General features: G+C 37.9%; 5 protein-coding genes and 1 pseudogene across 9 annotated transcripts in view; 3 read left to right on the plus strand and 3 right to left on the minus strand.

Moving 5' to 3' along the window:
- The window catches only part of LOC146485333 (glutamate receptor 4-like), a 31,569-nt gene extending 19,104 nt beyond the window's left edge, over window positions 1-12,465 (minus strand). For both annotated transcript variants that reach the window (XM_085103450.1, XM_085103449.1), the window contains exons 1-8: window positions 12,375-12,465; window positions 12,060-12,191; window positions 10,909-11,148; window positions 10,268-10,479; window positions 9,967-10,014; window positions 9,117-9,233; window positions 1,118-1,246; window positions 516-620 (exon numbers count right to left, since the gene is read on the minus strand). In XM_085103450.1, coding sequence (XP_084959576.1) covers window positions 516-620; window positions 1,118-1,246; window positions 9,117-9,233; window positions 9,967-10,014; window positions 10,268-10,479; window positions 10,909-11,148; window positions 12,060-12,191; window positions 12,375-12,462 — 1,071 coding nt within the window. In that variant the 5' untranslated portion in view covers window positions 12,463-12,465. The remainder of the gene's footprint in view (window positions 1-515; window positions 621-1,117; window positions 1,247-9,116; window positions 9,234-9,966; window positions 10,015-10,267; window positions 10,480-10,908; window positions 11,149-12,059; window positions 12,192-12,374) is intronic.
- LOC146485334 (uncharacterized) lies at window positions 6,594-9,023 on the plus strand. Its single transcript, XM_085103456.1, has 2 exons — window positions 6,594-8,855; window positions 8,933-9,023. The coding sequence occupies exon 1, from the start codon at window positions 6,594-6,596 to the stop codon at window positions 8,610-8,612; it is 2,019 nt and encodes a 672-aa protein (XP_084959582.1). The 3' UTR covers window positions 8,613-8,855; window positions 8,933-9,023.
- Window positions 12,466-18,827: 6,362 nt separating the features above from the next.
- Window positions 18,828-34,644, minus strand: LOC146485335 (glutamate receptor 2-like). 3 transcript variants are annotated; one of them, XM_085103448.1, is made up of 16 exons: window positions 34,588-34,644; window positions 32,166-32,262; window positions 31,852-31,983; window positions 30,795-31,028; window positions 29,966-30,177; window positions 29,693-29,740; window positions 28,386-28,502; window positions 27,404-27,535; window positions 26,815-26,919; window positions 24,346-24,465; window positions 23,855-24,049; window positions 22,691-23,051; window positions 21,642-22,004; window positions 20,550-20,720; window positions 19,982-20,129; window positions 18,828-19,454 (listed from the first exon to the last, which is right to left on the minus strand). In XM_085103448.1, exons 2-16 carry the CDS (start codon window positions 32,251-32,253, stop codon window positions 19,412-19,414), a joined length of 2,469 nt encoding a protein of 822 aa, XP_084959574.1. In that variant the 5' UTR covers window positions 32,254-32,262; window positions 34,588-34,644; the 3' UTR covers window positions 18,828-19,411. The 3 variants fall into 3 exon arrangements, with proteins under 3 accessions (XP_084959574.1, XP_084959572.1, XP_084959573.1); XM_085103446.1 differs by having other exon boundaries at window positions 30,795-31,034; XM_085103447.1 differs by having other exon boundaries at window positions 30,795-31,034; window positions 34,584-34,643.
- A 5,032-nt stretch (window positions 34,645-39,676) lies between these two features.
- On the minus strand, window positions 39,677-57,386 carry LOC146485336 (glutamate receptor 4-like). Its single transcript, XM_085103216.1, has 14 exons — window positions 57,296-57,386; window positions 56,025-56,156; window positions 55,370-55,609; window positions 53,562-53,767; window positions 52,564-52,611; window positions 51,697-51,822; window positions 51,165-51,296; window positions 50,134-50,238; window positions 48,159-48,278; window positions 47,019-47,213; window positions 44,065-44,428; window positions 42,567-42,929; window positions 41,898-42,068; window positions 39,677-39,864 (listed from the first exon to the last, which is right to left on the minus strand). The coding sequence occupies exons 1-14, from the start codon at window positions 57,384-57,386 to the stop codon at window positions 39,677-39,679; spliced, it is 2,481 nt and encodes an 826-aa protein (XP_084959342.1).
- Window positions 57,387-63,539: 6,153 nt separating this feature from the next.
- LOC146485337 (uncharacterized) lies at window positions 63,540-65,255 on the plus strand. Its single transcript, XM_085103257.1, has 3 exons — window positions 63,540-63,641; window positions 63,731-63,970; window positions 64,994-65,255. Exons 2-3 carry the CDS (start codon window positions 63,883-63,885, stop codon window positions 65,215-65,217), a joined length of 312 nt encoding a protein of 103 aa, XP_084959383.1. The 5' UTR covers window positions 63,540-63,641; window positions 63,731-63,882; the 3' UTR covers window positions 65,218-65,255.
- A 1,077-nt stretch (window positions 65,256-66,332) lies between these two features.
- Window positions 66,333-71,104, plus strand: part of LOC146485338 (glutamate receptor 4-like) — a 6,443-nt pseudogene continuing 1,671 nt past the window's right edge. Inside the window, exons 1-7 of the transcript XR_014863364.1 lie at window positions 66,333-66,401; window positions 66,618-66,749; window positions 67,453-67,557; window positions 67,729-67,848; window positions 68,296-68,490; window positions 68,892-69,252; window positions 69,626-69,989. The product of XR_014863364.1 is annotated as a glutamate receptor 4-like (transcript). The remainder of the gene's footprint in view (window positions 66,402-66,617; window positions 66,750-67,452; window positions 67,558-67,728; window positions 67,849-68,295; window positions 68,491-68,891; window positions 69,253-69,625; window positions 69,990-71,104) is intronic.

Raw genomic sequence — 71,104 nt, forward strand, 5'->3', positions numbered from 1 at the left:
TGCTTGGAAATTCTATTAATAAAATAAGTTTATCTTTTCAGTCATTTTTGCAAGATCATCATATAGTAACTAATATGAAGATGTTGTCCCGTTGTCTCAACAACTTAGAGTAATTTAGATTTGCAAAGTGCGCTGCTTTTAAAAAAAACCCATACAAACGAAAAAAGAAAGATCTGAAAAGGAATATCTTCTGCCTAAGTAATTTAAAAAAAAATTAATGATGATAGAAACTGATAAAATTTGATAACTGATAAAACTGATAAAAATTTAAAGATGATAGAAGCCGGCTTAAACAAATGGTAGTAAAAAATTAATGATTACGCGCAACTAGCTGAGCTGATCGTCGGATGGGGAGTTTTAACAAGTATTCGAAACTTGCGATTTGAACACAAGTAGCAAAGGATAATACTATCTACTATTTATTGGTGAAGTTACTCATCGACCACAAAAACAACCAAATAAACAAAAAGACTTTTGAAGAACAAAAGATGCCAGTATGATATTTTGCTTCTTACCTTCTTAAAGGAATTGTTTCGAAGATTCAAAATTTCCAGCTCAATCCCCTTTCGTTTTCCATTTTCGTCAAACTTGATAGGTCCGGTTGAACCATCCATGTTGACCTGTAGAGAGTGATCAGACCACCTTAAACTGTAAAATGAACAGGGGGAAGTAAACTCGAGATAAAAATTAGAAGATACCAACAATTATATTCTTAGATCTATTTTAGGGTACGGAAAGCACGCACCATACAACTATTTATTAGAATATGGCTGTTATAAGAACGCTAGAAGAAAGAAGAAAATTCCAGGCCCTATTTTTGATATATAAATATATTAATAAAGAAGCTCCAAGGTACATAGAAGATTTTTTTGAGATCAAAATCTTTAATTATAATTTAAGAGGGTCGGGGACACCTTTAACGCTACCCAATTATAATCTAGAATGGTGCCATAAGTCATTCTCATTTCTAGCCGCAAAACTTCGGAATTTGTTAATTACGTATGTTATGAATGCCAAGGATATTTCTACTTTTAAATGTTTCTTGAAGAAGCAGGTTCTTAGATAGATTTCAGATTTAAGTAATTTAAGTAATTTTTAAATCTAGTAAGTACCTTACCTTTCTCATGCAGGTCAACACTGCGTCTCTGATGGCAGTGATGGCAGACCCATTAATCGATAAACATGGTTCTTTGTTTAGAGCCTGTTTGATGACTGGCATGGAATCATAAGCTAATGCAATGAGGTGCTACGAAATTATTGAGCATTGATCAGTGAGAACTTTTATATAATGAAGAATAATAATGATAATAATAATAATAATAATAATAATAATAATAATAATACTAATGATAATGATAATGATAATGATAATGATAATGATAATGATGACAATAATAACAACAACAACAACAATAATAATAATAATAATTAAATTAATAATAATAATAGTAATAATAATAACAATAATAATAATAATAATGATAATGATAATGATAATGATAATGATAATGATAATGATAATGATAATGATAATGATAATGATAATGAAAATGATAATAATAGCAATAATAATGACAATAATAACAATAATAATAATAATAATAATAATAATAATAATAATAATAACAATAATAGTAATAATAATAACAATAATAATAATGACAGCAATAGCTAATGAGCAGCCTAGCCACCTAATCAGATCACCGCATTTGTTGTCGAGCGTTAATATTATTCTAACAAATTTACATAAAGTTAACGTGGAAATGTCTTCTTTTTCTTGAACAAAGACAGATAAAAATGTTTCATACCTTTCAATTATAACAGAGGTGTTTAGTTTCAAAATGAACAAACTTGGACTTGACTTCGTTTACGTTTTATTTTTATTTCACATTTTGTGACCGTAACATAAAGTAGCGAGTATTTTGATCATGTGATCTTAGTGAGTACGTGCTTGAATGTGTGTTGAGAATCTTCGCAGTTTATAAGCAGGTCGTCGTTTAAATCCGCACAAAATGTAAGTTTCTTTGCACCTTTAGTTTGTCTTTCGCCTTTTCTTTAAGTTTATTTTGTATTGTCCTTTATTTTCTCTAGTTTTCACCGGTAGTGACAATGTTGTGAAATCGCTCGCCATGATGCAGTAAACAAGTAAATGCAGAGATACATGAGAATAGAGTGTTAACAACCCAACCGCGTCGAATTATTTGTGCAAACCCAACATTGTGAAAAATTTTTGGTTAACAAGGCGACGATTTGAAGGACATTGCCGTTTTGCTCGGCTTTTGCGAGAAGTAATGGACCCCTCGAGTGGTGGCATTGGAGAGTCGAAAACTAGTGGACCGGACCGCGGGACTGAGGATCGAGGAACTGGCCGGATTGAATCAGGTGGGGAAATTAATTTAATGGGCCTTGGAACAAACCTAATGGCTAACACAAATGAAGATTTTCCTGTTGACATCGGGGCCGCTGCCTTTGCATTACCTCCTGAGGTCTTAAGGCCCCCGCTAGCTCGAGGAGCCTTTGGTTACTCACTACGTCAAAATCCCCTTCCAAATACTCAAATAGATTTTAGTGAAGTCATCCGTCAGCGAGAAATAAGTGAACAGCACAGACTAGCATCTTCTTGGAACAAAATCGCTGACTATGTTGCAACTGAAACTCAGCAATTACGTACATGTCTCTACACTAATTGGGACGTCCTATCTGCTGGTCGAATGGTAGAAAGTGTCACTCGTGCTTGGAAATCCTTTGAGGAAATTCATTCAAGGTATCTTCCGTGCATAAATCAGAGGAAACGTCTACAAGAGGTCGAGGAAAGGTTCAGATCCCTAAAGGAGACAGTTATAAGCTTATTTGAGCAAGAAGAGCGAATGCGAACGGATCACGAAGCCCCCAAACATGACGATGAAATTTCTGTCAAAAGTGAGAAGTCACAAGGCAGCTCTGTGTCCTCTAAGGCATCATCTCGTAAGAAAGAGAAGCTAAGAGCCGCGCTTCTGGCCAAGAAGAAAGTGGAGCTGGCAAAACGAAGAGCTGAAGAGGATGCTGAGCTGGCCAGGCAAAAGGCACGAATGGAATTGAGGCGATTGGAGGACGAGGCTGCTTTAGCCGAACTGGACTGGAAGATCGAAAGGGACTATGATGAAGACACTGGTCAGCTTGAGACCGTCGACGAAATTGAGAAAACACACCTCAACAGCTGCGAAGGTCCACCCAAAGGTTCCGAGTCAGAAAGGCAAGAGCTTCCAAAGTCAACCCCACGTAAGACCGAGAAAACCTTGGGCATCTCACCTGTAGATCACTCTACCCCCTCTGATAAAATACCAACATCCTCCAAGTCGGTTCATTTGCCCAGTTACTCCACTGTAGAAGAGTCTAAAAGGGAGGTGCCGCATGTCTCCAACCATACACCCATACAACACTCGCCTCAAGGTTTATTTCAGTCCAGGACAAAGCCTCATCCAGACACCAGAAGAGAGGAGACCACCCCAAAGGACCACGTTGCAGCCATGTGGAAGGTTCAACTGCTAAATGGCATTACGCCTACACAGTTTAATGGAAATCCAGCCGACTTCCCTTTCTTTCGAGAGCAGACCCGCACTCATCTTGAGAGTGAACTTCTAACCGACGCGCAGCGAATTGAGTACCTGCCAAAGTTTCTGAAAGGTGAAGCTCTGGAAGTCATCGAACGAAACAGAGGCTGCTCCTACAAAGACCTCATAAAGACTCTAGAGGATCGTTTCGGTAAACCCATCCAAGTTTCACGAGCCTGCATTGACGGTTTGGTATCTGGTCCCAAGCTTGCCCCAGGGGACAATGTGAGTTTACTGAACTTTGCTGAGAAGCTGAATACAGCGACAAAGATCCTGAAAGGTGATGTTGAGCATGAGGCTAGTGTGGCTACCAACCTGAGGAGAATTGTAAGCAGACTTCCGAACGACCTTGTTGCAAAGTGGCAAACTGAAAATTATGAGATCGTAAATCGTGGCAGGTCCGCTCGCTTACAGGATATCGCGAAATTTGTTATGAGACAAGCGTCGATAAGAAACGACCCAATCTTTGGGCCACAGAGGCAAAGGAGGGAGAATAGTGAAGACAAGGATACTCGGAATTCATCCAGGATTAAGAAACCACCACCTCCCAGGGACTCTACTATTTCATCAACTAAAATTGAAAGGCCACCAGAACCTCCCAGGGACTCCACAGTACCATCTGCTAAATCTGAAAGGCCCCCAGAGCCAGGAAATCACATCAAATGCTTAATCTGCAAATCCACACCCCATCGTCTGCAGGATTGCCCAATCATTAAGCAGTGCGATCGTGTAGCAGTAAGGCGACAGTATGCAGCCTCCTACGGGTTCTGCTTTAACTGTGGTTGTCACAATCCAACCCATAGTGGCACTACTTGTCCGGATCCCCCAGCCTGCTCCAAGTGTCCTGGGCATCATCTGACACTTTTACACAAGGAAAACAGCAATGGACGTCGTTTCCGGCCGAGAACCAATAATGGCGTAAGCAGTAATCACAACCAAGCAAATTCCCGTTCTGCTACGGTACCTCCACAGCAACAAAGCATGGGATCTGGTGCAGCACCACAAACCACCAACATCCATCAGGCCTCAGTGAGCACGACAGAGGTTTTTGCCCCGCAAGGTCGAGTCCTGTTAAATGTGGTTCCTGTGACTATCACGGCTGAGGATGGCGATTCCCTTTCCACGTACGGGTTTCTAGATAATGGCTGCACTGACACTCTTATTGATCGTCAGCTTGCGGATCAGCTTAATCTGGAAGGAACTTTGCAACGAATTGGCATCAAGACTATCAGGAGAAGTGAGGAATCAATAGAAAGTGAACGGGTGTCGTTCACCCTCGGTCCCGTGGATGGGTGCGGTAGATGTATTGAAGTCAATGAAGCCTACGTACTCCCAGATCTCAATCAGTCAGGGCAGATTTTACCGGATTCTGTTGACGTTTCAAAGTATCCACACCTGCAAGACCTGACATTCCCAGAAGTTGACATTAAGCGAGTATCCATAATCATAGGAAGCAATGTACCTGCTGTCCATTTGCAAGATGAAGTCAGGGTCCCACCAGACAACAACGGTCCTTTTGGTTACCGGTTTCCGCTTGGCTGGAGTATTGCAGGGCCTTTAACTTGCCGCGACAAAGGGAAAACATCAGTCAACTTCCTTTCGGTGGGCATGGAAGATCAGATGGAACGCTTCTGGAAAATTGAGGATTACGAAGCCTCAAAGTCAGATGATAAGCCACTGTCAATCGAGGACAAGCGAGCCTTAAAAATCCTTGAGGACACAACAAGAATCGTAGATGGCCATTATGAAGTCGGTCTCTTGTGGAAAGAAGATCAGCCGCAACTACCAAACAACCGTACTCTGGCTGAAAAACGAGTCGAACTGCTAAGGCGCCGGCTAGCAAAACCAGGAAATGAGGAAATGGCTGCAAAGTACAGAGCAGTTATGACTGAGTACATATCAAAGGGATATGCCCGCAAGCTTACCCCTGAAGAAGCAGCTAAAGAGAGCTCACACACCTGGTATTTACCCCATCATCCAGTGATGAACCCGAACAAACCTGGGAAACTTCGCATAGTCTTTGATGCTGCAGCAGAGTATGAAGGCACATCACTTAACAAAAGTCTTCTCCAAGGCCCAGACGTGACCAATAGCCTCGTTGGAGTACTGCTACGCTTTCGCCAAGGGAAGGTTGGCCTAGCTGCCGATGTGGAGGCAATGTTCCATCAGGTGCGCGTCCGCAAAGAAGATCAAGATGCTCTGCGTTTCCTATGGTGGACTAACGACTACAGTCAGCATCCAGACGTTTATGTTATGGAGGTACACATCTTCGGGGCCACTTCATCCCCATGTGTTGCCAACTCTGTCCTGAGGAGAACTGCCACTGATAATTCAAAGAAATTCAGTCCAGAAGTTGCAGCAGTTGTTGAGAAGAACTTCTATGTCGACGACGCGCTACCGTCGTTTAGCAGCAACACCTTAGCAACCAGAATGGCAACAGACCTCGCCGAAATGTTAGATCATGGTGGCTTTCGCCTAACGAAGTTCATGTCCAACAGCAAAGAAGTTTTGTCCTCGATTCCTGTCCAAAGAAGAGCTACACCAAACCTGGACCTAAGGCTAGATGAATTGCCGGTGGAGAGGGCACTGGGTGTTCGTTGGTTTGTCGAGACTGATGAACTGGGGTTCGAGATCAAGAACCTGAACCGTCCTGAGACAAAGCGTGGAATCCTGTCTGCTGTCTGTTCATTGTACGACCCACTCGGATTTGCTGCGCCCGTAGCACTCACAGCAAGAACTCTTATACAGGACATATGGAAGGCAAAGCTAGACTGGGACCAGCCATTGGAAGAACACTTCTTAAAGAGATGGAGATCTTGGGCCGCACAGCTGCCCTCCTTGTCTGAGCTCCGTATCCCACGCTACTACTTCCCTCCTGGAGTGGACCCGAAGAAATGCAGACTTCAGTTACATGTCTTCTCAGATGCCTCCGAAGTTGGATATGGCGCATAGGCCTACCTGAGGATTGTAGGTCCAGATGACTCCATCCATTGCTCGTTTGTCATGGGAAAGGCAAGAAATGCTCCCATCAAGTTCACTAGCATCCCAAGGCTTGAATTGCAAGCAGCTGTCCTTGCCACGCGCCTAAACAAGATGTTGAGAGAAGAGCTCGATCTGCCCATACAGCAAACTAAGTACTGGACAGATAGCGAAATAGTGCTTCACTACCTGAAGAATGAGAAGCGCCGATTCCAAACCTATGTCGCCAATCGTGTGGAAGAGATTAGAGAAAACTCACATCCTAATGACTGGAATCATGTACCAGGTGCCTTAAACCCAGCTGATGATGTCTCCCGTGGCTTGAACCCTTCAGATCTGAAATTTAACCAACGCTGGTTACGAGGGCCAGAATTTCTCTGGCAGCCAGAATCCCTCTGGCCCACTGCAGACTGTAAGGAAGTCCCGGACGAAGCTTTAGAATTGAAGAAAGAAGCGCACGCCAATCATGTTGATGTAAACATCCATTCTGTCGCTCAACAGACAGACTCCTCTGCATTGAGCCCGCTGAGCGTAACGGCCAAAGATGTCATGGATCGCATGTTGAACAGTTGTTCTGATTGGACCCGGCTAAGACGTCGGGTTGCTTGGCTTATCCGCTTCGTCCATTTTCTTCGCAATCGAAAGACTACCCAGAGAGGCCACCTGACCCTTGAAGATTATGATGCAGCTACTATAGCCATCACGAGAATCGTTCAACTTTCTGCCTATCCTCAAGAAATTAAAGACCTAAAGGCCAAAGGTGCAGTGAGGCCGTCCAGCAGTATAGTTGCCCTGGACCCAATGCTTGATGACCATGGCGTTCTGAGAGTTAAAGGCCGCATAGTAAATCCACCTGTCGCTGATGCTGCTAGGAACCAAGCAATTCTACCGAGAGACCATCCCATAACAGCAGTGATTGTTCGCCATGTTCATGAGTCAATTGGCCACTTGGGGCGCGAGCACCTCATATCAAGGGTGCGTGAGAAGCTGTGGATCCCTCAGATTAGAGTTCTTGTTCGTTCCATCCTTGGGCGATGCCTTCGTTGTAAAAGGTTGAATGCCAGACAAATAGTTCAGCAAATGGCACCCCTTCCAAGAAGCCGCATGATGGCTTACCAGCCTCCGTTCTCGTACTCAGGAATGGATCTGTTTGGTCCCCTCCAAGTGAAGCATGGCAGAGGTACAGCAAAGCGCTGGTGTTGTCTGTTCACATGTTTGAATACTCGTGCTGTTCACCTCAAATTAGTCCAGTCAATGAACACAGATGACTTCATAATGTGCCTAAGGAGATTCATCAATCGCCGTGGAGAGGTTTCAGAATTAAGATGTGATAGAGGATCCAACTTTGTAGGAGCGGAACGAGAACTGAGAGAAGAGATCAAGCAGTGGGATCAGCAGAAAATTGACCGTGAGCTACTTCAGCGTGGATGCAAGTGGATTTTCCAGCCGCCAACTGCCTCTAGCATGTCAGGAATTTGGGAACGTCTTGTGCGCAGTGCTAAGACTGTCCTGAAGGCAATCCTTGGAACCCAAATGGTCTCTGAGCCGGTCCTCCAAACTCTTCTGACGGAAGTTGAGCGAGTACTAAATGGTCGGGCTCTGACAACTAATTCTGATGACCCGAATGACCTCCAGCCACTCACGCCTGCCCACTTCCTGATGCAAAGGAAAACAATCTGCCTTCCTCCAGGTGTGTTTCAACCGGCGGACCAGTACAGAAGGAAATGGAAGCAAGTTCAATTCCTTGCCGACCTGTTTTGGAAGAGGTGGTTGCGCGAATATTTGCCGACACTGCAAGTTCGAGGGAAATGGCACAGAGCCCTACCTAACCTGAAGCCAAACGCCCTGGTTTTGTTGATGGATGACAGTGCACCTAGAGGGTATTGGAGTCTGGGCCGAGTTCTGGAGGTCTACCCTGGCTCTGACGGGATGGTGAGGACGGTTAAGGTCAAGACTAAAGACTCTGTCTATATTCGGCCGATCCAGAAGCTGTGCCTTCTGGAAAATGACCTTGATAGTGCTAAAGCTTTAACTGTGAACTAGAGACGTTGGGCGTCCTAAGTCGGATCGTCCCAAGGCGGGCGGAATGTTTAGTTTCAAAATGAACAAACTTGGACTTGACTTTGTTTACGTTTTATTTTTATTTCACATTTTGTGACCGTAACATAAAGTAGCGAGTATTTTGATCATGTGATCTTAGTGAGTTTTCAGCGAAGCACGTGCTTGAATGTGTGTTGAGAATCTTCGCAGTTTATAAGCAGGTCGTCGTTTAAATCCGCACAAAATGTAAGTTTCTTTGCACCTTTAGTTTGTCTTTCGCCTTTTCTTTAAGTTTATTTTGTATTGTCCTTTATTTTCTCTAGTTTTCACCGGTAGTGACAATGTTGTGAAATCGCTCGCCATGATGCTGTAAACAAGTAAATGCAGAGATACATGAGAATAGAGTGTTAACAACCCAACCGCGTCGAATTATTTGTGCAAACCCAACAAGAGGAAATGCCAATTTTTTCATACGTTCAATTACCTTTACCTCACATGCGACCCTACCTTGTCACTGGTATCGTAATTCTTTTCCACTGCCTTTTCCAGTTTATCAGAAGGTTTAATGTAAATCCTCAAAGCTAAAACCACATTGCCTGAGAGACTTGTTAAGTCCCCCGAGACCTATAGTAGAAGGTAAATGTTAATACTGTTCCTGATTAGTAAAACCTCCAGTGTTGATAATTGGTTTGCGCTAGGCCACTTTTGATACTTTGATAAAACTATTATTATTGAGGTTCTAATATCTTTTTGATTAACATTTTAATTGTGAAGAGCTTTAGCCTCCATGAAGGAGAACAGCCATCTAATTGTGAAGAGCTCCAGCCTCCATAAAGGAGAACAGCTATCTATTTGATGTTATTGTTAATCACAACGTAACACTGCCCAATATGGTCATGGTGCACTCAATATTTTTCGGTCGACCACACGCAAAAGATATCCTACGATATAGTTCGCGTGCCCCGGAGAAAAATGGCGAAATAAAGATCGTCCAAGCTTTTCTGTAAAAAAATGTGTTTTGTTATATACGTACCCTGTTATATCCTCCTTTATTATCCCCTGCTTTTGGCCAACTCAGCCTACGCCCTCGTCGGCTAAGTATCAGGCGATATTCCGCAGGATAATTGTTAAATATTTCAGAAAGGATACTTAATATTTGACCATGGTCTGAGAAAATCTGGCTGGTAAATGTCATATGCGTGTGACATGCTTTCTCAACCTTTCACTGTTCGGTTTCACTGTTTGCGGGTTGGGCAGATTACCGTAATTTTAAGCCCAAGTGAACGTAGTTTGGATAGCCAATACTAAGTATTCTATTCATCTTTAAAACAGAATCAATCGTTTCTTTTTCCCTCACCTGTCCTTGTAATATCCATTTAGAGTCATTGTTGTGTTTAAAAGGTTTCTGTAACAAAGGAAATACAAATATAACTGAAGAAGACATTGGAACCCCAGGAAAAAAGTTACCGGTGGAAGAATAGAAGGAGGAGAAGGAGGAGCGAAAGAAGAAAAAGAAGAAGAAGAAGAAGAAGAAGAAGAAGAAGAAGAAGAAGAAGAAGAAGAAGAAGAAAAAGAAGAAGAGGAAAAGGAAAGGGAAGGAGGAGGAGGAGTAGGAGAAGAAGAAGAAGCAGATTACGACGTAGGAAAGACAATATTACCTGCTGTTTTAGTAGGCGTTCCACTTTTTCTATACTTGTGTAAAGAAGAATAACGTCTGGCCCATAGTTTGTTATTTTCTCCACTGCTTCACGGACTGATGCTGCCTGATCTTCATTTGCTTGGTCTTTTTCATTTAGCTGCACAAAATGTATGGTGAACTTTGCACTTTGGGATATGGTATAGAAATATCCAGCTTCATGTAGACGCCCCTCTTTTAAAGAGATTAAAGAAAAACTTTGGTTTTTGAACATAAATGTATTTATCATAAGAAGTCGTTTAAAAACTCTCATGAGAGCTTTTTTTTAATAATTATGTGGAGACTGATGGGTACTATGCGTGTCTGTGTTTACCGTTTGAATGGGTGACTTACTTCAATAAAAAAAAAGCATTTCTAGTAGACACATGTCTAGAAATGCACCTTACCCTGGGTACTTCATATAAAACAGACCTTCATATAAAACAGACCTTTTTTTCGTTTCCATATGACTTCATTTTTGACAGAACTATTTCTGTTTTGGTTAGAATTAAGGTTACGGGACACCTTGTGATGTCTATCATACAGTTCATGAATCTCATAAGCGTGCATTTCTGGACATATCTTCTTTAAGAGACATTAAACAAGCAGTTAAGGAATCTGTACCATCGAGAACAAGTGCTATCTTGTTCCACTGGAATGTGTTGAGTATGTCAAGTGTAGCATACGCGTGGTCCCTGTACCCCGCTGACATCTCAATCGCATTTTCACACTGATCGCATGGCCTGTCGTTTCCATAGAGACGTATGAGGGGAATGCCGGTTACTTTGGAGAGTACGCAGGTTGGGTACTTTGTGTGGCTTCCCTCAATAAGTGCAACGACGTTTTGTTGCAGTAACGCTAAAGCTAAAACAAAAAAACCTCAAAGTATTAGTTGGTAAATGGTGTAATAAAGCAAAGGACTAACGTATTGTTTATGTATAAATCATAGGCTCCTTATTGCCTCATTGGCACAAATGAAACAACTATGAAACAACCGGCTATCAGCTTGCATTTCACCCATTCCTCAGCTATCAAGTAGAATTTCGGCCCATTTCTAAGCTATCAATTAACTAAGTAGAAACTTTTGTTAAGCATCAACTACACAGTTATTGACAAGTTATTTACAAGTATAGTTTACACTATACTCAGGCAAATTTTAGCCATCTCAAGTAACGGTTTCTTGACGCTCCTCACGTTTCAATTTTTGGATACAACTCAATATACAATGTAATACTTATTTAATACAACTACAACTTCTCAATACACAATCCAATACTAATTATGGGATACAACTACTCAATGCACAATCCAATAATTATTGGACGTAACTACTCAAAATACAATCCAATAATTATTGGATACAACGGTAAACTGCCTTTTCTCAGATCATTGTTATGATTTCGGCCAATTTTCAGCTTATCCCCATATACAACCTGTGATAAGTTTAATATTCTCGGAGAAATTTAATACCTTCAAGGAAATTTACAAAGAATGTATAGGGTCTTTGCAAGAATCTTGGTACTTGTTTCTCAAAAGCTATTAAACATATCAAACTCAAATTTTCAGCGGTTTCAAAGTTTGCCAAGTTTTTTCATTTTATATCTACTTGTTTTGTTTATGTTAATTTATGCTAATTTTTGCTGCAGCGGGGCTGTTGAACGTGTAAACCGGCGGAGATCCTCGTATTGAGTCATGTCTCATATGCCCCAAAGCCCATGGAATTTTGCTGTTGCCACTTGAAAGACGTGAAAAATGTACACATACAAATATGTTACCTTGATTGAATAGGTTGGTGTTCTCTGTCGTGTTGATGGATTTGAAGACAAGTGAAACATTGCTGAAAACACTCGTCTTGTTGGCGGCGAAGCGCATTGCATCATACACTGCTGAATTTCCATGAATAACACCTATAAAGACCGGACGGTAGGGATGTAGTTTTGTTTATTAGATGCGAAACTACCCCTCCCTCCACTAAAAGAGGTTCCCAACCCACCCTCCCCCTCCCTTCCCCGACCCACCACTAATTCATTTACTTCTTGTAGCTTTCACTTTAAAGCATCGATTAAAATCGATTAGTATATTTCACTTACCGAATGTATAGTTTCTGTTTTTCGTTTGAACCTTTTGAATGGACGAGACACATATTATAAACGTGATGTAAATGAGTTCTCTTTCCATCTTTAACAACTAAATAGGAAAGTAAAGAAGGGAAATCAGTATGCTTAGAAATAGTTACTAAATGCCAAAAAAATGTTCGATGTAAGCAATTTAGATTATTAATAAGCGTTAAGTATTTTTAGATTAAGAATGCTAGAAACAACTGTCAGAAGCTAGTGCGAGATGTACATTTTCAGTTCATCGATGAAATTATCCGATACGATTTTTTTAAGTGAATTCGCAACTTGTGAACCAATAAAGACATGTTCTCACGTCAAAACAAACTTTGAACTGTCCTCGCAGCTTGAGAAGTTGCCTGGAAGTGTATGGCTGCGACTCACATTAAGAGGACTCTAAATTTTCCCACTGTTTACCTTTCTTGAGAATGCTACTTCACAGTTTTACATGATTGTGCTAGGAAAATCAAAATACTGATATATGTGCAGTGTTTCAAGGTACAGTGGAACCTCTATTTAACGAACCTCTATATCACGAAGTCCTCGGTTGATACCAACGACATTCCTTTTAAAATGCATAGAACAGAACCTCGATGAAACCATAGTTACTTGAGGGAATGGTTAGGAAACTTTGCCATGAAAACGATGATGATGCAATTTATGTTGGAAAGTCCGCGATTCTGCACAATCCTTTGTTTTAACGTTCAAACCACAGTTGAATATCTTAAAAACGTTTCTATTGGTCAGTTGCTCCAAAACATTCCAAACTCTATCGTTGTTTGTGCAGGGTTAAGGCCAAAAAGGCAAACAAAAACATAGAACAAAGAAGTTTGTCAGGTTTCATAACCATTGCCTTCAATTAACTATTATAGAACTAACTCTCAATAGACTGGGTAATGAGGCATACTGTGAAGGAGGAGGGAACCGGACTGAGGTGGAAATTTACATCAAAACTTGAGGACCTTGACTTCGCGGACGATGTCGCTTTAATCTCCTCAACGCAAAGACACGTGCAGTTGAAAACAAACAGGCTGGTAGAGAATGCAGACAGGGCAGGCCTTCGGGTAAATGTCGGGAAGTGCAAAGTCATGAGAGTAAATGCGAGGAATAACGAAGCCATCACAGTGAACGGTGTGGCGTTGGAAGATGTAGAGAAGTTTACTTTCCTGGGCGCCACAGTATGTAAACAAGGGGGTGGCGAAGAGGACATCAAGGCTAGGCTAGGGAAAGCGAGAGGAGCGTTTGTGAAGCTAAACCGAGTATGGAGCTCCAGCAGTGTGTCGAGGAGGACGAAGATCAGGCTATACAAAACATTGGTCAAACCAGTTCTCATGTATGGTTGCGAAACATGGAAAATGAACGAAAGTGATGCCAAGAAAATCGATGTGTTTCAGAACCGATGCCTGAGATTAAATGGCAAGATAAGATCAGTAATAGAGAGCTACTGGAAAGGGCTAACGTGGAGAATTTGAGTGAAGAGGTAAGAAGAAGGAGATGGAGATTCATTGGACACATCTTGAGACAACAACCTGACAACGACTGTGTTACAGCCCTAACATGGACCCCAGAGGGAAGGAGAAAGAGAGGCCGGCCAAAAACAACTTGGCGGCGCACGGTAGAAAAAGAGAGGTCCAAAGCAGGGTGGCAGTCCTGGAGTGAGGTGCGCACTGCAGCGCAAGACAGGAATCGCTGGAAAGCCCATGTGGAGGCCCTATGCGCCACCTTGGCACCAGGGGACAAGTAAAGTAAAGCCTGAATCCCTTGGCTCCCCGTTAAATCGAGATTTTACGGACGTGTACGGGACAAGATAATTTAACATGCTTAATAACTTGCAAATGACTTCTAAAGAAGTGGTGCTTAACGCTGTTGATATTTTAAAGGTATAAAAAAAGATTTAGGCAAAACAATTTCTCCAAACATCAACAAACAAACCATGATAATACCAACCCTCAATATGACGAACAAGTTTCCCTAAATCCCTTGATACCTCGTTAAATCGAGGTTTTATAGATGTGTTTATACGGACGTGTACCTGACCGGATTATTTACAATGTAACATGTTTATTAACTTACAAATGACTCTTAAAAGAAGTGGTACTTAACGTTGTTAATATTTTATAGGTATAAATAAAGATTTAGGCAAAACAATTTCTCCAAACATCAAGAACATTTTCCACTGCATTATTGTTATTGATGTCATTTTCTGCGAAACGAAGGCACAAAGAAACACTATGTTTTAACTGGAGTCATTTGTGAGCGAAAATCCATGGGTTCATACATTCGGTGCGGGTTTCTCCATTAAAACGTTATTTCTTGCATTTCGTCTTCATTTAATTGAAGAGCTAAAGAGACAACTATGAATAAAATTTTGCACACTACAAGTACGTCGTGAACGAAGGTCAGAGTATAAAGAAATTAACACCACCAGATTCTGCTGGGCCAAGAAATGAAAAATGAAGTTGCTTACCATAATCTGTAAACAATTATGGTAGCTTCAGCATGTTATTTTCTTTTCATTTCGAATTGTTGACTTTAAAATTTTAAATAAATTAATTCTAGTTAATGATCGTAGAGAAAAATAATCAAGCAAAATAATTTTCTTGGCTCAATTAATTTTGTCATTGTCATTGCTGTCATAGTAGGCCCTGGAGTGCGTTTCTCAAAACTCCCGAGAACTTTTCGGGCCCGAAAAGCTCCTCGTAAAGCTCCCGAAAACGATTTCTGGTGTTTCTCAAAGCATGCGAACAATTTGGACCCGAGATAAGTCGCGTCATTTTCCCCGATAATTTTCGGGTGCTAGAGAGCTCCCGAAATGCGTTTTCGGGAATGCTTTTTTCAGTGAAATGGTTGTATTGCGTTACGATTATCAACGAAAAAGTTATCCAAGACGAGAATGTGAGTTAATTGACAGATACTAGGCTAGACTCAATCTAAAAATGTCAAAAAAACAGGAAAAATTTCTGAAAATCTCACAAAGCTTGCATGCGCCGTTTTAGTGGGCGCAAGAACTTTAAAGATTTTGTTGACTCCAGTAAATTTACGAAAGTAACTCTTACAAATCTGTTGTTTTCAGTTGAACTTTTAAAGAATGTCAACCGACAAGGCAAAAGAAGAGAAATTCGTACTTAAAAACTTGATTTTGGAGAGATTATAGACCAAATCAAGACAACTTGATAGCTTCCTCACCGGTTCACATATAACTGAGTTTGATATTTGTGGTTAAATTTTATATTTGAAGTGTATAACGAACAATTAATTCTGTCTCTTTTAACGTAAATCGGTTGAGAAGGAGCTGAACTTCAAAACCCACAAATGTAGTCAAATGTTTTCAAACTGAAATTGGCCTATTTACTCGCCGAGATTGCGAAAAACTGTAACTGATTCATGGCGATCGATTTCGTTCTTTAAGAATTATTAAAGCTGAACTTAAGCTTATTTTATTATACTGAACAGAAAGCTTTCACTTAGTATATAAGTCTTCATACAGTGGACAACGTTGGCTTAAGTTTTGTGTTGACTTAAAACATCTCGATCGCCTTTATATAATCACAAACCGCAATCGAAGGTCTCATTCAAACAGTTATTGCCACTCTCCGTTTGTGTATATGGTAAGTAAGCGCTAGCTTAAGATTCTCATTTCGTTTTTGATGTTTTTGACAGGTTACTGAAATTTATCCTCGGTGTCTTAAATCTAGATTTAGGTATCCCTTAATTTATCATTTCATCCTCAGGTAATGTGGAAAAAGTATTCGCCAAACAGTCGGTTGTACAGCAACTTCGTTAAAGAAATAAAAAACATCTAAAAAAAAAAAAGATGAAAGATACCCACCTTGTTTGATTCTGGGAAACTTTCATCGGACAATGCTAAGCTGCAAATGTGATAAGGCCTTTTTCTTGCAATACTGCTTATTTCTGATCAGCCTCCACTACGAGGTTTTGAGTTCGTACTAATGCGGTGTCCGAGGATGCTAAAATTTGCTCAAAACCAAAACATCCCACTTGTTTTTATTTTTTGGTGATTTGCAAGCAACGTTTTCAGTTCATTCAAACGAGTAGCCAATAGTATTATGGAAACTTTGACAAGTCTTGACGGTTTGACAGATACATGGAACCATTGACAAAACAACAAAGGTGATCAGTAAGGTCAAGATTAAAATAGAAACCAAACAGCCTTCACGGTGTGTACGAGTTAGCTCAGTAGTATCTGCGTTGAAATCTGTTTTTAGGAACAGCATTCACACGTAAATTTATTTAACAAGTACAGTTACAGTTTTCAGCTAGAAAAATAAAAGTTGTAATAATAAAACCGTGTTCTGAAATAATTTTTCCAGCTCTAATCGCACTATCGTAGCCGGTAACACGAATAGATTCCCGAAAATATCGGGACACATTTCGGGACACTTTCGGGTGTTCTGAGAAACACTTTTCAGGACCCAAAAAAAACACCCGAAAAGCGCCCCGAAATGTTTTCGGGCCCGAAAAGTTCTCGAGAGTTTTGAGAAACGCACGCCTAGTAACGTAACACAACTAAACAAAGAATGGCTTATAACTTCCTCCTTGGGAAAATTGTCGACAATGCATCAGTTTCCTTCGTTGAATCTTTACAGGTCATTCTTAAAAGCATTTTTATAACAAATTTAATTAAACTCAATTACGAAAAAAATTATCAGCTGAAATAGATGAATTACTATCCCAAACTTTTCGGTGTAAGTTAAAAAGGAACTAAGTAGAATAACTGTCCTATCCTCAATTTTAACCTTGAGTCTTTCTGACGAATATGTTCAATCATAGGACGTGATTCTTTTCGACAAGGGATAGCACTCATTCTGATATCTCCACAATGCAGTCTTTTTCTTGGTTTTGTTTTAAGCTCTTGATGGTTTCAGTTTCTCATTTTAAAAATATTCAAAATTTGTTAGTGATTGAAAAAATGAGATACAACAAAACTGTGAGTTTTTCCGAATGAAACATGCTTATCTTTGATATCACTATGGTATATATCAATATGTCCTCTAATTAACCTAGAATTCTGTTTTATGAGTTAAGAAATTTTTAGTCTTCAAGAATGTCCTTAAATGTTAACCAACTTTCTTTTTAAAAACATCACGAAAGGCTCCTGTTTAGTGCACCTATTAAATTCAAAGTCAGCTCTTCGCTAAAAAAGTTAATTTGAATGTAGTTATTTAAAGTTAAATTAATTCAGATATTTGAGTTCTATTTTAGCTTAGCAATCGTTAAATAGAGGCTATGCGTATGGAACTTACTTGTGTAACGATTCCCCTCGGATTGATACAAATGAAGAATCTTGTTGCGAGTCTGCAAATTATTAATGCACTGGAGCAAAGGCGCCACCTGCCAAACTTATGATTGTTGTGGGATACAAATTAAAGTTCATTCTTTTGGCAAAAAATCCACCAAACATCTTTCCTGAGACAAGTTTGACTTGAGTTAATGAAACACTAAGGTTTCAAATTTCGACAAGGGGTTGGAAGAAACATGGAACTTGTTATTGAATAGTCGCTTTTAACAAAAAAACACAAACAAACAATAAAGGGTGATGAAATAATGCTGCTGGATGTATTGTTAGTGTTTAATAATTGATAGTAGTTTACATTTTACCTAATTTATATGAAAATATTGGAGTTATGTGCTATTCATAGAGTGACAGGTCTGATTTCCAGCCGCGGTCACTTCCAGTTTCCCGCTTGTGATCATTTTGGCTTAACAAGTCCGTAGTCTACCCTCGCTTCTCCTTGTGAAGGCGTAGCGTAGTGGTAACCTTGTTGGAATTTCGATTGGTCGATCTGAGGATCGGTGGTTCGAGGCTGGCTTGGTCTCTTAGTTGCTGTGTTGTTCCCTTAGACAAGAAACTTTGCTCCACATTGTGTCTCTTCACTCAGGTGTATAAATGAGTAACGGCGACATACTGTGGGGTAACCCTGTCATGGAATAGCCTCCCGTCGGGGGGGAGGGGTAGAGTACTCTTAGTTGCTTTATGCAACAGAAATTGGGTTAAGCTATCTGCTGAAAGTGTTGCTTTCTAGCTTATTTTTTTTAATGTCAAGATCAAATTAGAGTGCCCATGGTAAAACCTTTCTACTTGCTGGCTTGAAAAGAAATAAACCAAACAAACAGATGAAGAAAAATGCGGGAAAAAAGCTTGCCATAAAAGCGTTTATTCTTGTTCAATGTATGTCTTTGATAAGTACAAAATTCAAACGGAACATATTCTATTTGAAAAAATTTGGCTGCCAGTGATGACCACCAAGGAATATAAAAAGGAAAGAAGTATATATCAGTCACCATTCCACTGATCTCGTTTTCAATTACCTGAGACGGGATTCTCTCGTTGGTGGGGTCAGTGTTTACCTACAGAACGTTTCCGGTAAACGCCACAAGGACATTCACGGTTACGGGACAAGAAACCAATTATTTTAAATACATTTTATTAACAACAACAATGTGAGCTTAGCTTCCTTTTATAAAGGAGCGGTTATGTTAACAATACTAAGTAGGGTAATTCTGAGACAAGAAATCACTCATTTTTGTATGTAGATACACTTAGGTTGGAATCAACAAATCGAGCGTTTTTGTTTTCTAGAACAAGCCGTAATTTTTTAACAATATTAAGACGCTAAATTTTTGGTTGCTATTTTGTTTAAATATTGTGTATATAGGTTTTTATATTCAGTTATATTCCTTGCTTTTCTTGCTTAGACAGGACCTATATTAATTCTTTAACTGTAGTGATATCCTATATATAAATTTTACTTTTGTCAGTATCATTTTATTGTTACTACACCCTCCTCAATAAGACTACTTCAAACAAGGCCGAATCAATAATGTTGCACACGAGACGTGACTGTAGAATCAGTTTCTCTTACTCCATTCTCGAGCGAGCTCATCAGTGTTAGCTTGGTCCGTTTGGTAAATATAAAATATTCTTCTCGGACAAAAGCTGTACTCTCAATGTAAACTGAGACTTCATCTCAGTGGTGGTATAAGCCAGTCATTCAGGCAATCTCCGGTTGGGCTTGTTCAGAATTGCTGTTAGGCCTACAAATAACAATACAACAATAATATATTGCCCACCATCTCAAGTCCTCGCTGTCCGTTCAAGGCATTATGGATTCTGAGCTTTCATTGAAATTTATTGGGTATTTCGCGACTACCTTTCTTCATTGTCGCGTACGCTTTTACGCTTTTTTGAACAACCTTTGTCGAAACAGTTGTATATTACACGTGCAGACCTACTTGTAGTAAAAAGTTAAGAAAACATGAAAAACAATGTTAATTGTCTTCTAAAAGAAGTTATACCCATGGACCCAGTTGTTCACAGAGGGGATAATTTTCTCCGGTGGAAAATTAGTCACCCAGCTGCTAAGGTAGAAAGGTTACTGTACAATTTATGAACTATATAGCGCCTTATCCACTAGTTAAAGTTATCCGCTCTTTAAACAAATGGGAACAGGTTACTCAACTCGGGTAGAGGAGATACCACACTGACTTGTCCAACAAAAAAGCAAACAAATAAGAAAACAAGCAAAAGATAACACGATAAAGATTCCGGCCTTAAACCTAACCTTTTAGTTTTGTTGAGTGTTTTTAACTTCTCTCGTCGATTCCAGAAGATTTCTCCAATCAGCGTGAAGAACGCTACAAGCAAACCAGTACCCATGACCACGTAAACACCCAGCATGCTCTTCAGATCGATTCTCTTCTGTGACAATGCTAAGAGGAAAGAAGCAAATGCTCTTGTCGGCAAAACCATTATCCAAAACTCAAACACGCCGAATAATGAAAAGAAGTTTTGTAAAGAAAGAGGGAATGTACCCTTCATTCATTGTTGCAAGTTTCCAGCCATGACGAATCTAATATAGCTAGCTGGGCAAGTGTTACTCTGTGAATCATAAGATCGCTAGAGTTTTCAAAAGACAACAAGATTGTAAAAAAGGACCCAAAACCATGTAAATATTAACGCAAAATATAACAACTTTTCAGGCAAAATGTACCATTAACCTGAAATAATGTACCATGTTTATCTGTTCCCCGAGATCTCCATAGAAACGTAACGTGAGCAAATTTTTCTGTCTGCCAGTGTTCTCACCTACATTAGAATTTACGTCTGTATATAAAAGGGGATTGACTAACTTGTTTCCTGTTCCTTAGGACACATATTGGTTCTCTCCCACCAAGCTCGTTTCCTTCCGTCAAGAAAACTGTTCTCGTGCAGGTTCAAGATTGCCAATGAAAACTCCTTCACGGTGGGATCGTTTGCTTGGAAAGCCAATCCGATCCCTTTGGCCACGCTCAATCCTGGAACTGAAAACAATTTGCAATTAGGTTAAGGGCCTCTTTATATCAGCCTGGTTTACCAAGCTGGCCCGGTTTTCGAGATCTAGCCTCGCGACTATTTCCTTTGTAAAGAGTTTTATTGGTTGAGCCGTTTTCATCTTGGTTAACTAGGCTGAAAACAGGCAGAAAACAGAATTCATCCCACAAATCGAGCCACTCTGGTCACTTGGCTCAAATGAAGAGGCCTTGTGTGCACTACAGGATGTAAGCACCTTTCCACAGTCACAAATATTCTCTGAGGATTACTCATCATTTCCATGGCCAGCGTTTAATCTATTTGCCAATCGGCCGGAAAAAGTCCATTTCCCAACGAAATGAGCAAAGTGTTGCAATGTCTCTCAATAAATTCTTCTCTGGTGTCTCGTTATAGAACTATAAATATATATGCCAAGGTTGGAATTGCCGTGCAGCGTGAACGAGTCTGGTACATAAACTTCTGCAGTCTTGTGTTTATAAATTAAGCTAATTATCTGTTGTTTTCTATTCAAGAGTTAACTTGAAACCTTTCTTCTAGCCAGAGTCTTGAAGCATTTTGTCCATGATCAATAATTATAAGTCATTAGTGTTAGACCAATTGTTTCGAAAAAATCATTCAGCAGATTACCCTTGACATAATCCAATATATAGCGTCTGCATATGTTCATTTATCATTGACACACTAAGCCAAGTGACTAAGGTGCATCCATTTGCTTTGTAAGTGTGAACTTTCAAGTTTGACCAAAGACATTTGAGATCAACGAGAGGAAGTGATGACGTCATTGGACATGGGAATGATGTCAAGATTTCCAAATGACGGCCATATAGCATATGACATTTTGGATTTCTGGATTTTCCCAAAATACCACCAAATTTGACCAAAAAGTAATCAAAAAAAAAAAAAAGTCTTACCTGTCATAAGGTCGCAGGGCTGTTGGTTAGCAACATATTTGATAATCGGACCATCATAAATAAACACAGACTCTTCTGTTTCTCGTAACCACTGAATTCCTTCTTTCGCGGTTTTGACCAAAGTTTGTTCAGCTTTAATTCTGTTCCAAATCCTCTGGTGTGTTTCATACCGGCTCGTCTTGAAGAACTCGTAGGTGCTCCCTGATTCTAATATTGCAACCTTGTAGGTTGATTTTAGGATGTCTTCAAGGTTATTGATTGGAGAGGCGGCGTTTTTGACCGTGAAGAAGGCTGCCAGGTTTGCAGTGTATGTTGAAACCCAGATAAGTATGCAGAACCAATAACATCCGGTCAGAATACGAGCTAAAGTAAATAAAACAATATTTTAATAATTTCCGTGTGCTATCCAAGTTACCATCGACACATGGGAGGCAAAACTTATTTTCCCCCTGGGCGGCAGAGGTGCAACAGTGGTGAGTGTACTAGCCTCTCACTAAATTTGGGTTGAGTCTGTTGTTGGTTTTTGTCCTAGGTTCTCCGGTTTACCCCTCTCCACGGAAGACCAAAGCTGCAAAATTTCAAATTGACCTGGAGCGCACTGACACCTTTGAGACAAGCTCAGAGAAGCTCACTGACTCTGTTGGTAAAGAGGTTCCATTCACATTTACATCCCAGAAAGGGGCAACAACTATTAACCATCTTAGTCGACACGACCGGTGGTAGCACACAATCATTTTTATTGCAAAAGGCAACTTGTATGTGTAAAAAACAAAATGTCGTTTAGCCTATTCTTCCAGCATCAATCTAAATTAAAACAGTTCTGACCCTTAATTGACTCTTTCACACCCTTCTCGGATAAAAAAAAATTATCATAAACAACAACTGCAATAGTCGCAATAATGATAATAACGCAAACAACAGCTACAACAACAACAACAAAAAAAAGCAAAAACCCTGGCCAGGCTGGGGCTTTGGTACTTTTGGAAAATCTCAAAATTGATGAACCATCCGATCATAAGATTGAATACCTTTACATGCCGCTACTATACCTGATAGACTCCTGGGCTGGTTGTCAGCTCCTTGCTGCAACATACAAGCCAGTGTAAACCACACGCTGTTAAAAAAGCTGAACTCCTCCGACGTTCCACGACCATTCGCGTCTTTGTACCCATAAGGACTGAAGAAGTTTATGGCAAACACTGCAACAGAGATAACCACCATACTGGCAAGTGTAGCAAACCAGACGTTATTGTGAAAAGGATTCAAGAACTGCAGATAATCAATTCTTCTGCTGTCGGACGGGGCTTTCTTGAGTAGGATTTGGTCAGTGTAATACATAATCGGTAAACTGAAGTCCACTACTTTCTCTCGTCTTTCCGTTATGGTCAGTGCTACAGCAATATCTGCGTGCTATAGAAACAGGGAATCGCTTGTTATCCAAGTAAGAATATGTGACTCTACTGTTGTACTGTACAAAAGTAATTTCATTGAATTTCACTCAGTTATGCTGGCAAAATTTCAACAAAATGTCAACAGGCATTGGCCTGCCTCAAAAGGAAATTAGAAGTTATTTTAAATTTTAATGAAACTTTTTCACATCACAAGCAAAAAATCCTTGTTGAGATCGACGACAAATGACCTAAATTTCGCTTAGGGAAAGTTTAAACAAAACACTTCATAACTACAGTATTTCGTGTGATCCAATTAAAAATAAATGGCACAACTTTGTAGCCAGTTAATTAAAATTTAGTTTTAAGGCAACAAAGCCAACCCAACGCACTGGCATTGCCAATTAACAAGTGCGAATTAACATAGAACTTTGAGTCACCGATCATCAAAAAAAAAAAAAAACGCTTAGTAGCATGGGCATGTGATCAGTGGGTACCCTTGGAGTGCGCGCTTTCATCCATAATTAGGAGATCTGTTGTTAGTGTAGCCTGAACTATTCGTTTGCATTATTTCTAGGTTGAAATGAACATGTGTTGTATCTAGCTCCAGTTAAATTTTTTTTAATCTTAAGATCAGTCGTCAAATCATCAATAAGTCATGGAGAGAAAACAAAGAAAATCACTTTCAAGAAGTTTGGAAAACACGGGAAGTGTGTCTCATCCTATTTTCAAACATCTCGAAGATGGTTAAGAAATACACACTTCTCGGTGTTTGGAAATCGGATGAAACAGTCTTCCTCGTGTTTGATATAACAATTCACAAACCTTATTTATTAGCTCTGCAATCATCCCATTCCAAGTTCCGTTCTCTGTTTCAGCGCCGTACAGCCCGTCAGGAGAGGGGTTGATGTCATACGTAAAATGAAGTTTCTTAGCAAGTTCGTTCAACAGATCGATGAAATATCCTTCATATGTAACTGCCCCATCATGTTGCTTCTTTATCATCACGAGCGGATCATCCTTTAATGGTATAAAGTAAAAAGAAGAGCTTATAATGGATGGTGCAGTGATTATAACAACATGCGAATATATTCATTTACGTGATAAATGCTCGAAAGTTTCTTGCATCCTTTTCTATGTGCTAGATCAATCTACAATGCAATCTTTTTTCCGGATAATTCCAAAAGAAAAAGAAAACAAACGGGTAAACTAGAAAATCTCCGCACATGGGAACATTCTCTCTGAAAAAATTGGGTCAACAGTCGCTCTCCATTTTATCGGGAACTGACTTATGAACTTATTTATCTTTCAGTTACCATAGCAACAACAACTCTAAGGTTCTTTCCTTCCACATTTCCTCCAGTGGTTTGGTTATTCATGTTGGGCTGGATGTTTTTATGAAACACGGCATGTTTAGTTGCATTCCACGATCCTATCTAATAAACAAAGAAATGAAATTTGTTTTATTAATATTGCACAAGCAAAATAGAAGGGAGACAATCAGAAGGTGTCAAAATTGAGGTTCTGTGATTCAGTGGTAGTAATGTGGATGGACAATTTAAAAGGGACCGTGACATCAATGGGCTCATAGAAGGGATTTTGGGGATGGGTGGGTGGGAATAGAGGTCACGCTAGCTCCGTCGCTTCCTATTTGAGCCGGATATGAGATTAGTTGGGTTGGTTTGTTCTGAGTTTGTTGTTGACTATAAATCAAAGTGACACTATCGTTAACTCGTGGATGTGGCTGATATTCAGGCCATTTTCAATGCAACCAGACCCTTCTGTTGATAACAATGATAACAGATTAAAGGTCAAACTTCTTATCAGCCATCTCTTTTAATTAACTTAAAAATTCAAAACTTAGTAGTGAGTAATGAATTATGAAATATGTACAGTTATTTATTTTTACAGTGCAATCTCAGTTATTTGAACCCTCAATTTTTCGACACTCCCGATGATTCCATCCACTAATGGTTTTTCAGAAACCAATTACAATGAGATATATAAAAGAAACAAAATACAATATAAATACTATAAGAAGATATCTAAATATAGGATAATGTCTAAAGAGCTAATATCCCGAATTTCCTTAGGTAGACTATTCCACGGAGAAGTACCCCTGTATTTAAATGATCGCTGTGCTGTAGTTGTTCTGTAGAGAGGTATACTATTTCCTTTATAGATCTCCAGTCTTGTCGTGAAGAAATTTCTTAAAGTGAGACCGTTGAGGCTTTTGTAAGTCATAATAGTGTCCCTGACCCCCAGCTGCATAGCAACCGGAAGCCAGCGTAGATCTTTCAAATAGAGGGTGATATGTTCGAATTTACGTGTACCAGTTACAATTCGCACAGCAAAGTTCTGAACCTTTTGCAACCTTTCAATATTTTTCTTGGTCGCACCCGCCCACACAGACGAACAGTAGAGCAGCTTACTAAACACCAAAGCACTTATGATTGTTATCAGTGTTGATCTGTCAAATACGTGCTTGACACGATTTAATTGACACAAGCTACCTGTACATTTGGATTGTTTGAAGGATAAGGTGATGAAATGCTTTTAATTTGCAATTTTTCAGGCAAAGTATAAACTGTACATCATTTTGTGAAATATTCAGAAGAGGACTATGACATACACACTCAACTCTCTTTAAGCACGCTTGTACCTTCTATTGTTTTTCTCAGAAAAACAGGCTGATGAAATGTAATATAAGGAATATTTTACAGAATGCTTATTTAATGATACACGGTAGGTATTTTGCTGTGTAAAAATGAATGGAACTTCTCAGATGAGGTGCTATCCATAGGCTGGAGTGATGAGGCTGCAGCAATGTAGTGTTTAGTAGTCTACTGACTTTTTCAATTGGGTTTTTGCTTGTAAGGACAAAAGGTTAACGGGTTGAAGCAAGCCAACCACCTTAATTAAGAAATCAGAGAATAAAATCTGCAATGTAAATTTTTGTGGTGGGAGGAAACGCTTCATTTTCTTCTCAGTATTACCTCAGTTAGGAAATGTGGTCGGTGCAAGGTAAAGAAAAACTCTTTGACCTTGGCAGGATTCAAACCCATGAGCCCACGATTAATTTTGATCACTGATGGACCAAATGTCTTCACTAGGGCAATGCGAAATTTAAGTGGTTTCCTTCCAGCACAGAAATTTACACTCCATGCCGAGATGATTCTCCGACTTCCCAAAATTTCATTAAGTTAACTTTCTCATGTAGCAAAGTGTAAACAAACTGCTTGGGATAACTGCCTGATGATTTTTTTTGGTAACAGTGGAAACAGTTGAGACAGGGACAGTTGAGGATTTATACCCCAGTGCTATTTGATTTTATGTCAAACCAACCTGGCAAAGGAGAGAGAGCCTTAGATCCAGGTCATCGAATGGACTCCCTAATCCAGTTTTCATTCTTACTAGTTTTCATATATATATAAAGTAGCATAAGGCATTCACAAGCGATCGTCATGTTGACTTTGCAATATCAAGAATAAGAGCCAGGTAATTACCGCTGTGGTTTCCCTGAACAAAGCAGTATCAGTTTGGACTCTCAAAACAAAAGAACTAATGTGGTTGACAGGAAGTTATGAAAGTTTCATGCTTTTCCTATCGCTTCTAAAACAATTGAAAAAATAATAAATACTTATAATGTATTCTAAGATTAAGTTGACAGCAAGAAAGATATCTTGACTCTCTAATAAATCGATATCAGTTTTTCGTGGAACTGAGCACCTAGTTTAAGACCAAAATAAGCAACTTTAAACAACTTGAACTTTTTTGCTTCTTACCTCCTTAAAGGAATTGTTTCGAAGATTCAAAATTTCGAGCTCAATCCCCTTTCGTTTTCCATTTTCGTCAAACTTGATAGGTCCGGTTAAACCATCCATGTTGACCTGTATAGAGTGGTCAGACCAATTTAAATTGTAAAATGCACAGGGAGAACCAACCCCGAGATGCTTTAAAAAACAGAAAAGACTCGGAAAGTGATTTTCTTATTCGGAAATACTGCTTGGTACCGGTAATAGCTGTAAATTAAAACAGTTTGAACTGTTCAGATTTCTTTGATTTATAGAGCGCCAAAAATATGGAATGCTCTTCCATTATCAATTACGTCTTCCCATAGTCCATCCACCTTCAAAAGAAAGCTTCTTAATTTCATCAGTTAATTGTATGAACCGTCCGACTCTGTTATGTCTTTATAGTCTTACCACCGTATGTTAGATAAATAAATAAATAAATAAATAAATAAGTAAATAAGTAAATAAATCAATCAATCAATCAAATAAATAAATAAATAAATAAATAAATAAATAAATACCATTGTGTGCACGTTATAGGCCCTATTTGACAAATTTACAATACTGGTAAGTACCTTACCTTTCTCATGCAGGTCAACACTGCGTCTCTTTCTCTTGACTTGATAGCAGATCCATTAATCGATGAACATGGTTCTTTGTTTAGAGCCTGTTTAATGACTGGCACGGAATCATAAGCTAGTGCAACGAAGTGCTACGAAATTATTAAACATTGGTCAGTGAGAACGTTCATGGTGAAAATTAACAATAACAATAATAATGACAATAATAACAATAGCTAATGAGCAGCCAAGCCACTTAATCTGGTTACAGCATTCGTTGTCGAGCGCTACTATTATTGTAACAAATTTACATAAAGTTAACGTGGAAATTTCTTCTATTTCCTGAACAAAGATGGAGAAAAATGTTTCATACCTTTTAATTATTACAGAGGAAACAACAGACTATTACAGGACATTGCCGTCTTCATGTATAAGATTAAGCATGAATTACTGCCACAGAGACTTTGTAATCTTTTCCAATTAGACAGTCGCTCGTATTACTTAAGGAAACGAGAATTTGTTCAACCTCGATTCTCTTCGGTGACATATGGAAAACACTCACTTCGTTACCTAGGGCCTAAACTGTAGAATGATCTCACTCCTAGAATAAGATATCAACCCTTTCTGAAGCAATTTAAAAGAGCCATAAGTAATGAGGACCTTACTGCCCTAGCTGCAAATGTCAGTAACTGTCGAGGCTGCAACCTATGCCGAGAATGACTGTCGTTTACATAAGTTTTACAATTGATGCATGAAATTTTTAATATTATTTTAATATGGTTTACGATGTAAATTTCAATATGTTGTAGTTCTTTCTTTTCTAGCTAAAGTTAAAATAGGCTAATTAATTAGGTGTCTAATATTAGTAGAGGGACTTAGCTACATTTATTTTGTGACACAATAATAAAGTTATTATATTATTATTATTATTATTATTATTATTATTATTAATATTATCAGTTATCTTTACCTCATGTTACGTACACGCACATACCACCGTACCTTGTCACTAGTATCGTAATTGTTTTCCACTGCCTTTTCCACTTTATTTGAAGGTTTAACCTTAAGCCTCAATGTTAAAACCACATTGCCTGGGAGACTTGTTAAGTTCCCCGAGACCTGGAGTAGGAGTTATATGTTAATAGTGTTCCTGATTAGTAAAACCCCCAGTGTTGATAATTGGTTTGCGTTAGAACGCTTTTTATTCTTTAAGAAAAACTAGCATTAGGTACTGATGACTTTATGCTAAGTATTTTAATTGTGAAAAGCTTCAGCCTCCGTGAAGGAGAACAGTCATCTAATTGTGATGAGCATCAGCCTCCGTGAAGGAGAACAGCCATCTAATTGTGAAGAGCTTCAGCCTCCGTGAAGGAGAACAGCCATCTAATTGTGAAGAGCTTCAGCCTCCGTGAAGGAGAACAGCCATTTAATTGTGAAGAGCTTCAGCCTCCGTGAAGGAGAACAGCCATCTAATTGTGATGAGCTTTAGTCTCCGTGAAGGAGAACAGCCATCTAACTGTGAAAAGCTTCAGCCTCCGTGAAGGAGAACAGCCATGTAATTGTGACGAGCTTCAGCCTCCATGAAGGAGAACAGCCATCTAATTGTGACGAGCTTCAGCCTCCATGAAGGAGAACAGCCATCTAGTTGTGACGAGCTTCAGCCTCCATGAAGGAGAACAGCCATCTCATTGTGATGAGCTCCAGCCTCTATGAAGGAGAACAGCCATCTAATGGTGATGAGCTTCATCCTCCAAGACAATGTAACACTGACCAAATATGGGCATGGTGCACTCAGTGTTCTTTGGTCGTCCGCACATAACAGATATGGTGCGATATACGTAATTTCGCCAATGGGGAAGAAAAATGGATCAATAACGATTGCCCAAGCCCTTTTGCAAAAAAATCTTTGTTTATCCATTTTTCTCCCCCGTACGTTAAATTACGTATGTCGCAGCATGTCTGTTATATACCCTGTTATATCCTCCTTTGTTTATACCCTTATTTTGGCCAACTCTGCCAACGCACCTGTCGGCTAAGTATTAGGCGATATTCCGCAGGATAATTGTTAAATATTTTAAGGATACTTTTTATCTTAGCAAGGTCTAAGAAAATTTGGCTGGTAAATGTCATATGTATGTCAAATGCTTTCTCGACACTGGCTACTATAGACAAGTTTTACTATTCGGTTGGTCAGATTATCCTAGTTTTAAGCCCAAATGAACTTCGTTTGGATAACCAGTGCTAATTGCTCTATTTATCCTTAAAACAGAATCAAATCAATGTTTGAATGTTCTAGGTTTTTGCCTCACCTGTCCTTGTAATATCCATTTGGGGTGATTGTTGAGTTTACAAGGTTTCTGTTACAATAAAAATACAAATAGAATTAGAAAAATATTGAAACCTGAGCAAAACAGCCACAGGTGACCCACGCGGTAAAGGCTTGATCCAGTCAGTTCCTTTCCACGAGGCTACTAAAATTATGTGTTACTACAACTGAGCTCCTTTCTTGTAGAAGCTAGTATCGTCAAATAGAATGGGAAGGAAGACATGAAAGGAGGAGGAGGAAAGACGATCAATATTACCTGCTGATTGAGTAGGAGTTCCATATTCTCTTTACTTGTGTAAAGTAGAATAACGTCTGGCCCAAGGTTTCTTATTTTCTCCAGTGCTTCACGGACTGATGCTGCCTGATCTTCATTTGCTTGTTTTTTCTCAGTAAGCTGTACAAAATTTATGGTGAACTTTGCACTTTGGGATATGGTATAGAAATATTCAGCTTTATACAGACGTCCCTCTGAAAGAGATTAAAGAAAAACTTTGGTGTTGAACATAAATGTATTTATCTTAAGAAGTCGTTTAAAATTCTCATGGAGGCTATATATATCTTTTTTAAATATTATGTGGAGACTGATCGACACTATGCGTGTCTGCGTTTACCGTTTGAATGGGTGCTTACTTCACTTAAAAAAAAAATTGAAACTGTTTAGTAAACCATAAACTGATAAAGTAAACTCTCAAAAACGTATCAGGTATGAGCTCTCAAAGCATAACACCCTGGACCCAGTTGTTCGAAAGCCGATTAATGCTAATCCAGGATTAAAAGTTAACCGAGGTTTTCATCTCCTTCGTCAAAAATGGTTTTAAAGGCTAATTTCAAGCTAAAGGTAAATAAAAGTCCAAGTCAAAACTGAGGGACAAAAATCTTTTGGAGGAATCGTCATTAATTAGTAATTAAACTCGTTTCAAAGTTCACGTTAATCCAGGATTAGCTTAATCGGGCTTTGAACAACTGGACCCAGGGCTCTAAACTAATTTATATTTTACATTTGATTGTGGTTTGGTGGTTGAGTAGCTTATTTAAACATCTCTTTAACAGAAGACATTAAACATTAGTAGTTAAGGAAGTTGTACCATCAAAAACAAGTGCTATCTTGTTCCACTGGAATGTGTTGAGTATATCAAGTGTAGCATGCGCGTAGTCCCTGTACCCCGCTGACATCTCAATCGCATTTTCACACTGATCGCATGGCCTGTCATTTCCAAAGATACGTATGAGGGGGATGCCGGTTAATGTGGAGAGTGCGCAAGTGGGGTGCTCTGTGTGGCTTCCCTCGATAAGTGCAACAACGTTTTGTTGAAGGAACACTAAAACTAAAACCAAAAAAATCAAATTAATTTGAAAATATTAGTTGGTAGATGGTGGGATAAAACAAAGGACTAACGTATAATTTTTCTATAAATCATAGGGTCCTTGTTGTCTCATTTGCACTTATGAAACAGCTATGAAACAACAGCTATCAGCTAAAATTTCGACCGTTTCTTAGGTATCAGCTAAAATTTCGGCCATTTCTCAGCCATCAATTAACCAATTCGGAACTCAGTTAAGCATCAACTTCACAGATATAATTATTGACAAGTTATTAACAAGTATAATTTACACTATACTCACGTTCAAGTAAAGGTTTCTTAAGGTTTCGCACATTTCAATTATTGAATACAACTGAATATACAATCTAATTATTATAGGACACAACTACTCAATATAAAATCCAATAATGATTGGATACAACGGTTTGAATGAACTGCCTTTTCTCAGCTCACAGTTAAGATTTTGGCGCGCCAATTTTCACCTTAACCCCATACTTACCCTGTGATAAGTTTAACATTTTCGTAGAAATTTAATACCTTCAAAAGCTGTGAAATTTACAAAGAAAGTATGGGGTCTTTGTTTTAAAGAATATTTTTTCAAAAGCTATTTAACGTATCACGTTTGCCAAGGTATCTCAATTTGTAGTGTGCATGTGTATCTAGTTTTTTTGCTATTGTATGCTAATGTTTGCTTAAATGAGGCGGCTTAACAAGCAAATGAGTCCTCATCTTGAGTCATATGTCCCATATGCCCAATAGCCCATGGAATTCTGCTGTTGCTTCTTGAAAAACGTGAAAAATACACACACAAATATCGCACCTTGATTTAACAGGCTGGTGTTCTCTGTCGTGTTGATGGATTTGAAGACAACTGAAACATTGCTGAAAGAACTCGTCTCGGAGGCGGCGAAGCGCATCGCATCATGTACTGCTGAATTTTCATGAATAACACCTATAAAAATCAGACAGTAGTGATATAGTTTTGTTCATTAGATGCGTAACTACACCCTTCCCCCACCCTCCACTAAAAGAGGTTCCCACACACCCCCGACCCACGACTGATTCATTTACTTTTTGTAACTTTCACTCTAAAGCATTATATTTCTTTGAAATCGATTAGTGTATTTCACTTACCGAATGTATATTTTCTGTTTTTCGTTTGAGCCTTTTGAATGGACGAGACACATATTATGAACGTGATGTAAATGAGTCTTCTTTCCATCTTTAACAGCTAAATAGGAAAGTAAGGAAGAGAAATCAGTATGCTTAGAAATAATAACTAAATGCCACAACAACTTTTGATGTAAGCAATTTAGATTATTAATACAGTCAGAAGCTAGTACGGGATGTACATTTTCAGCTCATCGATGAAATTATCAAACACGATTTTTCAAGTGAATTGGCAACTTGTGAATCAGTGAAGAAACGTTATCACGTTGAAATAAGCTTTGAGCTGTCTTCGCAGCTAAAGTCGTTGCCTGGAAGTTTATGGCTGCGACTCAAATTAAGAGGACTCTAATGTTTACCTTTCTTGAGAAGGCTACTTCACAGTTTTACATGACTGTGCTAGGAAAATCGAAATACTGATATCTGTGCAGCGTTTCAAGGTACAGTGGAACCTCTATTTTACGAACCTTTATATCACGAAGTCCTCGGTTGATACGAACGACATGTCTTTTAAAATGCATGGAACAGAACCTCGACAAAACCAACCCTTAATATTATGAACCAATTTCCCTAAATCTCTTGACACCTCGTTAAATCGATATGATTTTACGGACGTGCATGTGACCGGATAATTTAATACGTTTATTAACTTACAAATGACTCTTAAAAGAAGTGGCACTTAACGTTGTTAATATTTCATAGGTATAAAAAAAGATTTAGGCAAAACAATTTCTCCAAACATCAGGAAAATTTTTCACTGCATGATTGTTATTGGTGTCATTGTCTGAGAAACGAAGGCACAAAGAAACACAATGTTTAACTGGAGTCATCTGTGAGCGAAAATCCATGGGTCCATACATTCGGTGCGGGTTTCTTTATTAAAACCTTATTTGTTGCATTTCGTCTTCATTGAATTGAAGAGCTTAAGAGGCAACTATGAATAAATTTTTTTCGCACTACAAGTACGTCACGAGCATAGGTCAGATTGTAAAGAAATTAAGACCACCAGGTTCTGCTGGGCCAAGAAATGAAAAATGTAGTTGTTCACCATAATCTGTACATAATTTATGTAGCTTCGGAATGCTATTTTCTTTTCTTTTCGAATTGTTGAATTTAAAATTTTAATTAAATTAATCCTTGTTAGTGAACGTGGAGAAAAATAACCAAGCAATATAAAAGTGATGTTGACAGTTATGAAGACAGAAATGAAACAGGTGTATGCATGTGAAACTACAGCTATTTTAAACTTTGCTGTTATGCTTTTGTATTCCTGAATGCAAATAAACACATCCAAGATCGCTGTACAGACTACAACTCTAGTTAATTCACTAAAGCGAGGCAATACATAACAGCGCGAGCACGTGCTCTTTATAAAGATTGGGAACTAGGCATATAAGCAAGGCATCCTGACAACGCAAATTGGAAAAATTAAAGTTTTGTGTAATCACGTTAGGTGTTAGCGTTCGTGCACTTTTTTAACTTGGATTTTTTTTTCTGAAACTAGGTTTCACAGTTTGTTGCCTTTAATTTGAACTACATTCAATAAATTTAGCATTATTTACTCAAAGAGTTAACCCGAAATTTTAAGTGAAAAAAAGGCGGAAATGTGACAAAAATAAGCTAGAATTTTTTGGTCTTAAGTTTAGTTCCGAAATTATCCAACCATTTTCGCTCTTAAAATTACGATCTTCCTTATACTAAATTTCATATTGTCTTGGCTTAGTTTATTTTGTCATTGTCATTGCTGTCATAGTAGGTCCTGGTAACGTTACACAACTAAACAAAGAATGGCTTTTAACTTCCTCCTTGGCAAAAGTTTCGACAATGCATCAGTTTTCTTTCATTGAATCTTCAAAGCTCATTCTTTGAAGCATTTTTTTAAACAAATTTAATTAAACTTGGTTACGACAAGGGATAGCACTCATTCTAATATCTCCACAATGCAGTCTTTTCTTGCTTTTGTGTTAAGGTTTTCATGGTTTCATTTTCTCAATTTAAAAATATTCAAAATTTGTTGGTGATTAAAAAAATAAGATACAACAAAAATGTGCGTTTTCGCGAATGAAACATGCTTATCTCTGATATGACTATGATATATATCAATACGTCCTCTTCTTCACCCCGAATTGTGTTTTATCTGAGCTTTAAAAAAATTTTTTAGTCTTCCAGAATATCTCCAAATATTAACCAATTTTCTTTTAAAAACATCACGTTAGGGTCCTGTTTAGTGCCCCTTTTAAATTCTGGCGTCAGCAAATGTATAAGTCAGCTCTTTACTAAAAAATAAAGTTAATTTGAATGTAGTTATTTAGAGTTAAATTAATTCAGAGAATTGAGTTCTATTTTAGCTAAGCAATCGTTAAACAGAGGCTATGCTTATGGAACTTACTTGTGTATCGATTCCCCTCGGATTGATGCAAACAAAAAACCTTGTTGGGAGTCTGCAAATTATCAATGCACCGTAGCAAAGGCGCCACCTGCCAAACTTATGATTGTCGTGGGATGCAAATTAAAGTTCATTCTTTTGGCAACAAATCCATCAAACATCTTTATTAAATTAATAAACAACGCATTTGGTATTATTTTCAATGCAAAATGAAGAACTTTTTCTGAGACAAATTTAACTTGAATTAATGAAACACTTAGGTTTCAAAATTCTACAAGAAGTTGGAAAAAAGGAACTTGTTATTGAATAGTCGTTTTTAACAAAAAAAAAAAAATTATAAGAGGCTGATGAAAAAAATGCTGGTGGATGTATTGTTAGTGTTTAATATTTGATAGTAGTTTGCATTTTACCTACGAAAATATTGGAGTTATACTGATTTCTAGCCGCGGTCACTTACGGCTTTCGGCTTGTGATCATGTTGGCTTAACAAGTCTGCTGTCTACCCCCTCTTCTCCTTGTGAAGGCGTAGAGTAGTGGTAACCGCGTTAGTTGCTTTATGCAACCGAGTTAGTTGCTTTATGCTACAAAAAGTGTTGCTTACCAGCTTAATTTTTTAACGTCAGGTTCTAATCAGAGTGCCCATGGTAAAACCTTCCCACTTGCTGACTTGAAAAGAAGAAAACCAAACAAACAGCAACAAGAAAATATAAATATTATAATATAAATATACAAAAAAAAAATATTTATAGAGGCTGATGAAAAAAATGCTGGTGGATGTATTGTTAGTGTTAATATTTAATAGTAGTCTGCATTTTACCTAATTTATATGAAAATATTGGAGTTATGTGCTAATCATAGAGTGACAGGTCTGATTTCAGCCGCGGTCACTTCCGGCTTTCGGCTTGTGATCATTTTGGCTTAACAAGTCCGTTGTCTACCCCTTCTTCTCCTTGTGGAGGCGTAGAGTAGTGGTAGGGTCGGTGGTTCGAGGCTGGCTTGGTCTCTTAGTTGCTGTGTTAGGTTGTTTCCTTACACACGAAACTTTGCTCCACATTGTGTCTCTTTACCCAGGTGTATAAATGAGTAACGGGGACATACTGCTGGGGTAACCCTGTGATGAAATAGCATCCCGTCGGGGGTGGGGGCGGGGGTAGAGTACTCTTAGCTGCTTTATGCTACAGAAACTGGGATAAGCTATCTACTGAAAGTGTTACTTACTAGCTTTTTTTTTTTTTTTTAACGTCAAGATCAAATTAGAGTGCCCATGGTAAAACCTTCCTACTTACTGACTTGAAAAGAAGAAAACCAAACAAACAGATGAAAAAACAAACACAAACAAGAAAATCAATACAGAAAAATGCGGGAAAGCGTTTGCCATAAAAAACGTTTATTCTTGTTCAATTCAAGTCTTTAATAAGGACAAAAATCAAAAGGAATATATTGAAACAATTTGGCCGCCAGTGATGACCACCAAGGTATATAAATGGGAAAGAAGTATATCAGTCACCATTCCACTGATCTCATTTTCAATTACCTGAGACGGGAATCTCTCGTTGGTAGGGTCACTGTGTACCTAGAGAACGTTTCCTTTAAACGCCACAAGGACATTCACGGTTGCGGGACAAGAAACCAATTATTTTCGGACGTAGATAAATACCTTTTCCTAACAACAACAGAGTGAGCTTAGCTTCCTTTTATAAAGGAGCGGTTATGTTAACAATACTAAGTAGGTTGATTCTGGGACAAGAAATCGCTCATTTTTGTATGTAGATACACTTAGGTTGGAATCAACAAAACGAGCGTTTTTCTTTTCTAAAACAAGCTGTAATTTTTTAACAATATTAAGAAGCTAAATTTTTGGTTTCTATTTTGTTTAAATTTGTTGTATATAGGTTTTTATATTCAGTTATATTCCTTGCTTTTCTTGCTTAGACAGGACCTATATTAATACCAATTTTCTTTAACTAAAGTGATATCCTATATAAATATTGTTTTTGTTAGTATCATTTTATTGTTACTACACCCTCCTCAATAAGACTACTTCAAACAAGGCCGAATCAATAATGTTGCACACGAGACGTGGTTGTAAAATCAGTTTCTGTTTCCACTTTTCTCTTACTCCATTCCCGAGCGAGCTCATCAGTGTTACTAAGCTAGGTCCGTTGGGTAAATATTAACTATTTTCCTTGGACAAAAGCTGTACTTTCAATGTAAACGGAGACTTCATCTCAGTGGTAGTTTAAACCAGTCATTCAGGCAATCTCCGGTTGGGCTTGTTCAGAATTGCTGTTAGGCCTACAAATAACAATACAACAATTAAACAGTAAAACAATATTCACGCTTGACAAGTATCAAAATAGGTACGAAATGCGTACATGTGTCTACTCAGTTATTTTCTAAGAAGAGCAAAAATTGAATCACGTTTTGAAGAGGGAAATAATTGGGTGGTCCTATCTTCCTTATGCAAGAACTAATTATGGTAAATTGAACATTAGGTTTCTAAGCTCCTCTATTTGAAATTACATCGACAATGATATTAAAATTATCATTTATATCTACGTTAAAGAGAAGGATACATATCAAACTCAGTGTTAACAAAAGCTTAGATCAAGTTCCGGTGATCACGCCCCCACCAATGTCTGACTCAAGAACACCTAAGATTTGAAACATTTCTCAAGATTACTCAAAAACATTTAAACGGCGATCGGTTGTACCAACGAATTAAAGAAAATTAATATTAAAGCTATTGTATAACAGGTTTTGAAATGCCAAAATCTTAAAATTTAAGGGGTCAAAATCCAAGTTTACAAATCAAGTTTGCGCAATATTTAAAGACGATCAAAGGTCATTTCACGCCAGTGTGAAAACAATGAGTTCGTACTCTTCTACGCATGCTCGGATCTCAATTGTACCGACAAATTCGGATAGATCGAAAAATTATCTTTATTTTGGTATATAATTCGGCTTGTTTTCGACTATTTTGGGTGGGTCAAATCGCCGTTAAAGTTGGAGGACCTCTGCTGTCCCTATTATTTTCGTTCTGCGGATCTGTGAATGCTGTGGGAGATGGATCGGACGATCAAAATAATGGTTTTGCGGGCCATCCGCCACCTTTCTATCTACATGCAGTATCATCAAGTAAGCTATTCATAAGAACTTAAATAAATCAACTGTCTCGATTTTTTTCGGACGCGAAATAATGAATTAAATTTTCATTGCTAATAATCTCGCATATTTCTTATCCCGGTCGTTTTTATCCAGCTTTCAGCTATCTTCTCTACACAATTGCCAAAATTGAATGAAGAGGGTAGTGGCGAGTCTGCCTTCGCTGCAATCGTGGAGAAAATCTTTCAAGAAACCGGCATTCGCAGTGTTGTTGTGAACAACCGAGTCATAAATGCCTTTCGAAAAAAGGCTAGGTCTCTGTGTGCCGAGCTCAAAAGAGTCAAGAAGTAAAGTGTAGGTTTCGGTGTCAAAAGGATCATAAACAAATGGCGTGACCAAACTTTAATATGAGGTGAAGATATTTTACTACGAACTTGACAAATACGTTATTGAAAAGGAAAATTAGGATTTATGAGGGAAGAAACGAACACGAAGTTCCATCCGCTGGAAAAAATTGTTGTCTTCGATCAGATTCACATGCCTGCCACTCGTCGTAGCGTTCACTGTAGCCAACGCAATTTCGCTTCCCGACCTTGTCCACAGGATATAGTATTAGTTTACGGTCGGTTGTTTTCACTCTTGTCTTTTTTCGGTAAAGCTCTGATGAAAAGACTTATTCCGCGTATCGTTTTGGTGCTATGATCTCCCTCTTAACTCTCCCTGCCGCCATCGCTGCCATGTTATTTGTTTTCATCTAACCTCTTGCGCTTGCGCAATACAGAAAAATTTTGGCCGCGCCAGACTGGATGCAAATTTAAGCAAATGTTCACGTTCGTGGGAGATAAGTTTGATATAAATATCAATATTTTGAAAGATACTAGGAAGCGCCTGCAATATACTAGATTTGTAAAACTGTGTTGCAAGATCTATTTGTTTCTATTAGTTTAATTATTTATTAATAAATTAATATTTTTTTATATACTTTCAGTTACTACTTTTTCTAGCTTTGCATTCCTCAGTACTTATTTAGTGTTTACTGTGTGTTTTGGGTCATATTTGTTTATTTGTGTGTGTACTGACCTAAACTAGTATTACTACCTTTGTAAAACTGGTTACCTGCCTCCTTTAACTCTATAGTTATTCCAGGTAGCCAGCCCTTCTCTCTCTTTCTTAAATAATTAATTAAGCATAATAACTGTAATGTGACGAATGGGGAAAAATAAAGCTTGTTCTTGTTGTAGCCCCGGGGGATTTGACATGCTGCACCTTGATTGTATAAACAGTTTCTAAAGTTGTTTGTTGTCTCAAAACGCAACGGTTTAAAATCCATCTTTAGAGAGAGGTCGAAGCCAAACTGTTGTAGAAACAAGAGTGAATGGTTGAGACCTTAGTACCTAAACCACAACGGCAAAACTTAGTAAAGAAGGAATCATTGCTTCGAGTACTGAAGGCACTGATGGCATGACTTATATGAAGATCATATCGAGAGGATATACCAAGGGGTCAGCTTCCAAAAACCATATTGACCCCATGGAAAGGTCGAATGGCAAACTACTACACAGCTGCGCATGTGTCTTATAAAAACCTCTGGATAGACACAGCGGCAAAATGAGTGTGCATGCTCCACAGATTTGTGATTCGAGCGAGAATCGATTACAAAAGCTCCACTTCAATCGGCAAATTCACACCTGTTACTACAATATTTTTTTGTTGAATAAGGTATGTGATGGAGGGAGTTCGAAGGAACCTTTCCTGAAAGCGGCAACCTTATCTATTTTGATTTGGGCTTATCCCCGCGAAACGAAAACGAACAATAGGAATTCTAAAAATGCCGCCATTTCGCCGCGTGACGAGCCTGCGCACTTATTTTGCCGCTGTGTCCTCTGAATATAGTTTTAGATATAAAACGACGATTTTCAATTGACATGTGCAAATGAGTCCATAGGCAGACGTTTCTACCGAAACATGTCAATTGAACATCGTCCTTTTACATCTTAAACTTATTGTGACTCTCCTGTTGCCCAGACCTCTGGGTAAGAATGATTAGTTTCCGCTCCTTTCTTCGTTTCCAGAGGATTTCTGCCACCAGCGTTAAGAAGGCTACAACAATCCCAGAGGTCAGCACAATATAGACACCCAGCATGGTCTTCAGATCAATACGCTCCTGTGACAGTGCTGAAAGGGAAGAGGCGGGGGTTCAGATATATTTCTAAATATCAAAGTACAAATATAAGTTCTTACTAAAGAAAGTCTACACCATTACACGCTAGAACCAACAATTACCAACACACTGACTCAAAAGTTTGATCAACAAGAAAGCTGCAAAGTAACACCATTACACACCAAAACCAGCACCAACAATACTTCCCACACTGACTCAAACGTTAGATCACCAGCACCACAAACATGGGATGGTCAAGCTGTGAAATTCCATTCATGGAATCAAAAGTGACAGCCATATCTTCCAAGGCTTTATTAACGATTATTTACAGACGGGGGCGGTGTATAGTTATGGATATTTCCCGGCAAGGTAAATATCTAGCACTATTCATCATCATATTTTCTGACGTGAACGATTGTTTTAGTAATCGTTCATGTTGTCCTTCAGCAGCATGGTTAAGAATATATAAAAACTGTTCTATTTTGGCCTTAAACTGCTGTTTAAAAGTAAAAGCTAAAATCCAAGCTTTCGCCGATCAACGGCATCATTAGGGAAGAGAAAATATTCCGCGCGCGCTATATATATATATGCGAAGAGAGTGTAGGGTGAAGGGTGAAATGTATAAAAAGTCAAAGGAAAACATCCCAGCACGCATTATCCACAAATCCTACACGTTCAGACAAGCCCTATCCCACACCTCCACGGAACGCAAATGCACTAGAGACAAATGCCCTATCGCTAACACCGGATTGTGTTTACGAAGTCTACATGCAGTGCACCAGCTCACGTGCAACAGCTGCGATCAACAATACATTAGTAGTACAACACGCTTCATCCATGACCGCGTAAGAGAACATATCAATAACGATAACTCCTCCGTTAAAAAAAAACAAAACATATCTCTTCCTGCCAGAACAACGACTATAAAGGCATTAATATCAAAATTATTATGAGTGAAAACGATCCCGCTAATCTACGCCTCTACGAAGCATTTTACATTAGAAAATACAAGGACAGTCAAATACAAGCCCACACTCAATTCCCGAGAGGAATGTACTGAATTCGCAGACCTTCTATTTTAATATTTTATTAAAGAGACTACTCTCTTACACTTTTATAGGTCCCACAATCCATCATTAGAACCTTGTATTCCACGCACAGTTTATTTCTATAGCTTTCACACATACGTCACACTTTTTTCACATTTCACCCTTCACCCTACACTCTCTGTGCATATACATTGGAATATTTTCTCGTCCCTGATGGTGCCGTTGATCGGCGAAAGCTTGGATTTTAGTTTTTACTTTTAAACAGCAGTTTAAGGCTTTAATAAAACAGTTTTTATAAATTGATAAGGTATACACACCTTGCTCCAAAAAGGCTATCATTTTAATATTATTTTTTGGTATTCAAATTAGCCCTTCATACCTCGTTTTTTAAGCTCTTAAAATCTTAAGCTCTTAAGCTCTTTAAAATCTTGAGAATATTTTATCTTGAACGAGGCAAGAAGGGCTAATTTTAGTGCAAACAAAAGAATAATGTTTATACCGAACCATTGCAGTAGTTATACATATGTTACCTTATGTCTGACAAATTAGCGAAAAAACTGGAAAAGCAGAAAAATCGTGGGAGGTGAATACCAAACACTATCCATGGTTTGAGTAAAAAGATGGCGGCTGTACATTTTACCTCAGTACCATGCGCACCTAACAAAACGAATAGGTAGGTAGAAAGCCATTATAGTTTTTTTTTTTTTTTTGGCAAAATTCGTTCCTGTACTAACAACATCACGCACGCTTGGTTTGAAGTTATAATAGAACCTTCTCTGCGTTTTTAAGAGCATTTTAAGGGTTTCGTACGCTAATGATTGTGGGAAAATGTACCAGTCGCCCTCTTTTTCTGCTCGGTGGATTGGAGGGTGCGTAAAACGTTGACGCTGCAACTTGTGAGTTACTTGCCAACATGCCAAAAATGTCCCCGAAAAGCGTTCACAGTCTATAGCTACAACATGCTTGAACACTGATTACTTCAGTATACATTATCTTACTTGTTTCTTGTTCTTTAGGACAAACTTGTGATGACTCCCACCATTCTCTTTTCAAGCCATGAAAGAAACTGTTTTCGTGCAGTTGCAAAATAGCCAATGAAAATAATTCAAGGTATGGATCGTTTGCTGGAAACGCAAGTGCTAATCCTCTCTCTGCGTTTATACCTGGAACTGAACAATGAAAGTTTCTTTTTGCGATATCGTAATCACTGAGCTTAAGGTTACAAGTGTGAGGTGAAAACTTGAAAAAGGCTCCTGAGCACTTGTTTATTTTAGTCCTCTGTCCTTTTTAGCGTTTTTATCAGTTTTTCTAACATTTCGTGGGTGACTTCACGGCCAGGATCCGATCCAAGTTATCACAAGGTTATTTTGCATCTACAATTTAGAACACTGAATATTTTTAAATATCGTTCTTGCTCGCCTGTAATTGAACAAAGACGTAACGTCACCTGATACTTGGGACACGTTCGCTGAGTAATTTAACCTTATCTTAACCGGACAGCCTTCTGGGGCCGGGAGGGAGGGGGAGGGGGAATTCGACCCCCCCCCCCCCCCCCTTCCCCTCTTTAACTCCTCGTTTATTAAAACTATGACAATGACACTTGGAGTGTAGATATTTCGTAAATGCAACAAGAACGATTTTAACATTGCTGGAAGATTTAGAATTACCCGTCATAAGGTCGCACGGCGGCCTATTGGCAATATGACTGAGAATTGGTCCGTCATAGATAAACACAGCCTCTTCTCTTTGTCGCAGCCACTCGATAGCTGGAGCTGTACTTTTGAAAAAGCTGTTGGCACCCTTAATTCTCTGCCAGATTTGCTTGTGTGCTTCGTACTTGCTTTGCTGAAAGAATTCTTGGGCGATTCCAGATTTTACAACTGCCACTTGGTAAGAAGTTTTCACGATGTCTTCAAGGTTATTGATCGGAGAGTGGGCGTTCTTTACAGTTAAGAAGGCTGCCAGATTTGCAGTGTATGTTGATACCCAGATAAGAATACAGAACCAATAACAACCGGCAAGAATACGACCTGAGGTAAAGAAAAGAAAACAAACAAACAGACAAACAGATAAAAAAATAACTGTGGTTCTGCGTCGACTGGGGAGTGAAAACAAATGTTAATTTTATCGATAAAGTAGGGCTGATTTTCACAAGGACATAAGCAAAAGCATAAGCATAAGAATAAAGATAAGCGAGTGAGAACACCAGCTACATAAGCATTACTGAAGACAGCCGCACGCGCAGAAAACTGTTTCTTTGACGCAGTTCTCGCCACCAGATCCCCTCAATGTTGAGCAAGATGGCGGACGACAGGGTTGACTGCCTTGAGCTGGTAATTGTGCTCATTGGTGAAAACTGCGACAAAAGCATCAGCACAAGTCGTGTTCGTTCTTCTTGTGCTTTTGCTAATGCTTATGCCACAGGTGTTCTTACTTGCTAAGCGGCATTTGTGCTTCTGGTTATGTTTATGCTTATGTCTAGTGAAAACAAGCCTTGAACGTTGATCAGAAAATTTGGTCACCGTCAAGGAATTCCAGTGCTGACGACTTGAGCTTTAGCCCTTCGTCAGAGCGAGTAAAGAAGTTGATAAAATCAAACAATCAATAAAAGAAACAACAAACAAACAAGTTCAGTTCAGTCATCATTCAACATCAGCAGCTGGCTTATTTTCTCGTTGAACGAAATAACTTTGCATAAATTTTACATAGAGCACAATGAAAACTAAATAGTCGTTAAATGTGATTGATTGGAGCCAACAGTCTTTACTTATCATTCTTTTTGCGTTTGAAGAACAATATTTCTTCGGTTTATTGGCTTTTGCTGATCTCTTACTACAAAACACAGGAAACTTCAAGTCTGAAAATAAACGTGTGTTGTATCAGCTAAGACGGGCGAAAACGGAGCTTTTCATTAACGCTATCATTTGGGTTATGGAGCATGGACAGTTTGATGACACCAACTCTCCATATGGGCTGATAATGACGAGGAAATGGAAGAGCCTGGGAACAAAATGCACCATATGCATTCTGTACACAATCGAGAATGCTCTGAGTCATCCGTTTCTTTGGAGGCGGCCTGTGATTAAATATTAAATGATAAGAAAATTGACTTAAGAAGCAAGAAGGGTTAGGGTTAAGGCTCAAAAGGCGCCCCATTACAATTACCTGATAAGCTTTTCGGGTGATTCTCAGCGCCTTGTTGTAGCATACAACCCAATGCGAACCACAAACTGTTAAAATAGCTAAATTCTTCAGATGTCCTTTGGCCAGTTTCGTCTTTATACCCGTAAGGACTGAAATAATTTATTACAAACACCGCAACAGAGATGACCACCAGGGTGACGAGGGTAGCAAACCAAACATCGTGGTGAAAGGGGTTCATAAACTGCATCAGAGCAGCTGTTCCTTCTTTGGAAGACGTTTTCTTGAGCAATATTTCATCAGTGTAGTACATGAAAGGAACGCTGAAATCCACCACTTTTGCTCGCTTTTCCGTTATTGTCAGTGCCGCGAGAGCCATATTGGCACGCTTTGAAAAAAAATGAAGAAATTATAGCTTTAATTCCCTGTATAAAACGTTCTCGTCTTCATACAAATGTCCATGGCACCTTATGCCAAATTTCATACACTTAGCTGATCTTCTTAAAAGGTGGTCGATTGAAATTTTGTTTTCGTGGTAACGATGCTGAAACGTGTCAAATAGTTTTGCCCGGAGAATGAAAGAGAGACGAATAAGGGGGCAACTTTGGAGACAGAGGACAACAACAAAAACAACAACAAATCATTCGCACCATACGCTAAGAAGACGTGATTCGGCATGGCACGTTTGCAACAATCCAGGTAGAGATACATTATATCCATCTCTTGTGGATTCAGGGTAGTATCTCCGATCTTGGTTGTAAGTTAGCAAATTCTATAAACTTCCTGTTTCTCAAATATGACATCGCCCGAATGTAACGTAAATTTTCTAGGAAATTTCGCGTCATACATACGAAGCCAAGCAGTTCACACACAACAGAACATAGTACGTTCTTGAATTGCGAGGAAATATGATTTCCATCCGCCCGTTACGCTTGAATTCTTGGTTATTTCATAAAAATATCTTAGATTATTCCGTAATTAATTGTCGTTTTGGGCCATGGGAGTAAAAGGATGCCATGTAGTGTGGGTTTGACGCCGAAGTCGGAAAATGCATTCCGTTGCTATGGAACTGTAGCAGCTCACTTGGTTAAATTTGTCGCCATTTGTGTCATTTTCTGTCGCGATTTCCCCTTTATCTTCGTATTTGATGTCTAGAAAGACTTTACAAGACAATCTGCTCAATTATACTTGTGTTTAACTTTTTTTTTGAGTGATGAAGAATTTAGACTGGAATTTTAGAAAATGCAAGAGATTTTCCGGTAAATATCTCAAGAATGACCAACAATGGGCTAAAGGAAAGGAATAGGGGTGGTATGCGATATGGGAAAGGGTTCCTCCCTATCTAGCATTACAGTGGTTCGATAATAAGATAGTTTTGGTTCGGTAAAAAGAACTACTGACAATGCTAATGTAAAGAGTCAAGTGACCCGGAAAGTAAAGACTGCGGAGGGTGCGTGGACCTCTGTTCAGGTTCCACAACCTGGAACTATTGCACCCAAAAATGACTTTATGAATGCAGTTGATCGGTCTGACCAGATCTTAGGCACTCAGAATATCTGAAGGAAGTGTGTAACATGGTGGAAAAGTTTAGTTTTCTCTATCTTTTCACGCAACTTTGAAACCTCGATGGTCGCACAATGCAACGTTACGTGGACCACTTCTTTTGATTTCCCGCTTGGAACGTTACCAAAGGAAGTGTCACGAAATGTTGCACGCATCGTGTGGCTGTGCGATTTCTAAAGTTGTGTTCGAGGTTGAGTATAATGTAACAATGTATGACACGCGCATGACTTAACCTATTCGGCCAGGATTTTTTTGCGTTTCTGAGTCTGATGAGGGGCGTAGAATCTGAATCTATCCCAAGTCGCCAAGTCGTCCGAAAGAGTTTCCCTATCCTTACTAGGATCGCCACACGAAGTCATTAGGGAGCTTAAGCACAGACGTTTTTGAACAACGGACGGCAACCGGAAGTCAAATGTTTCCTTTTTTGACGTGGGTTTGCTATTTACCACGGATAGAAAAAGCTCTTGTTGATGACTGTGGCTTGACGTTACAAACGCGATGGCGTCAAAACGCTCCGAAAATGGAAAAATTCAATTTCCGGTTGCCGTCCGTGGCTCAAAAACGTCTGTGCTTAAGGTTACCGTATACCTTTAGAGGTGCGTTGCGTCTGCGATGTAGCGCGTCCGATACCTAAAACCGTATATCAAATTAAAGCTTATAAAGCTGGCTATCAAACTAGAATTTTTAAATCAAATGAATTGTCTAATTTTTCACGACCTCTTTATGCGAACGTCCTAATCACCTTTTGAAAGCTACAACGCAAAGCAAATTTTGTTTTCGCTAACTTAATTTGCTCCTCAGTTTCCGGACCTAAAGCGCTAAAAAAATCGTGTCTGCATTTTTCCATATTCAATTGCAGTGAAAAGTTACAGAACATTTTCAAGAAAGGATTAAAAAAACGTCAAGTGATCGTACAAAAATTGCTCTCCGAGAAAAAATATTTCGAAAGAAAAATTCACAGACATATTTTTGTTGTTTATATGTTAAACTGGCTACTGTCCAAATTTGAAGGCAAACGAACAAATTCCCTTTGAGACTTAGTTCCTTAACGTGTCTCGTTCAAGTGAAAACATCGATTCGAGAAAACAGCGCTAAAAATTCGACAGTTTATTTTATTTAAACATTCTTGGCATAGTTTGAGAGCCAGCTTTATAACCGTTAATTTTTTATAAGGGTTTTGGTATCACGAAAAGTACAGTTTAAACCGGACGCGCCACATCGCTTAGACGCGAGACACCTCTAAAGGTATACGGTAACCTTCCCCTGATACGATTTGTGAGCAGTTAAATATGAAGGTCCTCATTTACAAACGTATGAACCTAGCGCGGTTATCTTTTGCTCTCAATCCGAAGAGGCTGGACTGGGTTCTCAAACTGGAGAGCTTCTACGGCGAATACTGAGATTATCGTACCCACCTTATTTCCTAGCTCGCTTATCAGTCCATTCCATGTTCCATTTTCCGTCTCACTACCATACAACCCATCGGGAGAAGTATAAATCTCAAATGTAAAATGGAGCATTTTAGCTAATTCATTCAGAAGATCGATGCAGTATCCATGGTATGAAATAGTGCCATCTTCTTGCTTTTCTGTCATTACAAATGGTTCATCCTGTTTTTCGGCGTAATATTGAAAAAATGGTCAACTTGAGTAATAATGAAAACACCCATTATGACTGGTACATTATATTTAAATTCCTTGAACGTATATATATCTAAACTTGCATCTTAAGTAAATTGGGTGCGTGTTAACTGAGGTGATTAGGTTGAAATCTAAATGACTTTTTTTCTATATTACTTTTATATGTATATTGAGAAAACGCTTTTACTTTTAATAGAGTAGTCTTAGCTCACATTCAAGTTGAGGCTCATTCCACATAATAACTGTGAATTGACGCCCTTTTTACTTCCTGGGTTAGAGAAACCACAAATCGGTACCCACAAATTATAGGAGAATATTTGCTGACGTCACCGTTTCTTTGTTGCCTCATTAGCATATATCCAACAACAATGGAAAAATTGAAAATTTACATCCGTGTAAAAATCATGTAAATTATCCAAAAGATACTGTAAATTCCAATTTACATAGTTTTTACCCATTTACTGGGTTTGGAAGATGCTGTAATAATCATGTAAAGTTTATGACTGAAACAAGTAAAATCCATGAAAGACCCTGTAAATTTTGGAGATAAAAAACCAGCGACCATGAGCAACACGAACTAAACAAATATATTCTTCTTGGTAATTAGAGAAAGTATCGATGTGACATGTTGAATATTCTCAAATAAATTAGCTTTCAAAAACTGTGCAATTTACAAAGATTTTGAAGAGATTCCGCCCAGCCATACATTTTTAAAAAAATCTTGATGCTTTCAAATGCTATTTCTCAAAATTGTTTAACAGATCATGGATCGCAGAGCCTCTGAATCTATAAGGTGCATTTATTTGTAGCTAGGTTTGTCGTTCCTGCTGATGTAAGGTAAGAATGCTAAAAAGTAAATAAACTGATACTCCTATAGTTTTGCGCAAAAACCATCTTCTGAACTGCATTAAATACCTCTACAACAACAACTCTCAGCTTTGATCCTTCCAAACTTCCTCCAGTAAATTTTGCCTCTATGTTACGCTTGATACTTCCAAAGAACACCGCATGTTTTGTTGAATTCCAAATTCCTATCTAAACACAAGAAAAGATATTCAGCACGTGTACATAAGAAATGCCTGAACGTGAGATAAGGTTTTTTTTTTTTTGGAACTGTATTATTTATTTTCAAAAAAACCAACAATATTGGAAAAATATTGGCATGTTCCAGGTACATCAGGCAAATAATTACAGAAAATTGACACATACAGCAAAAGCCTTACAGACAATAGAGGCGTTAACAGAAAAAATAAAATAAAATAAAATAAAGAAAAAAAATTATCAGTAGCTAAGCAGTTTTCTACAGCCGTTTTCTTTGTATAGTTTGGTGGCAGCGGTGAAAGATAACATTTATTTACGTCAGATAATAATAAGGACAGTTTGGTAACTACCTCAATGTACTAGGGAATGGGGACTAAGTTTACAAAGGTGTGAACCTAAATTTTCTTTCTTGAATTTTAATAGCATTGGCCTATTTATATTGAGGAAAGGGAAGAGAGGCTCCCATTTCTTTTGATTTGCTCTTGATTTACAAGACTCAATGTGAAATTGTGTGTTTGAGAACCAGAAGGAAACTTTTTAAAAGTGGGATCTTATCATTTGCCCTGCAACACCATATGAAATACACTTGCTAAAAGAAAGCACAAATTCAGTTGAAGGGCGGAAACGGAGTTGTCGGACCTCAGGCCTAAAAAAATGGCCACATCTTTTGAATAGTTTCTTGGATTTAACTTGAACCGCTCTAGTCTTTCAACCAAATAATCCCAAAAAGAGAAACCTTTGGACAGAGCCAAAATAGGTGGGATAGGTTTCCTGAGGAGCCGCTACAGAAAGAGCAATTCTGGTCTTCTTTAATAACTTATTGAAAGATATATCCTTGAGAAGAACTAACATGATAGCTCAGAGGTAGAGTATCCGAACTTGTTATCGGAAGGTCTAAGGTACGACTCTCTTAAAAAGAGCGCTCGGATTTCCTTTTTTCGAGTGTGCAAGTGTCACTTTTAATAATAAAACACCCTCATTCATTCACCAGGCTTAAAATATACCATCACATTTATTCCATTGCCCATATGTCACACATTGACATTACCAATCCTAGCAGTACACAGGATGTTTTTTGCATGAACCAAGTGTAATGGCCTTAGCTCATACGAATCTTCTGTAGCTCAGTGGTAGAGCCTGATCCGAACTAGAAATCGGAAGGTCCTCGAGGTTCGATTCCTGATAGGAGCACTCGGATTTCCGAGTTTGCCTGTGTCACTTTAAGGAGGCTCGCGGCAGTTTTTCTGGACTTGAGGTGAAAGTTTTGAAATTACAATCTCGCATACAAGATAAACTTTGATCTCCTTTATACTATATCATCATTTCAACATATGATCAAAGTTAATTTTTTTCGTCGGTTTCCAAGCAACGACTATTACCATAGAACGGAAGCGCAACGCCTCACAATCCATAATACCTCGACTGAGGTTTCATTGAAATTCATTAGGTATTTCCCAGACTACCTTTCGGCATTGTCGCGTACGCTTTTACGCTTTTTTAGACAACCTTTGTCGAAACAGCTGTATATTTTGAACCAAAAAAGGTCTCAACGAGGAAGCAAGGTTGATGTTGTGCTCTGTTAGTATACTATCAATTAGAAGATAAACGAGTTAAATGAGCCCCAGATTGGGAATAAAGAAAACATACTACTCATCTGGTTATGAGCTTTTATAATCCTCTTCCAACATGCCCTGCTATCACTTCATGTAATGTAACGTTACGGTGGTTGTTGTTATAACTTGTTGCAGCTTCGTCTCCTCACGCTCCTTCTTTATCTCCCGCGGATTGACAACAGTCGTACATAGGGAATTCAAGTAGGATACAAAGGTCACTTTTACGGCGTACTCACCTTTGCGAAAGAATTGTTTTGAAGATTGAAAATTCCCATTTGTATTCCTTTGCGCTCCCCATTGTCGTTGAACTGGACAGGACCAGATATTCCATCGAGATTTACCTATTGGTGAGTGTAAGACGGCTGAAAGATTTAACACTGGAGACTTTTAAAGTCAGAGCTAATCCAATATTTTCTTTTGTATAATGAGATGTTACATTACTACAAAAATTCACGATATATAGTTATATATTTTCAGGTTATTAATTTAATTTACACTATTAACGACAGTACTTTGAGATATTTTTTTGATTTCTGGCACTAGGTCGATCCGACAATGGTATATCCATGTAAACTCTAAATTTTTAATAAAAATAATAATAATAATGATAATAATAATAATATTTTTTTCCTAAAAAAAATAATTATAATATTAATAATAATAATTATTATTAAGAAGAAGAAGAATACTAATGAAAATTTATTAAAATCTCCTTAGAAAACCTATTTAGAAATCTTCACATATTTACAAATAATACCAATTCACATTCGACTATCTTAGACTAAAATTTTGATGAAATAATAATAATAGTAATAATAATAATAATAATAGTTTTTTTTAAAAAAACCATAAAACTTTATTGAAATATTCCGAGCAAACTTGATATCTACAAGTAAAAAGTACAAAAAAGAACTATCAAAAACCTATTTACAATTCATGCATCATCACTAAAAAAAAAAAAAAATAATAAAATAATAATAATAATAATAATAATAATAATAATAATAATAATAATAATAATAATAATAATAATAATAATATAATAATAATAACAATGATGATGATGATGATAATGATAGTAATAAACTGAACATTAATTAGTTGAGGAAAGGTAGGTGTGGGTTGTGGGCATAGCAGTATGAGATAATAAAATATAACAGAAGGAATTCGAGAAGGTCACAAATACATTGCAAGATGTCGTCATTAGAACATAAAAAAGCATGGAGTTATTTTGCTTTCGTACGGATGCCCTGTGTGAAGTGTTTACCTTTCTCAAGCAAGTAAAAATTAAATCTGTATCTCGTGAAGTAACAACAGACCCGTTGATTGATGTGCACAGGTCTTTGCTTAGCGCCTGGGCGAGGACTTGAATGGCATCGTAAGCAAGGGCAACCATGTCCTACAAAGTTAAAGTGGTATAAATTATGAAAATACAAAACTGCATGCACGGCTGGCACTACGGCAAAAGGCAGATTTATTAGTGGCCAATATTTCGACTAATAAAATTAGTCTTCCTCAGGGCCAGAGCTATACTGAAGGAAAATATAATAACGGCTCCTTAAATTAAAGTTTGAAAAATACATAGAAAAACATGATTGGCTAATGCATGATATGACGTATAAATTATATAACTGGACTGAGATTTTACCAGTATATCATTTTTTTTATATCTGTATGAAAGCTCTCCTCAGTCAAAGAAGAGAGCTAGATCGATTTCAAATATTTATATTTAATGATGAATGTAGCCCAAAAATTAAATATAATTATTATTATTTACATATTTACAAAAGCACACGTACTTTCTTAGTGTTGTTGTGATAGCTTCCAACCACATTTTTCAGTTTCTTAGGGACACCATTCCAGGTATATTGAAAATTCAATGCTAGAACAACTCTGTTTGGGTGACAGCTTAACGTTTCTGGAACCTTTTGACGTAAAAAAAGAGTAGTATTTGTCTTCAGCAATTTAATGCTTTAACACTGCACACGCAATTGGTCTGATCAAGTATCCCAGGCCATGGCCCTTCACTACCTTAATCAACAGCCAATAAACAAATAGCCTTTCCTTTAACCCTATATAGATCGAGAATTGGGGCGGATTTTGCCCACACTGGAAGTCCGCTATATACACTAATCAATTCTCACGTGGAAAATTGACAAGGTTTTTCCCGTTCCGAAGTCCATAAAGGGTCTGGAACCCAGTTTACAAAGTGTCGAAATTGCGTCATATGGAAAAATAACCCCCGTTCGTCAGAAAGATCACATGAGAATTAGTAACTTTACCAAGTTCGGTTATGTTTCATTGCGTAGCAACCTGGCTGTCACCTGTCATAAGGTCGCCCAAATTCCATTCAAATGTCTCCATTTCTGAGATGGCATCCCCAAATCCATACAAACCCTCTAATTTTTACAATTTTTGAAAGCCTTCTACCTGGTTGTAATCTAACGACATAACCTCAAACTTGGTAAACTGACTAATTTCAATGTGATTTTTCTCATGATGGACTCTAATTCCTGATTAAATGAAAATTTAAAAACTTGTCCCCAGTCTTCATTTAAACTCCTAAATGGGAATTTATGTCTTACTTTCCCTATAAAATATGAGCAGATAACAGCGGCTGCGCAACAAAGCCAAACATTTGCAAATTAAGCAAATTACTGTCAAACCTGATCTTGAATTATCCATTTAATGTTCTTTGCTGAAGAACAGGGTTTCTGGCAAGACAAAAATTAAAAAGTAAGGTGGAAAAAATCATGAGTAAATGTGAGGTCGCAAGGTCTATTAATGTGAACAAATATCTCGGAATAATGGGAAAAACAAGAAAAACCAAAGAATTAAAAACATAATTTAAGATGGCCAGACGCAGTTGTGTAGTGAATAGGTGTTAGTAAACGATATTTGAAAACGACGTACTTCTGGGGTGCCCGAAATAGGCATGGTGCAAGATTAATTTTTATACTTTTTATTGAGCTAGGTGCCGTTCCTATGGCAACGCGGCGAGCTATTAACTGTCCACAAGTAATAGGTTTCCTTTATTTTTAGAAAATGCACTGGTTAGATTTTTCCATTTTTTGTCTCCAGGAAAATTCAGAAAATGCTGACATGGTGCCCCTGCTTCCATGCAATTTTTACAAAGAGATCTCCTGTAAATATTGGTTTTGCACCGTAATGTTTTGTGAAGATACCCTCTGTCCGATTATTTGTTTGTAGGCGAGTTATGCTTTTAGAGAAATGCTATTTTGTCAAATTTCACGAAATTCTAACGAGTGATTCCTAAGAAAACAGCTCCTTTTCACTAAAGAACAAGTCATAATTTTTTGGTTAAATGCGCATGCGTGGCTTTTAATTGGGTTTTCACAGCAAAGGTGGAAAGCATGCAAAAAAGGCTTAGCAAGAAACTGAATAATTTTAAGAACAAAACTCAACTTTGTGATTCATTTGATATGAAATTGAGAGCGAGCCCGTAATTGCTTATCACAACCCAAGCGCGCGCTTAATAGCGCCATTAACTGAACCTGTAAAGCGCGTAAAGACTGTGTTCAGACCATGGAGAACACTGTTTCAATCTAGAAAGTAAAGAAAGTTAACTTCAAAGATTAAAAGCATAGGAGGAGAAAGCGAAACAACAACAACGACAACAAAAAACAGAAAGGACAATATTTACCTGCTGAAGAATAAGTTCAATTTTTGCTAAGCGAGTGTAAAGGAGAACCACATCCACCTCGAAATTTTCTATTTGCTCTATCGCTCCTGATATTTGTGCTGTTTGACCTTCTCCTCTTCCTTTCTCATAAAGGTGAACTAAACTCACTGTGAGCTTTGAATCACGGGATACAGCATGGAAGTACCCAGCTTCATGTACACGGTGCGCTAAAAGAAAAAGAAGATAGCAGGCACATGAATATACAATCATTATTCCCCAGAAAGATATTTTAAAGTTTCCAATCTCTTGCATTTTCTTGAACAGACACTGTCACAGAGATTTTGTTCCATTTTGTTCAACATGAAAGCTACTAAATTATTTAACATGGAATCTTTTCTCTAGAATAAAATTGTTTGCAGAGCACCTAGAGGAAAATATTTATTTCTCCAATGAAGAACAAACTATAAACCAGTTTTTATCAATTTATCCAAAATAAGCTTGCAGAACTTGAAAAAAACTGGTCGATTTTTTCAAATTGTAATCCATTTCCATCCAAGCCATCCGCAGCAAAAGATAAGAAATACAAACTTATGAATACTCGTAGGGTAATTGCTAAATTACTATAATTTGTTCAACATTATTCGATTCCGTCAATATTTTCTATTGACCCTTTTAAAGTATGAACACCCAAAATGTTAGCAAAGCATATTTTGATTTTTTTTCAGGTATTTCTTTCTTGTCATATGCGTGGCATTTTTTAAATTTTCAACAGCATTGTTTTAGTATTTAAAAAGTATGATCACAATAACTTATGCATTAGCTGTTTACATTGTCTTTTATGTATCATTATCATTTTCGTCTGGTTGCAATCCGAATCGAACTACATAACGAAAACTATTGCGGTCACTTTTGGATGATAAAGTCGCTGCGCCCATCTCTGGCAGTCCAGAAAAGGATTTTCCTATTATTTGTACCTAATTATTCAGCCACCGCGATTTTAATACACGTACTTTTAAATTAGATTTGTTTTTCTCCATCTACTATTTGAATGATTTCAGTTCAAAGTTCTCTGTTTTGAATCTTTAAACTATAATTTCACCTTATCAAGGATCATAGAAATGATCAGTGAATCCTTTAATATGTGAATAAAAGATTGCATTTTGTGCAATAGTGGTCACAAGCCTCAAAACGTGTTTGAATTCAAATAAAGTGACGTTTCTACCATGAATCGAGCTAAAATGTTGCCAGCTACTTAGCAGCTAAGCCCTTAGCTATTTAGCAGCCATTTGCAATTTTGAATCTTTAAGCTCAGTGGAACCTTATCATAGGATCATAGAATAGGATCACTGAAACTTTCAATATGTGAATTAAAGATTGCATTATGTGCAATAGTGGCCACAAGGCTCCAAACCTGTCTGGGGTATGTGGAACAGTTGTCACAAAGCCCTAAGCTTGTTTGTATTAAAATGAAGTGCAATTCTACCACGCCTCGAGCGAATTTGCCGACGAACTTTAAGCTCTGGAAAGTCAATATTAAGTCTGTAATAGACAGTGAACAACGAAAAGGCTTTAAACTTTACAATATTATTGTAGTAAAGTAAATCTTTTCTTTTCTTTAAAGTTAGAATCAACATTAATACTAATGTAATCAGATAATTCACTCTTTATTTCAATGCGTCATAGTTGATTCGGACTTCTATCACAAATACTGTGGTTTTAGAAGGTCTTAGATGTCTAAAAATCTAAAAAAAATCTAAATATATATATGATCTACAAGCAATTATTAAAAAGTACAATTAACATGAAATATCTGAAAAGAGAAGCTTCACCGTCAAACACTAGTGCAATCTTTCTCCACTGGAATGTATTGATTATGTCCAGAGTAGCATGTGCGTAGTCCCTGTAGCCCACTGACATATGCACCGCCTTTCCACATTGATCACATGGGCTTTTGTTTCCATGGAGACGGATAAGAGGAATTCCGGTTACTGTAGAGAGTGCGCATGCGGAGATCTTTGCGTGGCTTCCCTCGATAAGTGCAACGACGTCTTGTTGAAGAAAAGTGGAAGCTAAAATTTTAAATATTAAATATCAATTAAATGTAAACAACGACGTGAAAATTAAGGAGAGAAAGTTTTGCAGCTCAAATATATGAATTTCACTTGTTCCAAGTCAAGAAGAAAGACCATCACACTGGTATCGCAGAGGTCTTGTTTTAGCTCGAGTTTTCTTCTTTGTGTCTGCTTTAATTGCGCACACGACTGAATCGTTAGGTTCAGTTCATGTATGCAATATTTAACCTACTTCACCTTCAAAACATTAGTCTCGTTCTTTTCACCACAGAACAGAATAACTGAACAAAATTCACTTAAGCTACCTGCTGTCGTGATTAGCTATACCTCCAAACGCGAAATATCTCTGAAATTAAATTAACTATGGAAAAAAGAAAAATGACGAATTAAAGCAATGTTTTTTTAATCTTACCTTGATGAAACAAGCTAACGTTTTTTGAGGTGTTGAAATTTTTCTGTGTTAACGTAATGTTCTTGGAATTTGTAGTGTTATTAACAGCAAACTTTATCGCGTTGTACTCTTCTGAATTGCCATTTATAATATCTGTTAGGACAAAAAGACGATCAATGTTATTTTGAATGTTATATTTCCCTTGGTGTTGTTGCCCATTGCTCAGTTTTCAAGAAATAAATCGATTTCTAAACAGCTACTTGATGATATTTGGATGTGTTACTTTACAACGAGAACAACGTATTAACTTAAAGAAAAGTCACACTCTGGCCGTTGTCTCGGATGACATGAAGCAACTTGGAGTAGTATTTCTCCCAACTGAATGGTGTACTAAACCATCACAAAATACCGTAACATTTTGTTGTCGGTATCCATCTACACACTTAGGTGACGAGATACTGAATGTGGAGCCGTGAATATCTAGATCTTGTTTAATGGGACAGCACAACAATACAAACATCACCCTAGCCTCATAACATAATTTCCCGAAAACAAATAAGAGACTCCAAGAGACAAATTTTGGGAGAAAAAATTTTCTAAAAGTCATTGTTCCTTTATCATCGTTTTTGTGGTTGTTGTTGATGGTGTTGTTTTAAGAAATATTATTGTGTTAGTTGCGTTTTGATTTATAAATAACCAAACGATGATTTTAATCTCCACGCTAACGGTCTCCATCCCGGTTATGGCTTCAGGTGATTGTTCATTCTATCGGAAGGAACTATTCGGTCTCCCTGTCTAGTCCGGGCTTTCCTTTGTTTTCTGTGGCGGGGGGGGGGGGGGGGTGGGGCGGATTTCGCCTCTCCCTCCACAACTTCGCAAGTATAAAAGCTCTGACAATGAGACTTGGAGAAGAGATAACCCGTTAAAAACTGTTTCCTTAGGTCCGCAACGACAAGTGATGGCGTCATATGACGTTATCATTGTCAAATGGCGTCCATGTTGGATCTCTGGATTTCCCTAAAACTTCAAGAAAGCGCCGAAATAGAGCGAAAAGTGATCATAACCAATAAAGGAACACTAATAAGGGCTTAAAACATAAAAGGTACAGATAAAAAAGTAGTTTTTCTTCATTTTAAAAGAGTTTTTCCATTTTCTGAAAACAAGAAAACGGCCAGTCAACATCAAAGTTAATGAACAGTAACCGACGATATCAAATCGTTCCCAAATAAATTTCCGAAAAAGTTCTGAAGTTTCAGGACGTTTGCTCAAATGTTAAGAAAAGATGAACTTACCGAAATAAAATTCTCTCGGATTTGTTGTTTGCACCTTCTGTACGAACGATAAAATGACTGCCAAGACGATACAGTAATCTGTTGAAACCATTTTAGACCCTAGAACGGATTGACAAAAATTAAACCGACACCTTGTTTGTTTTGTATGTTTTAAGTTCAAGTTCAAGCTCAAGTTCAAGTTCAAGTTTATTCAAAAATGTTAATATACAATTAAGGACAACACTAACCCGCAAGTAGCTAGAGCTAATCTAGGCGGGTAGTTAGAAGAATAATTTATAAGAATTAATTACAGTTAAAAGAAATCTATATACAATTTGTCAGTGAGCCATACAAACATTGAAAAAAAAAAAAAAAGAAAGAAAGAAAGAAAACAAAATAAGTGAACATATGAAAAAAAAGAAATATAAATTGCTATACTCTAAATAGCTTGATTTAATTACGATCATGTGGTAACTTTCAGTTTTGAAAACTCAGAGATAAGAGTAGGAATGCCAACATAATCATCCTCTTTTATTAAAATATGGAATAACAGGTCTTGTTTTAGTTAGTAGGCATTATGGAATAAGTAATAATAATAATAATAATAATAATAATAATAATAATAATAATAATAATATTAAATAAATGGGAGTAGCAATAAAGTTAACACAGTGCTAAAATTACTAACTTCATGACCAAGGGATGGAAAAATGGGAAGACTTTTTTGGGTTTGAAATATTCTGGTAAACTTTTTGTGATAGAACAATTTTGGCAAGGACTTTATTATTAATTTGCGTCATGTAATTGCAATTGGTCGTTCTTATGCTGGTTGTTGCAGGTGGAATAAGCAAACAGGTTTCAAATGCCAAGTCTCTAAGTTGAATATTTGTGTTTTTTTTTTTTTAATGTGGAGCCAAGAAGCGAGAACATAGACGGAGCTACTTCAAGAGAACAACAATGATGTCCTCATAGAATATAACAAACTTATTGCATGAAAGTTACCAACAATTTTATCTTGGGAACGTACGATTTCGGGTAGAGGGGACGAAAAATACAAACGTTCTTATTTTAGATGTTTGCATAATGTTCTGGTGATTGTTCATCGCCAAATTCTATAAATGAAATAGAAACGTTCGTTTCCACGATTTTGTCGTAACACGGGTAAATTTAAGCAAAAAAATTATCTTATCTTCCCGGATCTATTTACGTGGAACAAAGATGTGGAAATATCAAACCGTCAAACATTTATATCTTGGGTATATAGTTGATATAATTTTGTTTTACTTCAGAAAAATAAAAAAAAATACAATAATTCTGGGGATCGTCAGTTCCTGCGTTGTTCTCAAATCACTAGAATACCTGCCTTAAATTAACCAGTAATACACGCGTAAGTAACTATTACCGTATATTACTCGTAATCAGCTTAGTGAATGCAAAATTTCTTTTGGATAAGGGGGGTTAGTTCCTAAAGAAACTGTTGCACTTTGTCAATGGGGAGTAGAAACAAACGTTTGGTTTATCAACAGAGTTGATAACTCTGCATACATAACTCAGCACACGCACTACATATACTTATTGTTGAAATAACCATTTAGATTCGACTGGCTTAGACGTTAAATTTGCTTCGATAGTAAGTACTGTTTAACTTTTCTTTGGAAAGTAGAAAGACTGAAATCTTTGATATTTTGTGGTAGTTTGTGCCACTGGTCAACTGCTAGAACTGAGAACGGTGTTTTTCCAATATTAGTCCTGAAACATGCTTTATAGAAGTTATCTTTTGAAGCATATCTAGTATTACAAGTGTGAATTTCACTGGCGTAACGAAAATGGTTATCGAAGATAATGGCGCGAAGGAAATTGTTAAAGATAAGAAGAATGCGCACCACGCTAACAATTAACGCTTTCTCCTTTACAGTCCGCCGTGGTTTATAAAAAAGGTATAGTTATATTTAATCGCACTCTGGATTTAAGAATAGCACAACTTATATAAGCGTATTTCAATAGGCCTTATCACGGTTTTCCAGGCCATTTTCACGAGTAGGCAAACAGGCTTGAAATAACAGTGTTTGTTTGGAAATCCGATGTCAAATAATTTTCATAAAACATCGCTTCTGAAAAATTCGTGACTTGGACACTTCTGGCACTAGGAAAAGGATTTTAAGAAAAAATTGGAGGGATATAGCTGTACCAGAAAGCGTCCAGAACTTTCCATGCATTTCCCTGTATTTTTTTCCCGCGAACTATTTTTAGTAGCAGTTCACGGCTGGTTCGCTATAGAGACAAACGTATGGAAAGTTCAAAACACGACTGGACTTTTACCAGCATGGAAATTAGCAGGTAAATTGGCCAGCGTAAAGAGATTGATGCGCTGACATTAGCCCTTCGGGATCGCTCAGACGAAAGGCTACCACTCAAAACCTCAGCACTCCGGCATCTCTTTACAGTGTTTAATTTACCTGTAGTTGTCAACGCTGTTGATAAACCAAACATTCGTATAACTTGTAGCAACTTCAATATAATCCTCATGCTTTCTTCTATTTTTTGTAAACGCATTTACCAATTATTTATATGCAAATTTGTATTTTTATAACCTTTGAACTGAAGGAGAGAGAAGTTTCTGTCGAAACATTTCTGTTTTCAAAACAACTTAACCATTTCAAAATACTGCATTGGGGGAAATGCCTTACCTGTTTTCAGCAACCATCTGCTTTTCAACTGCAGTGAAAAATCCTCTGCTTGATAATATATTCCAAGTCTTTGGCTTGTTTGGAAAGTGGCAGTTTGCCACTTGGAAATTATCAGTCTTGCCTGTCAAAATATTTCTTATCAATATGATAAATTGGTTTAAAATATGTAGCCAGGCATAAAACATTTGTATCAAATGTCGACACTGGATTTAACAATATAAAATGGACGTTTTGTTAAACGTGACAATAAATGTAAAAATTAGGGTGACTGAACTATCAATAACACTAGTGTGGCAAATTTTGAAGGTTTTTGTATATGCCCGGAAAAGCAGTGTGTCCATTAATGGAGTTCACGTCTCGAACAGAATGCCAAGGTTGAAGAATAAGTCTGCTTCTAGTTCGCAGATCTGACAATGATTTCAACCCCTTCCAGATCGATCTCGTGCTGGTGAAGAATATGATGTTGAGTTAGTAATGAGTTCTTATCAAGTGTTGCTATGGCTTTTGTGTGTTCTCTGACACGTGTTTTTAACGCGCGCGATGTCTGGCCGAAAACACTTGGGCAATCTTTCCGTTTAATCTTATGAATAATTACTTTAGAAGACTCTTCACTTATCTTATCCTTCGGTTTTTCCAGCATGTTTGAGATGGTTCGAATGGGTTTATGTGCGACTTTGATCTTGAAATCTTTTCAACCTTTTGCAATTTTTTTCTGAGAAACCTTTGGCGTATCCGCCGCATATGATCGAACAACTAGACCTCGATGGTCTGCTGTATTGGCATTTGTTTCCCGTTCTGTGTTGGATTGATGGCTTCTAAGAAAATGAGTGGGATAATTGCTTGCGGATAGGGTTTCCAATGATGTCTCCTCCTCGGAGGATGGAATGTTTTTTGCACAATCCATAAGAGGGTGTACAACAGAGTGTTTGTGTTCCGTATGGTGGTGGGAATTGAAATCCAGATAGCGGTCGGTGTGTATGGCTTTTCGGTAAACAGAAACGGCGATCGATCCACAACTGAACAACAAGACAAGATGATGGATCGATCGCCTTTTCTGTTTAAAGAGAATCCACACACACTGCAGTGTTTTTAAATAAAAACACAGGTATACAATAAGTCGGATGAACAGAAGATATTTAATTTGATCTTACGTCGTTTGCAGGGGAAAGGTCTCCTTCCTGCAACGCTGATTGTATTTGCCGTAGGTTCCCGATTACCAAGTTTCTTTCAAGAAAGCTTTGGGTGGCATTTACCCTATCTATTGTAGACCCGAAGGGGAAAGGCGGATTCTGTGCCCGGGGGGACTTTAGGGAGAGACCTGCCTAAAAATTACGAGGGTGATCATCGTACTTTTAGTGCGCAAAATTCGTGGATTGGTGCAACTTGGGATGGTAACTTCTAAAACGACCAATGTCAAGAATGTTGGAGATGCTGTTCTGTTATATTATTTTTATGTTTGTCTCATTAACGACTCATCAACAAAGGAGTTTAAAAGGTGTCATTTGTTTGTTATAATTAGAACCTATCAGGGATAAAAATGAGTCATGCATGTCCACAATACGAGATTTTGTTACCTTCTAGGAATTTTACCATCGAGGCCATGTTTATATGGAATTCCCGTCCCCACCCCTCGGACTTCTCTTTGGTGCAGGAACTAGGCGATAAAAAAAGGAAGAAGCTGCACTGTTAAGCCACGACTAACTTGTAGTAATTTTCAAAGTGCTAGACTGTTTGTAGTCTCCTGTTTTACCGTGTGGTTGTTGAAATCGCATGCTTTGATCAAACAGCCGCCATCTTGGTTTGTAATGGCGAGCGCAACCTGGAGAGAGCGCAAAAACTACCGAGGGGGTGGACAATGGGCCCGTTAGTAGTTTTTCAATAACACGAGAAAAAAGGGGGCTTATAACAAAGCGCTGGAGATGCAGTGGAAACCAATTCTTAACGCGTATTCTGTGACAGAATACGGATTTCTTGTTCTACTTTAACTTTTCGATTAATTCTGTTACAACAATCGATAACGTCTCAATTTAAATACATCATATACATCAGGCCATTGAACTCAAGGCAGTGTAACAGACATAATTTTATCTCTCATACTGTTTAACAAATTACTTTCAGAAAGGAATAAGTCGTTTACACACAGCAAATGGCTTACGAATTGTATAAGCATCGCAGTATTGTCAATTTGATTTCACACGATTGCTTTCTCAACAGGCGGCCCGGGAAGAATTGAAATTTCGCCGCAAGGAAAGATTTGGAGAATACATAGTCATTATTTGCATTATCGCAGGATATTGAAGTTGATAAAACTCGCTATATAGATGGAATCAGTTTTTTTTTCTCTTGGATTGGGGGGATTTAAAGGTTTTACAGGCAAGGAATCATGGCAAATACGTTTAATAGGTTTGTTTTAAAATTGTGATATATCCGTGCACGGGATATCGCTCAATAGGGGGCGAATAAAATTTTAATACATATTCATGCTTGAAGAAGTTTAACCAAAAAGATAAGTCGCCGCTCCTTTTCTTTCCATCGCTTATCCTTTTAATTAAATCTACTGATTCAATCTGTTGTTGTATTGAAAGGTGTACTTCAAATATTCGCTGCTTGTACCCACTATAATTGCAACAGAATTTTAAGTATTATTTTTTGCCATTTAAACAGCAATGAGACCCCTCGGTTGAAACTAATTACTTTGCGCCATAACACTAAATCGGTTTTATATATCAGGCTTTTAAATTGCTTTTGACAAACACTTCAGATAACATTTTTGCTGAATACAGGGGCTATAGTTGCAATGTCCCTAAGCAAGGTTGTCATTTTAAAAGAGGCAAACAAATTTTAATTAGTATGCAAGCATTGGGACCTTTGGTTAAAATTACATTATTGGAAAATCATAATTTAAATCTATTTATTCCGAAAATTTAGAAATTCATGGACCTCAAAATCTCCCGCGTTGCTGTTCAACAGTGGTGCGAGAGAGCCACCAGGTACTCTTTTATGATGATTAACCAGCCTCGAAGAAACATGAATTTTTAGCAACGCTAAATTGAATCCACATCTTGATCTAAACTGACAAAAATAACAAGATCTAAAGCTTTAACAGGTAAACATTTCATAAATACCTTTTTATTTTGTCACAAATGAAATTAACAAATCGATTATTATTGCGGTTTTCTATGTTTTAATAAAGCTCTTTGCTATGTTTTAATAAAGCTATTTGTTCTCGTATCAGTTTTAAGGATTTTCTAAATAATTTGTCATTTTTTAAACTAAATAATTCTTAACGTTTCCCTTTAGCGATCTCAGATGGACAGAAGAAACTTCTTGACTGTGCTTACAATTGTGATTTTACCCCTGCAGAAGGCGCATACGCGAAAAAGAACATTTATTTGTGGTAAGTCGATGATAAACCACAAACAGTTGTTTCTTCATGTTAGCCTTTTGAATTCATTAGTTAACCATTTGACCTCGGCCATTGCTCTTAAACCCAACGTTAGATAACAATTTTTTGGCACTTAAAAGTTTTTCTTCCTCTACTCATGCAGGTGTCGTTAACAGTTATTCAACAGAGTACGATGCCGTGAATGTCGCCATCAACAACATTTCCAGTTTGAACAATGTTTCAATAATCTTGCAAAAATTTAACTTATCAAAAGAGATAAACCTGTTTAGTCAAGGTAAGAATAAACATGCTCCAGAGGCCTGTTTCTGCTTTTTTGTTATTACATATTATTAATTAAATTGATTAACATTTATTTACTTGCAGCTTCAAAATTACTTGAACAAAACGCCATTGCACTTATCGAGGGGAGCAACTCAAAGATAACCGCATGCGCACTCTCTTCAGTAACTGGCATTTCTCTTATCCGTCTCCATGGATACAGCAGGCCATTCGAGCAATGTGAGGAAGCGATAAAGATGCCGGCGGAATACAGAGACTACGCGCATGCAAGTCTTGACATAATATACACATTTCGATGGGAAAAGATTGCACTGGTATTCGACGGTAAAACCTCTCTTGTTGACTTTCCTGTATTATTTGCTCTCGTATTTATTTTCGCCTGTCTACGATAGGTCAGAATGTATCACATATCGCATATGAGATGAAAAGCTATTTGAAAGATTTAATGAAAGAGGGTTTCGCCCTAAGGGCAAGCAAGGACGATACGTACTCGTAAATAAACTGGTGCTGTAAATCATCTTACCCACGTGCTTTTCTCGAATTTCCTAATCGACTGCTCGAGCTTCATTAGAGGAAAACAGTCCGCTCTTCGGTACGGATTGTGTGCGTTGAATCGCGAAGTTATCGTTATTTTTTTTTTTTTCACACGAAAAAGAGTAAGGGCAACCTCAAAGGTGCCCTATTTGGTCGCTTTAAGGGTAAGAATTTTGTCACCACAGCTTACAAGAAATAATAACTTGTTAGGAAAAAGGGGACGTGCTGAAATAACAGTGCTTTTCCTTTGTACTAGCTGGGTTAAATTATTGAGAAAGCTGTAGAAAAAGAAAAAGAGAAAGATAATTTATTCATTTCCATCTCTCCTAAATACCGCTGTATAGCAAACAATGCTATGGCAATTACTTAAATTGCAATTAAATTAAATTACATATGCTGTTTCCGATTTGACAATACGTAAGAAGATGTAAGAATTTACAATACAGTAATGGGAATTTAAAAGAACTGAGACGGTGGACTGAAACAGTCGTTGTCATAAAATTTTTTTCGACAACTAGAATAGATGAGAATGATGTATTATTCGGTAAGTGACACAGGCATACTCGGAAAAAAATCCTAGTGCTCCTGTCAGGAGTTGAACCTAAGACCTTCCGATTACTAGTTCGGATGCTCTACCAATGAGCTACAGGAGACTCGTGCACGTGGGAGCTAAGCCAAGAATAGATCTAACTAGATAAATAGGTAGGCAAAGAGTAGTACACCAGCGGAAGGCTTCGTTAGCTCAACTTTGTAAGAAAAACCACTCACACATTGACAAATAATTCTTCTCTGCTTTGACTGTTTCTTTTTAAGGGAGCCGTTTGGACGCAACTGCATATTTCCACCTCACATCGCAAGCTTCAAATCTTACCGTGAGCTTCGTAGAGCTTTCTGAAGAGAATAAACAGGAAGACCTCACTTCACCTCTATTGAGAATCATGGATGAAATAAACGGGCTTGAACCTGATGTTATTCTACTTTATACGAATACAAGAAAAACTGAAATAATGCTACAACAGGTTACAACACTCCTTTAGTTTTATTTACAACACTCTTTCAACATTCTGTTGCTTAATTACGAACAATGCAATACATGTTGCTTTTCCTTTACTTATCGTTTGACAGAAACCTTGTCACGACGGAAGAGGCTATAAATGGATACTTCAAGGACAGGTGTGAAAATCAACAAATTAAGCTTGTTACAATGTCTTTTTACTTTTAGCCACCCTGCTAATCAAATGTTGTGAAACAAGCTTTGCCTTGCTAATTAACCCCATATAGACAAGGCTTTTTTTCGTCTTCTGTGGCCCGAGGTGAGGTGGGAGGGGTGGAAGGAGAGGAGAAAAGACGGAATCCGCCCCTACAGAACTCTGAACGCATTTAAGCTATGACAATAAGGCTGTACGATGGATAGTAGGTCCAAAGATGTTTCCTTTAAGAGTCGAAAAGGGAAGTGATGACGTCATATGGTCATGATTTACAAGCGGTAGCCATCTTAGATCCGCCATCTTGGATTTCTGAGTTTCCTTCAAAACTTGAGAAAAAACACCAAAATTGACCAAAAAAAATACCAAAATCAATAGAAAGGATGATTGATTAAAAAAAAAGGGAATTTCTGAAAAACTCCCTGTGGGAATTTTGTTGCCATGGAAACATCAATTGATTTCAGTGAACACTGACCTACCACACCAAGTTGATGCCGGATGAATTTTTTAAAAATTTACGAAGTTTAGTGGCGTTTGCTAAATATTAAAAAGTAATGTAAACGTTCAAAGTCGGCGTGGGAACAATCCGGTCCCGCTTCCTGGCCTGGATAAGGTTAACAAATGTCAATATTATAGTTGCATTTAAAATTTACGAACGTTGTATAAGGTCTTACACATAACAACGATATATTGACATGAACGTAAACCCACGGTGCTGGTCACTCAAGCTCCTACCTTCAAAATGGTGCAAGTCATTTCCATAATGTGCATTTTAAAGAATCTTTAGAGCTAACTCTTCAAAATATCGCATTCCATTTTGAAAATGATTGTCCAGGCTGGTCAATTCTGACAAATGGAAAGCGCCTTTTGTAAATATAATCCCATTTTTGTTTTCTTTTTAGGTGCCCTGGACCTTACGTTGTCACCCTGCCAATGTGGTATTAGCAATGACGCTTCCATGCACTAACAGTTGCAACAAGAGCTCAGCTGGAGTTGACTATAACCGAACCATTGAGGTAGTCTCATCGTGTCCTTTGGAAAGGCGTCATGTAATTCTAGGCTTCTTAAATGTCATACTGCTTTACAACTGACGCATCATTACTTCAGCAAAATTATTTTCAGTATTCTCTCCAAAAATTCCCGGTTCATTCAGTGTAAGAACAAATTCTGACATATTTCAGTTACATGCTAATCTAATTGTAATAGTGGTGAGAGATTTTGTATTTCCATAGGATGTTGTTCCTCTTGCTTATGATTTAGTCCAAGTTATTAAGCAGGCGTTAAATAAAGATGAGTGTTTGTCAATAAACGGAACTGCGGTTACTTCACAAGATAGAGAGGCAGTATTGACTTGCATAAAAAAGGTATGCATTTTACATAGCATCACTAAGTAATTAATGGTAGGTATCTGTGTCTAAGACAGTGGGATTTAATTAACTTTTTTTTCTAAACCAAATCTAAGGTTATTACTCTGGTCAATCTCAGAATTCAATAAATGTCACGGGCCCATGGCGCGGGAAAACACAAAATATGGACAACACTATAAAAAACGTTTTCAAGACCTACAGTTAAATCGTTAAAATTATGCTTGAACAATTCAGATCTTACCCCTCCTTTATCAGTATTATTCCGCGGCTGAAAGAAGCCTGGGTAGTCGTGCGACCTTCGAAGCGTCATTGAGTGAGAGGGAGGGGAAGTGAAGGCTTACCGTGACTAGGAAGTCTCCGTTTTGTTCAAGAGAGATGGACATATAAGAGCATAATTTGCCACTATTTCAACTAGTTTTGTCCAAGTTTGATGCTGAAGGAAGTGACAGTTGGTTTTGGCTTTACTTAGTTGATAATCTGGGAATTTTTTCGAGCCAACCACAGCATTGTAAACTGTATAATTTCTTCGGCCCAACCACAGCATGGTAAAGCAAAAACCCCTAAACGTCGCCCAAAATTACCAATGGCTTACAAACACTGAAATGAAAACAGCTCTATCTCTTCCCGCCGTATTCCCTCCATTGTTTGATAGACTGAGTTTACAAGCTTTAGATTGACCTGAATGTTTCATCCTTTATAGGTCAGTCAGGAAGGTGTAACAAGGCATGTGCAGTTTGACGGAGATGGTAGACGAAGGGGTATTGAACTGGAAATTCTGAACCTACGAAACAATTCCTTTAAACGAGTACGTACGTCAATAACTCGTAGCTTGTAAACTCATCGGGGGTGTCCTGAGCTGTGTACTTGGCTATAAGTGTTGTTGTCATTGCGTCCAGAGATTTGTCTGTTGAAAAAGTAGATGCTGCACGTTTTTCATAGAATCGATCTCAAGTTTGTTTTCATGTCTTGTATTCAGATCGGTACGTGGAATTCAACCAAACGTGCAACGATGTTTGAAAATTTATCGAATAACATGGGGATACGATCCTCCGGAGGAACTCTTGAAGGAAGGAAGCTAAGGGCTGTCGTCGCAGAGGTAATGAGTATTAACGTTGATGAAAAAGGCAATCTTTTTGAAATTTAGAGAATTCAAGCCTTTCCTCAAAGTGCCTTTATAATAAGGCGTTGTTCATTGCAGCCTTATGGATGCAAGCTCAATCGCCTGAATTTGATCCTACTTTGGATGTATAAACTACAAATAGGATCTAATCCGTTTAAAACGGACTTTTTGAAATTTTCCCGCATGACTTTAGGGAGGAAGGTTTCTCTCCTTCTCTCTTAGTAGGAGTACATCGTACCGTACCGATAAAGCATGGCCAAAACTTTCAGTGACTACTTTTTATAGATATAGTCGTCTCTGTTTCTGAATACATCACGCATTAATAGTTGTTATGGCTAATGTATGTAATAAAAATTTAAAGGAGGAAAATCTTCCAATTTTCAGTTTTGTAACATTGTATCTTGTCGCACCACACCTGAACAGGATGCTCCGTTCGTGATAAGGAAAAATCCCAAAGGTGGCACCTTCATTTATCAAGGCTACTGCATCGACCTGCTGAATGAACTGGCAAGAAATCTTCATTTTACATATGAGATCTACACTTCCCCCGATGGGAAGTACGGCGCTGAAACAGCAAATGGGACCTGGAATGGCATGATTGGGGAGTTAGTAAACAAGGTTCGCTATCGTGTTTTGTCACTTGGTAAATACCTTACCATTTTGCCCTTTCGATTCCTACATTGACTGAGCTGTACAATTAAAATTAAGAACTGTGCTATTCCAAGCTTTCCTTTGATTGATAGTGCATATAATTTTGTCGGACTCAAAAGCCATTATACACTTTTGCAGTCGTCAAGTTTAACTTTGTAACAAAATTTACTGCTTCTATCTGTTCATTTTCACTAGTCAGTTTTTCTTTTGTAACTTTAAAATTATGCATTCTGTGCTTAAGTGTAGTAAAACAACGTGATAATGATGTTAATATTAACACATACTTGGAAACGTTTCAATATAAAAGTAACTTAAGAAAACTACAGGGAAACCTTTTACCTTTTCAAACATTTCTCCTTACTCTAAAGCATGCTGATGTTGCTGTTGCTGCACTCACCATCACCGAACGTCGCGAGAAGGTTATTGACTTCACTGTTCCTTACATGTACTACAGTAAAGAAATGCTACTCAAGAAGTCCTCGTCAAATGCAGCAATCGATCTCTTGCAATTTGCGAACCCCTTTCACAGTAACGTTTGGATTGCTACACTTGCCTGTTTGACGATCATCTCTGTGACTGTCTTTGTGATAAATTACTTCAGTCCTTATGGATACAAAGACGAGAACGGAAAAGGGACGGCTAAAAAGTTCAGCTTTTTCAACAGTGTGTGGTTTGCTTTGGCCTGTATGCTGCAACAAGGAGGTGATAACACACCCAGGAGCTTGTCAGGTTAAGACTAATTTGTTGCAGTCTGTATAAAAAATACTTAATACCTGTTCCCTCGTTTCTTACGGAAAATGTCAGTAGCAACATACAGGTAACAAGTAAGGCAAAAAAAAAAACTACTATATAATAGCACCCTTATAAATGAAAGGTATGGCCTTTCTAAAACAATAGTGTAAAAGAGCTAGGAAGCTAGATTTACATGGTAATAATTAAAATTAAAAGGTCGGAAACACACAAAACACGCACACAACACAGCACGCAAGACCATAGGTATCTTCCTAACAAAATGAACGGGCATAAAACTAACATTAAAAATGACTGGGCCACTATCATGTGTTAATTTTAAACGTTATGTTTCTTTTGTTTACCGATTTAGGGCGTATTCTTACCGGATGCTACTGGTTTTGCATTCTTATCTGGGTCTCATCTTACACTGCAAATCTGACAGCTTTCTTCACCGTCAAAAATTCCGAGTCTCCAATACACAACCTTGAGGATGTCTTGAAATCTTCTTATAAAGTAGCCATAGTAAAATCGGGAAGCACTTACGAGTTCTTCAAATCAAGTCAATACGAGGAACACGCGAAGATATGGCAGAGAATTCAGTCAGCTGGTAGTTTAGCTAAAAACACACCTCAAGGCATTCAATGGGGTCCGAGAAAATGAAGAAATGGTTTTTATTACCGATGGGCCTATTCTCCAACATGTTGCCAGCAAGTTACCATGCGATCTGACAACAGGTAAATAATGAAACTAGATGTTAGCTGAAGTAATAGTATTCCCGGCGAAGAAGGTCTGTAAGCGGGTGTGCAAATAAATAAGAAGTATTCAAGACTTATCCATGAAAAGCCAGTATACAACATATATAAATGTTTGGCTTATATTTCGATCCAGAAAGAGCTTCGATATAAATAATATTGGAAAGAAGAGTTTGCTTTATTAGACAATTTTGTTGTAATATTTAGTTTGTGATTATTCTATATTGTAATTTGGAGTCAGGCTTTCCTACAGGAACTTCTTCACATGGTTCTAATAAGAAAAGACACAGTGATGCCATTATCACACAGTTCGGAGTAATTCATTTGATTTAATTGGCTAAAATTGTCTTTCGTCAACACTACTACCAAGTTTGAATTTTTCACCCCAAATTTACAAAGCTCAAACAGCGTGTTTAATAAAATCATGATTTCTCATAGCCCTCTGGCTGTCATTGGTAAAGGTATGACGTCATAGACTATATTGAAATATACACCTACATTTCCAATAATGCAAATCCATTGAAGAAAATGGCGACATTCATACTACGAAGTTTCACATACTGATGCATGCGTAGACGTTAATGAGTTGAGAGACTATTTTATCTACTTAGACTTAATGACACTACGCAGACAAATCCTTTATTAGAGATGAATATCCGCCATGTTGTCCACGCCGTCTTGTAAATTAACCTTAAATAATACTAGCCCCCAAATTTTTATTAATTGTAGCCAAATTTTTAAAAGTGGAAAAAAAAACACAGAATCATTCAAATGTAATTAAAGCAAAAACTGTAAACTATGTGAAATATGGTTCATAGAAACACTGGCATAGATACTTTAACGTCAACGTTGGCGAACATGAGAAACTTTTTGTCAAAATGGTTCCAGTTAAATTTAGGAATAGCGCCCAAATTTGTTGGTTATAGCTTAAACAGTTTTTAAATTACAGATGTTCAAAGTTGGAGACCCCCTGCCCCCACCTTTAGAGATCCCCCTTCTGCGGGATGAATAGAGGTAATGGACTACAAACTGGCTGGGTTTACCAGATTTGATGAAACTACCTCGAATACTTTGCATTGAACTGAATAAAATTGAAT

This window comes from Pavona decussata, unplaced genomic scaffold (genome assembly GCF_977016875.1).
Source record: "Pavona decussata unplaced genomic scaffold, jaPavDecu1.1 SCAFFOLD_26, whole genome shotgun sequence".
Classification (NCBI taxonomy): Eukaryota; Metazoa; Cnidaria; class Anthozoa; order Scleractinia; family Agariciidae; genus Pavona; species Pavona decussata.

Bases quoted from the DNA above. Each gene is read 5' to 3' on its own strand.
- LOC146485336 (XM_085103216.1), bottom strand. From the start codon at position 57,386: ATGGTTTCAACAGATTACTGTATCGTCTTGGCAGTCATTTTATCGTTC. The intron at 53,768-55,369 runs GTGAAGCTTCTC...TTTTTCTTTTAG, and splicing joins GATTGCACTAGTGTTTGACG to CGCACCGTGTACATGAAGCT. The intron at 42,930-44,064 runs GTAATTGTAATG...TCTTTACCTCAG, and splicing joins TCACCCGAAAAGCTTATCAG to GTCGTATTCTTGCCGGTTGT.
- LOC146485337 (XM_085103257.1), top strand. From the start codon at position 63,883: ATGCCGGCGGAATACAGAGACTACGCGCATGCAAGTCTTGACATAATA. The intron at 63,971-64,993 runs GTAAAACCTCTC...TTTCTTTTTAAG, and splicing joins GATTGCACTGGTATTCGACG to GGAGCCGTTTGGACGCAACT.
- LOC146485334 (XM_085103456.1), top strand. From the start codon at position 6,594: ATGGGAAAGGCAAGAAATGCTCCCATCAAGTTCACTAGCATCCCAAGG.
- LOC146485335 (XM_085103446.1), bottom strand. From the start codon at position 32,253: ATGGAAAGAAGACTCATTTACATCACGTTCATAATATGTGTCTCGTCC. The intron at 27,536-28,385 runs GTACGGTGGTAT...ATAATTTCGTAG, and splicing joins ATTACGATACTAGTGACAAG to CACTTCGTTGCACTAGCTTA. The intron at 20,721-21,641 runs GTAAGACTTTTT...AATTGTTTTCAG, and splicing joins GCCCTGCGACCTTATGACAG to TTCCAGGATTGAGCGTGGCC.